Source organism: Populus nigra, chromosome 1, assembly GCF_951802175.1.
Source record: "Populus nigra chromosome 1, ddPopNigr1.1, whole genome shotgun sequence".
In the NCBI taxonomy this organism is placed as follows: domain Eukaryota; kingdom Viridiplantae; phylum Streptophyta; class Magnoliopsida; order Malpighiales; family Salicaceae; genus Populus; species Populus nigra.
Genome location: NC_084852.1, coordinates 49632491 through 49693438, shown reverse-complemented (window position 1 = coordinate 49693438; position 60948 = coordinate 49632491). Strand labels below are relative to the sequence as shown.

Sequence of the window (60948 nt, the reverse complement as noted above, 5' to 3'; positions counted from 1 at the left end):
TTACTATTTTTAATTTGAAAGCAAATTTATAATTTATAATTAATGTTGTAATCAAATTTAATTTAAAAATTGAATAACCCACTATCACATATAATTTGTTTTTTGTTTTAACTTCTATCAAACATCTTCAGAACTTCACCCATTTTAACCCTTTTTACAAAATCATACTCCATTTCTTCAAATTTTTAACCTCAAATCAAACCCAACCTTAACAATTTCAATCTTGCTTTTAAAAATATATTGTTTTTCAAAATATTTTTTTTCAAATACATCAAAATAATTTTTTTTTAACATAAACAGAACCAAAAACCCCTGCACAAACTCGGTCATGGAAAAAATTTCATTCAACTGCAAGATGGGGGGGGGGGGGGGGGCTGCTAGAAGTTGATTTTATCCCAATTGCGAAAATTGCAATTCCTTGCTCATCTACAAGTACAATGGTTAGCAAACATATTAACAGAATTTTCACAGGCCAGTGTGATACTGCTAGTGTGGTACTAAGATCACTCCTTGTTCCTTGAAGAGCGATCCTTCCTTGGGCCGCCAAGAATTCGAGAAATTTGCAGACCTCTACTAAATGCTTGGTTGAACAGCATACGAGTCTGGAATTCAGACACAAATGGAAACCAGGCAAGGAATGCAACTGGAGTGAACAGGAGCAAGCCCATAACGATTTCGTAACCACGAGCAAGTGTCTGAACTGATCCCCAAAACCCTGCTCGTTGAACTATTGGCTTGCATGCTTGTGCAATCTGGTAAAAATGGAAGGAAAATTAACATGGGTGATGATGCATGGAAACTGAAAAGGCTACTCTGAAAACAAAATAATGATACACAAAGACACGAAGTAGTTTAAAAATGAAGAAAGATTTTGAATCTCGAAATCTAGAAAGGCAACAATGTAATTTTTACTCTCCATAGTTAGATTTAGTAATTGAACTAAAAAGAACAGAAGAGAGGCTAATCAATGCAGCCTCCTTAGTTAGAAGCTTATGATACAGTTCAAAAGTGATGCAAATGAAGCCAAGCCAATTTGACACCAAGTTCGAGCTCTAATTCTCAGAGCTTGAGCTCAATTGAACCACCACGATAATAGAGATGTGTAGCAATCATGGCTAAGGCCAGCTTATCAAACTTTCAAAACAAAACCCAGGGCCCAAGAACAAGAGTATGATCTGCTTCAATGACCATGGAGGTCTACCAGACCATACAATAATCATAAAAAAAAAAAATGAAGACATTTTATACTACTCTAGTTGAATGTTCATGGAGAAGCAAACTTGAAATTAATAAGCCTAAACTCTGCTAAGTATTGTATTTGTCAAGCATAATTTAAATAACCTAAACGAACCAAATAGAGCCCCGCTCAGCTCATCTACACCGCATTTGAGACTCAAATGAACCAGATGTCAGGAACATTGGCAGAAAATATAGAAAGAGCAGGATAGAAATTCACTCACCAAAAGCATCCCCCAGCCAGTTGGCATGAAAGCAAGAATGCATACAAAGATGTCCTGCACCGTCATATGAGGCAGTGCAATCAAAGTGACAAGAATGGAGATAAATGTTAGGAATATCATTCCCTTAATTAGACGAAAAGCAAGCTGGAAGTTAGCACTGAACTTTCGCCGCCCAACAGATACAGTCTGAGTAAGAAAGAGAGAAGTAAGTAGATTCATACATATAACACACATCTCAAAAAACTAAGCGTGAAATACATTTCAAGGAACACGTTAATCTGATCCAGAAAGAAACACAAAGTTGTTATGGACAGTAATTTTATCCTCCAACTTCTATTCACAAATAGTCCAGAGATTTTTATATCTTTCTCAAAAAATGAGACTCGTTGAAAAAGAATAAGAAATTATCTATAGCATTTGTGAACATGATCTTGTGCAGCTAAAGGTACTAGTGAACCATGAGAAATAGAAGGAAAAAAAGAAAAGCATTGATAGCTTACTACTACATTGCTAATGTAGAAAGATTAGCAAATGACAATTGCTAAAGATGTGCAGAAACCTAGAAGACTGAAGAAAAAAGCAGCTTACCTTCATCACAAACAATATTAGAAAGATGACCAGCCATGATACACGATCTTTTTATATCTTTCTCAAAAAATGAGACTCATTGAAAAACAATCAGATTTATTATCTATAGCATTTGTGAACACGATCTTGTGCAGCTAAAGGTACTAGTTAAACATGAGAAATAGAAGGAAAAAACAAAAAGCATTGATAGCTTAAAACTACATTGCTAATGTAGAAAAGATTAGCAAATGACAATTGCTAAAGATGTGTAAAAACCTAGAAAGATTGAAGAAATAAGCAGCTTACCTTCATCACGAACAATATTAGAAAGATGACCAGCCATGATACACCATAGACCTATGACCAAGCACAAAGGATATGACATTGGTTTAGAAATGCCAGGTTTTAATTTTATTTTATTTTTAAAGCAGGAGGTGAAGGTAAAATATGAGTGCAGCTGAGGACATACCAAAAAACTTTTGGTTTTCTTTGTGATTGTTAAATGATATACTAGTCCATATTGATAGATAAAGAATCGTAGAGATAACAATATCTCTGCTAGAATACCACGCTTTCCAGAGTGACGAAGATGCTCCTGTTCTTCTTCCCACCATGATTCCCAACTCTTCTCTGATGGAACACCTATTCCTCCACGGTTACTTATCCACTTGTTCCAATCAGTCCAATCATCAACAATCTTCTGCCACTCAAATCCAGAAGGATTGAAGAGGAATGGAGCAAAAAGCCAGGTACCAACCATAAACCACATAGATATAGTTATTAAGAGATAGGCGACTGCACTTCTGTATGGCTGACCAAATATTTGATACACGACGAGCAAAATCATCATCTCAATACCCTTCACAAAATGACTGCGGGAATAGAGCCTGTAATTGTCAGCAAACTTGGCATGGAACACTACAAACCCTCTACCAGTGGGCCTATATTTCGCACCTCCATGGAGCAATGTCCTTCCATAGTAGTGGGTCTTTGTGCCAAGAGAAAATGTGAAAAATACAGGTGCTAGTTGTAATTGCATCAGTATAAATTCACTTAGTGCAGTGCGGAAACCCCTTTCCAAGCCAATTTCCATCAACATAGGCAACGCCATCAAAAATCCAATTTGAACAAAAGATTGAGATGCAAGAGCCACTTGAAGAGGTTTGTTGTCTCGAATTGCTTTCTGTGTGCTCAAACCTTCTTCAAGTCCACTGAGAACAAGATAGAGGCGGCCATAAAGAAATACATACACCGTGAGCACGGTTATCTGTGAGAAGAGATGTTCAGTACCTTCAGAATTTCCCATAAAACTAACACGATAACATCTTTGAACAAATGAACAGAAATTTTTAATATACCAGAGTGCTGAAGTAAAAACCAACTGTGGTGAAGTAGCAAGACAGCATTCGGAAAAAGTCAAAGCGGTGTCCAAGCCGGTATATATCACGACTCAAAGTCTGCTCTCCATTTCCGTTAGCTATTTTGGCCTCAAACATAGAAATCTGATTGAGGCCCACATCTCTCCCCTTCCCAACTTGTATATATTCATGATGGGTAACATTCCCTTCACGTAGTGTAGAATTAAAGCCTGTGGATGCAATTAGAAATATATATGATCAGTTAAAGCAAAGACCACATAGAAAACCAAAATGGCTACAGAAAGTTCAAAGCAAATACAGACCAGCAAATATATCTTCACTCAGATTGATAACCTTAGAAGCTTTACTGACACCCCCTCTAGTCAAGTGAAAAAGCCTATCAAATACATCCGGATGACCATAGTGGAACCGCACCCTATATGAGAAGAAAACAGAGACATGGAGGAAACTTAGCATATGAAAAAAGAAGAATGATATCCTTGTTGAACAGGTAATGAAATAAGCCATCACATGTTTATTTTTGCTCTAGACAAATTATCATAAATTCTTATCACATTCAACAGCATCAGTGGCCAACAAATCCAATTATCCAACCTTTCATGATCATTTTTATTCTCGACACATTTATTATAAAATCACTTAAGATTTTCCATATGGTTTTAACCTTGGAGTTCGCAACACTCCAAGGATTTTTGCTTGCATGATGCTTCATCAATCCTATTCGATAAATATATCATATATCATTCACCATGATGATAAAACTGATCATAATTCCTGTTTCTAGCATTAAATGTGATATAGAATCGAATCTACTTCAAAAATAATAAAAATGTTTTTTGTCAGTTTCCATCATCCTATTTCTAGCATTAAATGTGATCTAGAATAGAATCTACTTCAAATTAAAAAATTGTCAGTTTCCATCATAATATTTGCCAATGTCTAAATCACAAGTGTGCAGTTGATGACCACAAAAACTTTCCTTCATCCAAGTTTGTAGCATCCTTTTGACAAATATGCCATCGGAATTGAAACCAAATTAATTAGTGACAACTTTCAGCTTCCCCCCCATCAAGAACAGGAAACTGAAAGTTTTGGAGTACAGTTACTTCAAGCATTTATAACTTACTTAAGAGGGTTGGCCAATAGCCTCTGACCGATAGTCACAAAACTGGTTTCCTGATTTGACATAAACCATGCAAGAGATGAAACACTGCACCAAGCAATGAAAGAAAATTCAGTGATCATAATCACAGTAAAATACATCTGGAGAAAGTAGCACACGCAAAGAATAACACACCTTCCAGTAAATATATGCTCTCTAAGCCCAAGTATCGAAGGATTCCTCACACCATCAGGCTTTTTAAGAAATTCTTGCAGCAAATTCCTCATTTTCAAGGCTTCTTCCATGTAGTTATCCTATAGAATTGAAAGCATCAAACAATGCACAACAGCTGAAGTTAACGATAATGTTTATTTAGATTTCACTTTTATCAGACCTGGTTCATATCTATTGTTTGCAAGCCTTCTCCACGTGTGAAGATAATAGCATGGTTTTGGTTTTCTGGTTTTCCTTCACCCAAGATGGCTGGTCCTGGAAGTTTTATTCGATAAATGACCTGCAATTGGACAGCAAGACAATCCAATTGAAGTATTGTAATATCAGAAATTGATAAAGAAATTGCCCAAGTTTACTTTTTCCCTTTTTTTAAAAAAAGAACTTCTTTTGCTCACTAAGAAACCAAGGTGCACTCGTGATATCTGCTTTCCAGAAAAAGTATCATGAAACAAGGGAAATCCACTTTCTTAAAGAAAGTTTGCCCGGGTTACTCAATTCTTCAAGATAGCAGATTCATCTCAAATTTATGCCATCATTCTTTAGAAGAAGAGTTATGATACTTTTTGTTGATAACTGCTACAATGTAATCAGAACCAATACCTAATTTCTTAAGAAATGCCTGACTTGCGAAATAGTTGGCTTTACCTGGTCCAAGTTTTGCACTGGCTCAGAGGAATCAATGGACTTAGGTAAGGCTGCCTTCACTAGAGATGAATAGTAAACTTTTTGGATGACCTTGGATCTGTCTGGATTAGTTTCTTCAACCTCATCAATGTATGCCACACGGAGAGATGGATATCTACCAATTGGAAACATATGAGCAAGTTTAAAAAATTGAAATCAGAAGCTCGACAAGAAGGTAAACAAACCTAATACTTACGTTGTCATGAGCCTCAGAATATCCTGTGCACGAGGATCACCGGACCGCTTGTGAATCCCATATTTCTGGCAGGATACTACATACGTAAATTTCATATCAGCAACTGCCTGACACTGTGCCAACAGTGACCTTCCCCCCTTTGACTGATCATCAGTACTCAATTCAATAGCCTTATAGCCCTCCATCAAATCTGAGAAGTGTAATAACAGGACAAGAAGGAAAAATAATGTGTATGTTAAAATTATAACATATTAAACATACAATACACTAAATAATTGATAAATCCAAAAGTTTAAAGAGAGTAGTCACCTTCATCTCCGGCCATATCAAGGAATGCCTGAAGCTCCAAAGCATGCCGATAGTACATCATACCTCTCACTGCCAGTGGTAATGTTATAGTCAAACGAGAAATTAATGAATAAAACAGGAAAAGAGAAAGAGGAACTGAGTGAGTACCCGTTCTAGTCAAAGTTTGGCCCCTATATGATGCCCATAAACGAAGTTCTTCATCCAAGTTGTCTCTTCCTTTGAGTTCTTCTTCACTGCTGCAGTCCACTCGTTCAAGAAAGTTGTTCCACTCATCTGTCCATTATTCCAAGTTTATCAGGTATCAATGGAAGATTTATGGTCAAAACAAAAAGAAGCAGATCTGGAATTTGGTACGGCACCAAATGGAAAAGAAAGAAAGAAACCTGGAAAGATCTTTTGCAAGTAAAAGAGGATGGAAACACCATCTTCATTTGGCACTTCCAAATCAAGCAAGGAGAAAAGCACATCCTCTGTATAGTAAGGAGTTAAAACACTGCAAGATAAATTACCACATTAGGAAAAGGTTTGGTTCTGCATATTAGTTAACAACAAAGTATGTCTATTATTTTACTATCATTGTTTCTGGTGCAAAAGTTTCAACAAAACAATAGAACATCACTTAAAGAAACATATGCTATATCATATGGATAAAATGTACGAGGCGCGCAATTCATCTGACAAAAGTTTTGGCATCTTTGTCTAACCTTCACTTTAGACAAGTACCGTATCCTTTTCACCTTCTATTTTATGTGTAATACTATCCTAGTTACACTCTAGCCAAATTATTATAGTTATAAAACCCAACCCGGGTTTCATGTCAAACCAGGCCCGAAGTTTACTCAGTCAAAAAACCATGTTTGGCTTTAAAAAATTCCAAAACAACTCGCTTTAAATTGTTTTTAGATCTTGAAACAATGCCGTTTTGGATTGAGCCGGATTGACCCAACCAACCCGTGACCCGAGCCTTGGATTAGGCTAGGTCTTATAACTATGCAAATTATATAGATGGACTTGAGGAAAGACGGATTCATTGACGATTGCATTTAGTCAATAGAGATTGGAGTGGGAAGCAATATTTAATCTAGTTTTGTGTCATGGAGAATATCAGTTGAAAGACAGTAAAAGATGAAGCCACGATCATGATGGCATTGAACAAGCCTTACGAGAAAGAAAGCATATTGCGAACTTTAGGTGCAGTAGGCATGTCCATAAACAGTGAGTTTGAGAAGAAAGATATACGCCTCCTAGCTTCTAAGTTGGATGGTACATCCATCGCGGATTCTTTCGTGGTAAGCAAAAGAAAAAGCCTCTTGATCTGCAAAGACAGGTGAAGAAGAGCTATTTAAATTAGCATGCTTATCCAATTTCATAGTAGTTAATAAATTTCTATTCACAAAACAAACCTTCTCTTTCCATGCTTCTGTGACTGGTTCAATTGGAAACTTGATAGCTCCAGAAGATGCAAATAACTGATATTGTTGTTCATGGAGAGTCATTCCCTCATGTCCAGATCCGCCATGAATAGAATCCACCAGACTTTAAAGGAAAAAACAACAAATTATAAACTTGGATGCTAACATGTAAAATGACATAACAACGTGATGTCAGATGCAAATATGCTTGAAAAGACCAATTACAAATATGTCGCACTTGGATATATGATCCTCCATCATTATATCTCTTGTCACAACCTCCAGCATGTCCTGAAAGAGAATCACAACTTGATCCCTGTCCTCCGGTTTATTAGCCAGCTGCAAATTCCAAAAACATAGGTTAGGGCTTCTCATTATCATAGTTGTATCAGCACTTTGCTCTAGAAAGGATGTGGAATATTACCAAGTATTTGATAAGCTTCACAAAGTGATCATAGAGGAAAGGAAGAGCACTCATTTTGTATTCACTTATCAGATCACCTTTGTCTATGTGTTGGTTAACTTCAGAGAATATGAAATCGATCACCCTGAAAAATTATCATGAACACATCAACAAAATGGTCAAAGTTACTAAAGGTCAAATCCTAGTGAAAGTAAATAGTGGCATAGAGAGTTGACAGCAAATATGCTTTTGGATTTTCATCTAAAATTTTCTAAACCATCTGCAATGTAATAGAACTCACTCTTTCTCACGTTTCCCTTGAACCAAAAACAAGATGATGTTCTTGAAAGAAGCATAGCATTCACGAACAGCACAAGACATGTAGTTGTCAGCCTCGATTCTCTTTTTCAGCTCCTTATCCTTACCGTTACTGTCCTTAGCCATGTCTAATGCTATTGGGATCTAAAAGGAGACACAGAGTTAATATCATCACATGAAGATTTCACCAATTTACAATAAAGTGTGCTGAAAGAAACCTTGCTAGCCAGCAGAAATGGAGGCCACTGTATAAGATCCAAATCACGGTCAGCCCAATATGGAACAAGCAACAAGTCCATCTCCCTGAAAATGAGACATAAAGTTCAAGTAAAATGTAATAGCAAGAATGAAAAAGCTCTAAAGAAACTAGAAAAGACACTATTCTTCATAGTAGCATCCTTACTTATTGCTTATAAGGTCTTCTTCTCTGAAACTACTGATGATTTTATTCCACAACTGAGCAAATCTTGCTGCCTCCTTTTCTTTGTTAGATGGGATCTACATTAAGAACCCCAGATTGGTAACCCCAGATAAGGACTACTTTCTGTAATGATTGCATTACAAAATTTACCAAGGTCACCAATTTTTTACCCAAAAAATACCAACAGTCAAGTCTAACCTCAGCAAATTTGCGAGATAGGGTTGCCTTAAAGCCTTTCTTCTTTGGCTCACTCTTATCCCCTGGAATTAAACAGGCATTGAAAGCACCAGGCAATGATTGGAAACGAGATCTAAGCATTCCCAATGTTCGAATCTGGAATAAACAAAATAAGTTACAGACCAAACAACAAAAACTCAAATACCAAGATGTCAATTGGTTTGAAAGATATCCAAAGTGGAAAGCATAAAAAAAGGCAACCACACTAGTTCTTCAAGTTACAAAGCATAAAAGAAAACCAGATCATTATATTCTCTAAGCAAAAGGGATAAAAAAAGGCAACCACACTAGTTCTTCAAGTTACAAAGCATAAAAGAAAACCAGATCATTATATTCTCTAAGCAAAAGGGTACTACCCTGCATGAATAAATAAGGAAGATAACCAACATGATTGACATCCAGGAATATATTCAGCACTAAGATTTACTAAAAGGTTCTTAATTATAATTGATTGATTGGGAAAATAAGCATCTAAACAAAGCTAGATGATTTTCATTGTAGTGTATTATCAAGAGAATAAAGAAAAAGATATTGCTAACAGGTTCTTAATTATAATTGATTGGGAAAATAAGCATGTAAACATAGCTGGATGATTTTCATTGCAGTGTATTATCAAGAGAATAAAGAAAAAGATATTGCTAACCTCTCCAAGCCGTCGAAATGCACCATAAATACCTCCGAAGAAGGTGGAAAATATGGCATACCAAATCTGGGAATCCATAAAATATACCTACAAAATTTGGTATATTAGATCACTTTCAGTTGAAATAGAATCAGATGAGAATTTATACATTAACAGAAACAACTCATACAAGAATAATTGGAGCCCAGAGTGCAATCACAACACCAATATTGTTCTTTGCTGCAAGTAAACAGGTAGACCATGAATTTTCTTCAAAAAAGAAATATAAGTGCACCAAAATCTGATGCTACTAATGTCTTCAAGTCTATTACCTCGTGGAAAGAATTCATGCCATTGGAAAGTAGTTATATGAACACTCATTATGGCTTTTGTTGGAACAACTAGAGGCCTTATCTGCAACCAAAACAAATTACAGTAAGCAGTAAAAAAGGATTGAATTTCCCATCTAGCATGGCAGGTCAAGATTCAATAAGCAATGGGAGATCTAAGAAAATGAAAGAAAGACACACCTCTATATAGTAACTAAATGTCAACTTTGTTATAATAAGAAGAACCCAAAACATTGTATACCTGAATATTCAATAAAGGCAACAGTCAAAAAATTGCAAATTTAATGTTGTACTGTGATTTATTTTTCAAACAATGATCCTTACTTGAAGAGAGAAATTGTACTCTCATGCATTCCCCTCCCAACATAGAGCCGAGGCTGTAATGTGTCAAATGCAGGCATGAAACTTGTTAAGTAAGATTAAAATTTATATGAATAATAGATAAAATATGGACAGCAATTGCCATGCATCACCATTGGAAGTAACAGAAGGATGAAGAAAGTGGCAAAAAATGTTTCTTTATACCTGTGACCACCACATCATAAGCATCACGATCCTATAGTTGGACCTCTCAAGGAATCGACGTATGAAGGGAAAAAGAAACAATACTGCCGCCAGCATATTTGGTGCCAAGTAGATAACTACAGCCAATATAAACAAGGAAGGCGAGCTGAAACCATTGCCAAACCAACCTTTGATGGTTTGAGCAAATCCTGGAGGTTTATCATCCCAAGTGTAAGCATAAGTTACTGGTAAAACTACCACCCATGCAGCAGCTGAAACAACCTTCAGAATAAATCTCAACTTGACATGGAATGACATTATTTGTCGTGCCTTCCAATTAAGAATGACATCAAGGATAGCTGCATCAGTTAGCAGAGATTTGTCACATAACAACTTCCTCTTCATACAAATCCAGCAAACATGGCATGATAAATAGGTATAGCTTGAAAAAATGAACTTCCTTAGAAATTTCATTAAATGGAAAGCATGATACACATTGCATTATTCATTCCATAAACAAAACACCAAGTTGGGAATGTTCAGAACATACTAAATAACAGTAAATAATTTGAACTCGTGTACACAGCAAGAAAACACAGACAAAGGTAATTAGATAGAGTTAAGAACCAATAAAAATTAAAAGTAATTAAAGCCATTACAATTTGTTTTGTACATAAGCATATAGGCTAGCCTATCCATTGCCTAATTGAACTTTATTGACATTTGTATAACATTTTAAACTGGTACAACACTGTACTTATGGAAGAACAAATAGAAGATACTAGTAACTGAAAGGACAACAGATAGAAGTAAGCTGCACTCTTTATTACCTTGCCCAAGCTTTAAGATTGCAGCAGTAATGAAGACACTCAATACTTTCTTAAATACATCACCGCTAAAGATAACACTTGGTTGCCCCGAACCATGCCAAGCAACCGTAATCATAGCCTTCAAAATCAGACAGCATCAGCACCATATCAGCATAGCCAAAGTTGTTAAATAAATTTAAAGCAAATCAGATGCATGAAATAATAGAAAATGTACCTGTAAGCACAGGATAAAAAAACTCCACATTCGATCAAAGCTTCTAAAGACATGCAAGAATGATCGTATCTCCACGAAATTAACTTTTCCTACCCATCGATCTCTATAGGCTGGTTTATTATCCTGAATATCATAACAGTTTAACACAAATTAACATAATGTCCCTTTTGCAGTATAAGAACCCAAACAAAGAAACCAGGCAAGAGGGATGCAACTGCCATTCCATTTACTTCCAGTGTAGGAAGCATATGATAACCAAGACCCCCTCAATTAGATAGGAGCATTTGGTCATAACACCAGTCCGGTAATCTCAGTCTGTTCAAGTCTTGTGTGAATTGATATGAAACAATGTCATATATAATTATTAGGCTATTGACACTAGGGAAAGGGGAAAGAAAACGAAGAGAAAATTTTTTTGTGGTTATTGCTTACCCCATTTTTTTCAAAATGGTGATGATCAGACAGGCAAAAGAAATCAGCATCTGCACGCATGGGCCAGCCTAAGCGGAAACAATCAACTGACCTACAAATGATGCATGGGCAAGTTTTTTTTTTTAGAAATCATGCATAGGTAATCTGATCAGGAGAAATTTTGAAAAAAGACATACATAGACATCTCAAAGGAACAGTAGGAAACCAGGACCAATACCAGAAGTACTCATTTAAATCGTCGTAGTTCCTCCATTGAGAATGCTTTGACTTCCCTTTTTTACTCCTTTCAGCTTCCTGTAAAGTGGTGCAATGATGATAGATGAATTTAACCAAAAAGAAAATACAACACTCAAATTAATTAGACTACATAAGAAAAAAGGACAATTATTGCATTCAGCACCTTTGCAATCATGTTGTAGATAGGAGTAACAACTTTACTCAAGAAAGCCTCTTCTTCACCTCCATAGGCAGGCTTTACATTTTCTCCTGTCATAGGACTGACATTTCCAGCTAGCATGCCATATAACTCAAATGCCATCTACAAATAGCAAAATAATTAAGCATCAATTACACTTAACAGTCAATGAACAAGCTCAAGTTGATGAAAATACATATTTGCAGATCTACAGTGAAATTGCAAAGGCATAAAAGCTCTAAAATAAGGGTGATGGCACAAATAGTTCAAAAGATTGTCGTGCACTCATTGGTGTGTCCACAAATGAGCAAAAGCCAGTTTGGAACTATTGTTAGTGTCCTTGCCCCAAAGATACAAGGCAGGCAGAGCATTGGATGAGTTATCATGAGACAAGATCCATCTATTCTATTTGGGTATCCAGGTTGATACCATAAATAGACTCATTCTCTCCTCTGCGCTATTTCTACTAGGGTCACTCAACTTATCCAGAATTTCTCAGAACCAGATGCTTTATCTGATGGGGTTAAAGATGATGGAAGACAAAAATCTAAAACCATATTTCCAGTTTCCCGCCTATGAAAAGGAAAGTCAAACAAAAGCAATGAGATAAAAATGAAACTATCTTAAAACATACATGATGATAAATATAGCAAATGCATTCTGGCATGAATCTCAGGTTTGCAGCTTCCCCCCATATCAAAAGATACAGACCCATGTATAATAATTTACGCTGTTGCACCTCCTGCTGTATGGTTGGTAACCTGCAAATTCAGATTAAATCCATTAATATAAGCATAGAATGGAAATCTACAATCCCTTTCTTCCATAATTGTCCTCTCCCCCCTCCTCCCTGTTTTTTCGCATCCCACAACAAAGGAACCAAAAAAGTTCAATGCATGATGTATCTGCACTGCTTATTTCCATGTCAATAAAATCATATTGATGTCAATTTTGTGGTTAGAATATATATAAATTGCTAGCAGCTCAATCTTTTTTGTAATTTTCTGAAGCAGTTCAATTAAGCACATTCCTTAAAAGATTTAACCAGCTGGAAGATGAAATGCAAACACCATCTAATCAATCCTAAACCGGAGTTCAGTCAGCTATTGAAAAATTATCATATCATTCACAAGGAACTGGGTGCTCTTACCAAAGGCTACTTTTTCTATCCAAGTACTTGCACCATTTTTTGTAGTTCTTAAAAAGTTTCTTCATCACTTCAGTCAATGCACGCTCATCCAACTAAGAAAGAAAAATGCACAGGGTTATTCAGATTTTGTTACACAAACGCGACTGAAAGCAAATAGAAAGAAAAGAGGAACAAGGAAGAAAAGGATATCTTCTGCACCTATAATTGGTTTACGGTAGAAATTATAGAGAAAGACATGGGCCCAAAGCCCACTATACTTTTCTGGCTAAAAAAAGGTGATGTAACCTTTACCAGTCACTATTTACAGAGTAAAAAAAAAAGTGATTTTGCAAAAATCGAGTCAGAAAACAAACCTTTGGCTGTTGGTCAGGCTTGGGAAATTGCCGTATGTGCACATTAGCAAGCAATAAGATTAAGTGCTCTCTTTGATTTGCCACATTATCCTTCTGCAGAGTTAATAAATGGTATTTGTTTGAATTATATTCAGCTAAAACAGTTTCGTAACACTAAAAAATTGCAAGAGCCAGATGCAGAAAAGAAAATAATCCTTCGCAATTTATTTTACCTGAAACCCAAACATTGCCTGAAGCCAATCCAAAACATCTTCGTCGTTTTTCTTCTTGTAATCCTTGGGCCACGGAAGACCTCTTGTGTTACGCAGAGCAACAACAGCAGCTTGGATCTGTGTGCCAACAAAATATAAACATAGCAAGTGGTAAAAGAGAAACAGCTAGGTTGTAGGTAAAAAGAGAAAGTGCATACAGGGAAGATACCTCAGGATATCTCATAATCGCTTGATTTGCACTATCTGGATCAAGTGGCAGGATATTGTAAGGCAGATAGATCTGAGTTTTTTCTGCAACTTTATCTTGAGCTTCTAAAATCTGTAAAATATTTGATGCAATGATACAAATCATTGATGTGCTAATAACAGACCTCAAACAATTAAAGTTCTTAACTTAATTCAGCAGATAGAACTTGCATTAACAGATACTGTCAGAATGCACGTTCACACAATAAAGCAACTAGAGAAGTGATTATAGATGTCACATGGTTTCACCTCACGATCAACTTCAATAGATTGTGTCGTATTAACAGCCTTTAAAACCTCAAAGAGCACATTAGCAGTCTGGTATGCCTTGGTAAGCTGGGCGCTGCATTTAAACAGAATACAGTCAGTTAAATACAGTAACAAGAGCAGCAACTTTAAAAGCATTTGATCTAAAGAAACTTGTTATAAGATATAGCTTCAAAGAATTTATTTCACTCTCATTTAAAAGAACTTGCCGGTCAGCTTTATCAGCAGCATTATGCAATGCTTGGATGTATTTTTTGTAGTAATGCTGATAAAAACTCTGCATTTCTCGTGCATCACTTTTTTTAACCCTTCCCATCAAGGTTGGATCGTTCTCCTGAAAAATGTGAACAGAGCTTTTTTGCATAAAAGCCAAGACCAACAACAATAGCATGAAAAAAAAAAAACCAAATGCATAACTGAATTACATAGAAGAAAGAATTGAACACTAAAACTGCCACAAAGTTTCCTAAAGGAAAAACGATGTTGTTTTTTATACAATATTACAAATTAACATTGGTATTCTTCTGGTACTTGCATGCCACTCTTTCTAACTTTTTTACATCAGCAATCAGTGCCTTCAACACACACGAAACTCATAAATTAAGCATGTTTAACCTAGAATACGTCAGAGAAAACTACAGAATACATTCTCCTCTCCCTACCTAGGGAACTGAAGAATGTTCTGGTGTAACTCTAATGGAAATGATGTCACTCATGATTTATAAGTGTCATGATTGAACACTGATTCCCAGAAGATCAATTTAAGCATTCAATGTATCACTTGAGGTGCCCATTCCAGAATCTCTCCGCCTCTCTCTGCCCACTCCAAGAGATCCTCAGATATTTTCTCCACTGTAATTGATCACACTGACCTAACAAATAGGCTTAAACTTTGAAACAAATAATAAGCCGTTGTCAGAGTCATTCATTTCTTAACTCCATGCAGACCAGGTTCATCATTATAAATGATTACCCTCGACAGCTAACTGCTCGACATTGTAAATCTAGAAATACCAGGACACAAATGCCACGTCTTAAAACTTTCTTCTAGCAAAGAACAAATGATGACTCTTACCCTTTCGAGACGTTGAAGAAGTGCAGTTTTAAATTGACGAACACCTCTTCCACTAGAAGTAGGATCCAACCTATGCGCTTTCTCGAAGGCATAAAATCGACCTACATTAACAGAACATTACAATCAGATATGCATATAACAAAGACCATATCTTTTACTTACTGAAATCAAAGATAAGAAAAAATTTCAAAAAACAAAAACAGCAAGTCTTTATACTTGAAAACACTATAAATCAAGCCTACATTGCATAAGTACTAAAAACAGAAACTTTAAATTCCAAAAAAAAAAAGCAAAAACATCACAAAAAAACAAAACTTTATTTTTACTTCGAAAAGCAAAGATAAAAAAATAATCTTTATGCTTAGAAACGCTATAAATCAAACCTACATTGCATAAAAAAACTAAAAACACACGCCTTAAATTCAAAAAAAAAAACTTTATTTTAAAAAAAAAACTTACAAAGATAAGCAACTCTAGGATTGCTAGATTCAACTTCATTAGCAACACGAAGAATCGGCGCGATCTCAACAAGTGAAGACGGCACTACTTCACTATCAAATATCGACTCTCCAAGATTCCCAGCTGTCTGCGTCCTCGTTATCCTCCGTTGCGTCTGCGGTGGTGTCGCTAACGGCCCCCCAGCCGCCTGATCCATCCCCATTCCTCCTCCTCTCGACGTCGACGACATCTATCTCTTTCCTTCTAAATCCAAAACAACAAAATAAATAAATAATAATAATCTAAAAAAAGAAACAAATTAGATAAATATAATAAAGGAAAGAGATGTACCAGAAGAATTAAAAGAAGTGAGCAATGGCTTATGAGTCTTACATATCTGTAAAAAATATATATATATATATATATAAGTACATTATTATGAAAAATAAAATAAATAAAAATAATCATGTATTTTTGCAGTGTGAAGGATGAGAAGCTTACAGGGAAACCCTAAGAGAGAATGTAGAAAGTTTTAGAGGGTGAGAGAGAGAGAGAGAGAGAGAGAGAGAGAGAGAGAGAGAGAGAGATGCTGCAAGTGTAAGCTGCTTAGCAAGAACGGGAGCTTAAGAAGTGAAGTGGTTTTTTAGTGAGTGAGCTGAGTGGGGAAGAAGGAGGGTTAGTAAAATAAAGAGGTAAAACAAAGTTACCGTTGTTTTTATTGGTATGGTAAGATTCTTGAGGTTTGTGATGATAAACGGGGTTAATGTATTAGGTTATTACGCTATTGCCATTGTGTTCTTTTGAGCTGATAGTTTTTTAAAAAAAATTATGAAAGTTTTCACTAATTTTTTTTTTTTTGTAGAGGCAGAAAATTATTATTATAATTATAATTACGATGAAGATGACGCACAAGATTTGCATGAGAAAATGAAGATATATACTGTAGTGAAATTACAATGATTTTAAAAAAAATTAATAACAAGTTTAAAAATTATTTTAATTATTTTATAAGATAAATTATTATTCATTTATGTGTCATATACCTTCAGTCTTTTTTGTCATTTTAATGGACCAGATAAAAATAGAGGTGGGTGAGTATTAAATAATAATTAAATTTATTTTGTTCGAGTTTTATAAACTTTAGAATTATTGGAGATTTATATTATTATTAATTTCAGAACCTATGGAATTAGCTGAAGTGCACGCAAGCTGGACCAAACATCCACGTTAATTTTAAAAAATAATAAAATTTATTTGAATTGGACAAGCATTAAATTTTTTATATTCTAATTTTTTAATGTAAATAGAATTAAATATGCATTACTTCTTTTTACTATTATCTTATTGACTGCAGCAACGTTAGTAATATTTTGGAGAGTGAAAAATTGAATTTTAAGACATGTTTACTTCTTTTATTTGCCTGCTATATTGTTAATAAAAAGGACAATGAGTATATTTACGTGCTTCTACATGTATTGCTAAGCTTTTCTTGTGATTTTTTTTTATCTTATATATAAAACGTTCTTATATTTAAACAAAAACTATAATAAAAAAAATTAAGAAAAAATGCAAACGGATAGAATATTTTACTCTAATCAAGACATTTATAATATATTAATCAACTGTGATTTTGAGGTTAGAAGTTTTTTTTAGATCACAATACCAAATATTATTATTTCAGTACGTTAATGAGTTAATAGATATTTTATTTGAATTGTGATGTTTTTTAAAATGGTAATATCCTTGCACAGAGGGGATATTTTCGTCCAAGCAAAGCAAAAGCATCTAAAGTGGAGTGGGGACTACCGTGGAAAAAAAAAGGTGCCAAAACATGGGCATTCTAGGAAAGTTGTTCAAAATTCAAAAGGAGGCAAGATTCTTAATGATCTCAAAACTGGAATATCGAGTGGAAAGTAGCCGTTTTGTAAAACCTCAATGGGCCATCATACCCTCACCAGATTCATTTATTACATAATAAGTAATAACCCAAATTATAACAAAATCCATGATATTTTTCCATAAGGTTTTTACTTAAAAATATATTAAAATAATATTTTTTATATCAATTTATTAAAATAAAAAAATTAAATTGATATCTTTTTCAAAATAAACACACTTTTAAATAACACATGAAAACAAAATTTACCATACTTTTAAATAAAATCTTAAAAACTACATTAATTAATATATAAAAAAAAGTACTAAATTGAGTAACGCATAAACCGGTAAAAATCACCTGTTAAGTTTTAATTTTTATGAAAAAATTTATTCAAAATACCTTCATTTTAATTTTTTTATTCAAATAGGTTTTAAAATCATGATTAACAAGATACAGCCATCAATAACAGGGGCAGCATTAGTAAATTAACAAACAATTAAGAAAACAGGGGGGCATACTAGGAAACCGAGGAAAATTGAAGGGTAATTAAGACTTTATGGTGATGAGAGATGAAAGTCGGTTTGTAGTTTTGTACTGTCCGAAATTCCTGCCATGCTTTTTCACTTTTAGTGGGACCCACGGAGTCGCTGCCACTACTCATGGGTCCACTCTATTCAAAGATGGGAGACAACGTAGCACTGACGGGATGGATGGATAGTCTTTATTGATACCGTTTAGTATTGTTGTTCGATTTTAAAAGTTTTCTTTTTTATATATATAAATATACTAAAATAAATTTTTTTTTTAAAATATATATTAAAATAATTTAAAAATAATAATTTGAAACGAAAAATATAAAATATTTAAATATTTTTAAAATAAAAAACAAACATATTATTACTCTTGTCTTTCGAATTATACAAGGAACTCAGAAATCTTGAATTTAATCATATAAATTAAAATGCTTTAAATGTTTTATTTTTCACATGGCCCTGGTCTTCTGTGCGCCTTTACAATTTAACTTTTTTTCCACTTATTTATTTGTTTTTCTTGAAATATTATCTTCTCTGTGCCAGAGCGAGATAAACTTGAAATTTTAATATTTAATTAATATTATTTTATCAAAAACTCATTCACATCCTTCAAAAACACACGAGACATTTAAAATTAAGTAATGAATTGTTAATAACACGTAGAATTAAATGAAGATCTCTATCAAGCCATTGCATGTTCTCATGTTTTACATCGATAAGAGTGCACGCACAAAAACACACATACTTTCTGAATAGTTTTCCTTGTCGAGATTCCTTAATTTCCGTTTGGTTGCGTGGTTGCGAAAACATTCAGAGCATGTTTGATAGTATGGTAGTGGTTATTTTTTAAATAACTTTTTATATTGAAATACATATTAATAATGTTTTTTTATATTTTAAAAATTATTTTTAACATTAGCACATCAAAACGATCTAAAAAATACAAACCGCATTTAATTTTAGCAAAAAAACAAAAATTAAAATTTGATCAAACACAAGTTCAACCACAGAGCTAATCAGGCTCTCAAAACGCAATTCATTTCTATAGGAATTATTGAGTTTTAAGTTTAAAATGCAGGTAAAAGCAAAGCAAGTGGCTATGTAGTTTTGCATTGTTGATTAAAATTAACAGTTTTTTTTAAAAAAAAACCAGTGTAATGAATTAAAAAATTCATTTGTACTGTTATGTTCATGTAAATAGTAATTTTATTTTAAAAAATTAATTTAAAGTGAATTAAATTTATTTATATTGTAATAAATATTAAATCAACCTTAACTAAAAGTATTTTTTATAAAATAATTTTTTTCTAACCAAAATTACCACAATACTAAACACAGTAAATTAAACATGAAATCATTTTTTAAACTTGAACAAATCAGAGGGGATAATTCATGATGCCGGGCTAAAATTACAAAACATCAAATCATTTTTTAAAACTTGAACGAATCTGGAGGGATGATTCATGATGCAGGAATTAAGTCGGGCTGAGTTTTAAGAAATATAAAATAAAAATTAATTTGATATGAATTAGTTAAAAACTTAAATTTGTCAATGATTTAACTAGGATTTTATTTTTATTTTTTTAAATAATATTATTTTTATATTTTTATAGAATATAAAAATGAATTAATATATATTGATTTGATTTAACTCATCCAACCTTTAATTCAAAACTCTTCCTAGATGACGCTCATGTCAGGTTTGGAAACGATGCCTGACATGATAAGTGTGTCACCTTAAAACCATAGAATTGTGGAAATAGGCCCATGCTGACTAGATTTTTATATTTATATAAAATATAAAAATAAATTATTATATATTAATCTAATTTAATTCAAATTAACCTTCAGGCCCTGTTTGTTTGCAGGAAAGTAGTTTTCTTTTGGAAAATGAATTCCGGGAAAGTGAATTTCAGGAAAGTATTTTCCGATGTTTTGTAGTGTAATAGAAAATAAGTTGGAAAACACTTTCCAGTGTTTGGTTATGTTATGAAAAATGAGCTGGAAAATAACTTATTAATGTTTTATTTTTTCAAGTTTATTAAAATAATGAGGAATAAATCTTACAAATTAAAAAGATGAATGGGAATGAAATTGAAAAAAAATATAATTTCATAAATTATCTCAAATAAAATAAATAATAATCAAAATAATAGAGATCAAATCTAAAAAATTAAAAAAATAAAAGGTAAAGAAATTAAAATAATAATAATTAACATTTCATAAATTATTTCAAATAAAATAAGTAAAAATCAAAAGAATGAGGACCAAATTTGATAGATAAAAAATTTCAATACAAAAATGATAAGGAAAAAAGCAAATAGCAATTATAAAAATAAGGACCAAAATTAATATAAAAATTAAATTTTAAGAGATGAAATTGAAAAATAAATATTCAAAACAAATTATATATAGCAATTAAAAGTTTGAGGATCAAATTTGATATAATCAGCAAATAATAACATTTCTAAATTTTTCATAACTTTCAGAAAGTGTTTTCCGTTGACCAACTTTTTCATTGGCAAACAAACACAGGAAAGTTTGGAAAGTGGTTTCCCGGAAACCACTTTCCGGAAAACAAACACAGTCAAAAGAGAAAACACTTTCCTAGAAATCAAACCAAATTTTTCTTTGACTGGAAAGTGTTTCCCGTTAACTGAAAAGTATTTTTTATTGACCGGAAAGTGTTTTTCGTTAACCAACTTTTCTAATGACAAACAAAATAAAAAAATTTAAAAAATAATTTCTTAAAAAATGAATTCTGAAAAACAAACATGGTTTTAATTTAAAACTCTTTCTCGATGACGCTCGTGTGAGGTTTGGAAACTGTGCCTAAAATTAGTTGCCATGGTAAGTTTGTCGCCTTAAAACTATAGAACTGTGGAAATAGGCCCATTGGACCCATATTGTGTAGATTTTGGAGTGTTTGGGATAATAGTAAAAAAAAGAATTTAAAATATTTTTTGTTTTAAAATGTTTTAAAATAATATTTTTTTAAAAAAATATTATTAACATTAAAATAATTAAAAATTAACAAAACTGTAATTCAACGCATGAATAAACATAAACATTCCGAGAAGGGCTTAGATTTTTTTATCCTAAGCCCAATGTGATATGGCTATTGTATAGAAAGACTCGCTCGTTTCACTCGACACTAGAAGTCTGTCTGGATCCCATCAGCAAGATAAAAAAATCTCTAATCTTATTCCACAATGTTAGCTTTAATAATTGATCTATTAATCCTCCTGTTGCTCTTTTTTTTTTTTTTTTGACATAAAAGATGTATTTTCAGACTCGTTTCGAGATTAAGAGTATATTTTATGTTGTGGTAGCGGTTTCTTTTTAAATAATTTTTCATGTTGAAATATATGTTAATGATGTTTTTTTATTTTTTAAAAATTATTTTTGACATCAGTACATCAAAACGATCCAAAACATACAAATCATATTAAATTTTAATAAAAAAGATTGAATTTTTTGGGAACATGATTTGCACCGTGTTCCCAAACAGTTTCTAAATTTTTTATTTGTACGGTTTCAAAGGATCATTTAATATATTTAGAGATCTTAAATTTATTTAGGTTATGGTATTGATTCGAATTTATAAATGAAAAGGAGCATGTCTTTTATAAAAAAAATTATGATACTTAAAAAATAAAAAAAAATAACTAGTAATATTTATTAGTTATTATCTGAATTTATTTTTGGGAAAGAAATAAACTCATGAAAAAAAAAAAATTTACGATCCAATAAAAATATATTTACTTAGACATTATCTCTCATATTTATATCTAACTCTTTTTCACAGGTAAACCCAAAAAAATAACTACTTGTGTCTTGCTTTACTAATATCATAAAATTACTCTGTCTCAACGATTAATCCCTTACAATTATTCTCTTTCATAATAATTATTAATAATATGAAAAGAAAAAAACACACCATTTTATTAGTAATTTTTACATAGAACTTGCTATGAGTCCCACATATAAGATATTAGTTAGTATCTTAAAATAAAATGAATAAATACATAAGAAATAGAAATATATTTGATTAAAAAAGTAAAAATTATAAAATAAAATAAATTTATTTCGGGGATAGTTTCAAAATGATTTTTTGTATTCTCCAAACATGAACTATAAATAAACATATTTCATATATCTTTATTATCTCAATTTTTATATTTTAAAATAGTAACTAAACACCAGGTAAATATATGGCACCATACATATGAAAATATAAATAAAAAAGCATTTTATATTAATTTAATTTAATACTTAGCTTGGCTCGTACCATTTCATTTTGCTTTCGACTTTCCCTCCTTTTCCAAAAAAATACTTTCATGGAATAAAAATGATTGAAAGTTGATATAATTTCATAAATTTATGTACTTGTTTTTTCTTTTCACTTTTGTGTTTGATTAATATCTTAAATAGAAGAGATAAATATAAAATAAATAAAAATATGCTTGATTGAAAAAATATAAATAAAAATATAAAATAAATTTATTTTAGAGATAGTTTTTTATTGATTTTTTACACTCTCAAAACATGAATCATGAGAAAACGTATTTCATATGTCTTTATTTTTTTTTTTTTTTAATTTCAAAACAGCAACTAAACATTAACAGGTAGATTAGTTGTAAATACTACACGTAGCATTGTCCTAATAAAATTATAAATAAATAAACATTTCTTGGTGGTTTAATTTAATTAGTAGCTTGGCCTGGTCCATTCCATCTTGCTTTCAACTTTACCGTATTTTCCAAAAAGTACTTTCATGGAAGAAAGATTATTGAAACTTCGGGTTTGTTTTGTAGTGTGATTGCGGTTATTTTTTAAATAGTTTTTTGTGCTAAAATACATGGCAATGATGTTTTTTTATTTTTTAAAAATTATTTTTGACATCATCACATCAAAATGATTTGAAAACACTAAAAACATATTAATTTGAAGTTAATAAACAAATAAAAAATTTTCAAATTTTGTTAAAAGTGCTTTTAAAACACAGAAACAAACAGGCCCGAATCCTCCTCCGTAAATCTATGTACTTATCTCACATTTTTGCCTTTGTGTCTGGTCAATATTCTAAAATAGAAATAATAAATATAAAAGAAATAGAAACACGTTTAGTAAAAAAAAATAAAGATAATAACATAAAATAAATTTATTTCGGTTATAATTTTTAAATAAATTTCTATATTTTAAAAACATAAACTTAAAGGAGACATGTCTTGTGCGTGTGTGTATATATTTATCCTGAAACAACAACTAAACACCAACCAATAAATTAATTCTAAAGGTTATACATAGCATTGTCCATATAAAATAACAAATAAAAAAATCATTTCATATTAGTTTAATGCTTAGCTTAGCTTTCCATCTAAAAAGTGTGTTGTAGTTCATTGCATTTTGCTTTCAACTGTTTTTTTTCAAAAAAACATTTTCATATAATAAAAAATATATAAAGTGTGGTTGCGGTTGCTTTTTAAAGTATTTTTTTACCGAAATGTATTAAAATGATATTTTTTTATTTTTTAAAATTTATTTTTGAGATTAACGCATTAAAAATATATAAAAAAAATTAATTTTTTTTAAAAACTTTTAAAAACACGAATTATGGATAAATAATTTTTTTTCAATAAAAGATATTAAATGTGCAAGCCTAGCCGGACATGCCTAGAACTTGTTGTGATGCGTCCATATGTTGAGTTCTTGTACGGACTATTTTGACATTAGCTAGATTTCATAGCATCAGAGATTTGTATAGGTCAGAGTAATGGCAAAAATTGTTTTATCAGCCATTTGTCTTCGTACAAGGCATCGATCTTAGCAAACATCAAATGGACTTGATGGGTCATACTTTTTACAGCTATGCATAATAATTAAAAAAGTATTTAAAAATATAATAGTAGATGTTTTTTTAAATGTTTTTATATTTTAAAATTTATTAAAAAAATTTATTTTAAAAAATTATTCTTAAATGATATGAAAATATAAAATAAATTAATTTAAAATAAAAAAATAATTTTTTTTAGTTTTTTTTAAAAACCTTTTTGAAATACAAAAATAAATAGATTTCTCTGCATCATTTTTATTTCTAATAAAATGGTTGGATGTTAGACTACTGCATCATCGTTCCATTTTCAACTTCATTTTTACAATTAGATTTTTGAATAATTTTGACTTGAAGAAATTATTTGGGAACGCGGTGCAAATTGTATTTTAAAAAATTTAATTTTTTTGTTAAAATTCAATATAATTTATATGTTTTGGATCGTTTTGATGTACTGATGTCAAAAATAATTTTAAAAAAATAAAAAAATATTATTAATATACATTTCAACACGAAAATTTATTTGAAAAATAACCACTATCAACTTAACATACTCAAAATGAATAAGCCGAAAGCAGTGTTGTGATGATTTTATTAGCATGAACTTACAAGGATTTTTTTACAGGGATTTTATTAGCATGAATTTGTTACATACTCTCTCTTTATAATATTATGATATGAAATGGATTTTATTAGCACGAGAAAATGGTAAGCGCTTCAAAAAAGACTAGAGTTGTGTAATTGATAAAAAAAACTTGAAAAAAAACATGTAAAATATATGAGATTTGACGCAGTGGTAACATGTGTTTGATATTGTGATATATTATTTTTTTTCACTTAAAAATATATCAAACTAATTTTATTTTTTATTTTTAACACTAATACATTAAAACTAACAAAAAAATATATAAAAACATTAATTTAATAATTTTTCAAGTAAAATATACCTTTAAAATACATAAAAACCAAAAATTACTATAATTACAAACACTCGGGGTCTCTCTCTTCTCAGCATCATTATTTTAAATGAGTTTTTAATAAGCATGAGAAAATAGTGAGTTTTTTATGTTAAAAAAACACTTTTCAATTTAAAAATTCAAGTTATTAAGTAAACTTTTAAAATATAATTTATATTATTTTTTAACATATATTTTTAAATGAGAGTCCAGTAAATACTTTTGTATATTATTTTTTAATGCATTTCTTATAAAATACAAGATTTAAACACGTGACTCAAAAAATTTAAATTATTATATGAGATTTAAAAAATTATATCTATTTTTTTAAAAAAAATGATTCATTTAACTAAAACTTAATCTCACCACTATGTTTTTTAAAAAAGCACAACATACTTATGTCTACCAAACCATATTTATAGAAGTATTATAACTTTTAACCTTGATATAAGTGCCGAGAGCTCTAATAAAATAAAATAAAAACACAATATTTAGATGTATAATTATTCTACACGTAAATAATTTTCAATGCAAAAAGAAAGAGAGGGTGGCAAATGACTTGAGAAACTGAATTAATTTTCATTTCTAAAATGCAAGGGAGTGTGATAACGGTTACTTTTCAAATAACTTTTCGTACTGAAATACATGTCAATGATGTTTTTTCATTTTTTTAAAATTATTTTTGACATCAGCATATCAAAACGATCTAAAAAATACAAATTATATTAAATTTAAAAACAAATTAAATTTTTTAAAACACGATTTGTATTGTATTCCCAAACATTCTCTAATTTCATGCCTGTTATGTTATGGTTTTAATTTTGATGTCTCTTCAAGAAGCAAGTGATGCGGTGGAATTTGGCTGTGAAGCAATTCCCTCCGCTCCTCCACCCTGATCCAGACCTGACTCCACTTTCTCCCCCCTCCCTTGTCCTCGCATGCCCAAAAAGTCTCCCTTCACAACGAAAGTTCCCACTAAAACCAAAGGAATTAGCATTTTCCCATCGAGCATAAATTAGCGTTTTCCCATCAAGCATCTTTCTTTATGGAAAAGAAGAGATTATTAGGAGCTTGACCACGCACGACATTCACAGTAAATTAGCAGTTCCTCTTATGGTGGTGAACCTTTAATGTTTTAGAAAAAAAAGTACATCAATATCGCCAGGTCCGTGACCAGTTCCAAAAAAATAGTCTTAGATCCCTATTTGTTTTTGTGTTTTAAAAATATTTTAAAAAAATATTATTTTTTATTTTAAATTATTTTTTGATATTTTTATATTATTTTAATATACTAATATAAAAAATAATATTTTTATTTTATTCTGATATATTTTCGAGTCAAAAACACTTTGAAAAACAATTATTACTATATTTCTAAATACTTTCATAGACACATGAATTTCCGGAAGTGTTATAACTTCTATTATTGAATGCATTTTAAAAATATGTTTCATTTTTTAAAAAATTAAATTAATTATTTTAGTACTTTTTAATAATTTTATTGTGTTGATATAAAAAATATTTTTTTTTTCAATTATAAACTCGAAATCAAGTGTTTTGCTGGGGATGGATGAATGTTTTTTTAACGCAAAAAAAAAAGTTTCCAAGCTATTCACTGATAAGTCCACCATTATATATATATATAAAAATAATTCATGTTAAAATGAAATTTTATAAGGCCATGTTTGTTTCTTGAAATTCATTTTTTTGAGAAATCACTTTCCAAACTTTCTTGTGTTTGTTTGCTATTAGGAAAGTTGGTTAACGGAAAACACTTTTCGGTCAACGAAAAACACTTTATGGTCAACGAAAAATACTTTTCGGTCAAAGAAAAATTTAGTTTGGTTTCTAGGAAAGTGTTTTTGCTTTTGGCTGTGTTTGTTTTCCGGAAAGTGGTTTCCGGGAAACCACTTTCCAAACTTTCATGTGTTTGTTTGCCATTGGAAAAGTTGGTCAACGGAAAATACTTTCCAATCAAAGGAAAATTTGGCTTGGTTTTCATGAAAATGTTTTCCTGAAAAATTTGGACGGAAAACACTTTTCGAAAGTTGTGAAAAATTTAGAAATGTCATTATTTGCTGATTATATCAAATTTGATTCTCAAACTTTTGATTGTTATATATAATTTGTTTTGAATATTTTTTTTCAATTTCATCTCTTGAAATTTAATTTTTATATTAATTTTGGTCCTTATTTTTATAATTGCTATTTGCTTTTTCCTTATCATTTTTTTATTGAAATTTTTTATCTATCAAATTTGGTACTCATTCTTTTGATTTTTACTTATTTTATTTGAAATAATTTATGAAATGTTAATTATTATTATTTTAATTTCTTCACCTTTCATTTTTTTTTAATTTTTTAGATTTGATGTCTATTATTTTGATTATTATTTATTTTATTTGAGATAATTTATGAAATTATATTTGTTTTCAATTTCATTCTCATTCAACTTTTTAATTTATAAGATTTGTTTCTCATTATTTTAATAAACTTGAAAAAATAAAATATTAATAAGTTATTTTCCAGCTCATTTTCTATAATATAACCAAACACTGGAAAGTATTTTCCAATTTATTTTTTATTACACTATCAAATATCAAAAAATACTTTTTTAAAATTTATTTTTTAAAAAAAAACTATTTTTCTGCAAATAAACAGGCTAAGATTAAGGTGACCAATATTTCTCTTCACTGACACTTGATGTGCTGAATCTTTTATTTTATCCAAATATTGAGGAAAAATAATAGCATTGTACCGCACTCTAAAATAAAAAAAAATTCCCATTCTTTTCTTACACAAAAAGTTCCAAAATTAAAATAAAAAAGTATTGGAAACCAAGCAGCCAATAGCCAGGTGGTCAAGAAGAGAGTGAGAGCGCGGCAGTTGAAACAGTTGACATCTTGAAAAGCCTGCCTGCCTGCAGATGCAAAATAACATAGTTTACATTACATGTGATCCCTCTTTTTCTAAATTTGATCAAACTATATCCCTTAATTTGATTTTTTGTCAAATCAATCCCTCTTTTTACCGATTAAAACTTAAAAGGTTCTTCAAGTCCTTTTATTTAACTTCATCACCAACTTAATGGCTCCATGAACGAAATATATTATGGACAGATAAAAAAATAAAAAAATAAAAAAAAATATTTAATGGTTAGAATTGATCTATTGAAATTAAATGATTTGGCAAGTCAATTCAAATTAAAAACCGTTTTATTTTTTTTAAATAATATTATTTTAACTAAAAAATAATTGAAACAACCCTTTTAACAACCTAGATTAAAGTTGTAACCCGGTCTAGATTTAATAACTTTGAAGAAACATTAATCACACACACATGTGTGTGTGTCTATATAGAATTTACAAAACCTCCATTGCACAAAGAACAGCAACTTTCTCTCGCTTGTCATCTTTCAATTGTCATTCTTCAGTCTTGCTTCTTTCCTGTGTTGCCTATTGTAAATGACCCCTCCAAGCTCCATGTTTATTTTTCTCTTTGTTTTTTCCCTTTCTATTGCTGTCCTTTATAGTAGACAATACAAAAACTTTTCATGGCTTTTGCTCATCAATCATCTTCTTTGTTCTGATTTATTCCCTTTCTTTCTCCTCACAAGATTCTTCAATATTGTTCCAACATTCTACCTCTCATTTCTAAGTAATCACCGTGAGAGAATCGTGCCTGGATCTTAATTCTTGTCATAAATGTTGTGCCTCTAGAGTTCGAGCAAGTTGGATTTTGGTGGTAAGACAAATTCTGATTTTTTTTTCTTCTATGGATTTTATAAAGCATCAATGTATGGTTTTGTTTTTAGTTTCCAAAACTAGAGAATGTAGGTGTAAATCAGACAGCATATGCATACTTAGTTACTAAGTAAAATTTCTTTAGTTCCAAGTTGTAGGGTTTTGAGAGAATTCCATGCTAAACTTCTTTGCATAGTATAGTTTTCGTAGGTTGTTTGTCGTATGAATCTAGTTTCTTGCTTGGAGAAACCAATTTGGTTGCCAACAATGTCAGTGAACGATACTTGATGGCCTTAATTTCCATCTATACATGTGTTTTGGTCACCAGAAGAAGTTGGTTCCCAGCTCTTTACGGTCTGAAGTTTTTGTCTTCTATAAACTTTTGTGCAGGGAGGGGGTTATATTGTAAAAAAATGGCAACATCTTTGGAGGAGCTTCTTGCAAAGGAAGGGTTTAGAGCCGGAAGATCAGGGACAAGGGCAAGACCTGCATTCAAAGGAGAAGCTGCAAGTATGCCTCGTTACCCTTCTGGAGACCAAGGCAAAAAGGACTCTCCATCTGGTCCATCTATCAGTAGAATCAAGACTGAAAGGACAAGATCTGATGTCACTCGGTATACTTTGAGAGGAGAATCACCAGTAAGTAATAGTAGTTTAGGTTGGCGACCGAGGGATGATCTGGTTAGAAGAGAAAAAATAGATTCAAGATTGAAGACAGAACTTCGCTGCAGAGGTTCGAAAGATGTGCAGGAAGATAAGACTCTGAATTCTGACACATTGGAAGATGTCAAGGGGACTGAGATTGTTGAGGTTGGTGTGGAAGAAGATGGGAGATTTAAGGATATATACTCTGATAAAGCATATTATTCAGAAAGAAAGGAAAGATCATCGAAAGGTAACGGGAGCTCGGAGAGGTATAAAGAGAGGAAAGGGAAGGATAAGAAAGTAACTGAAAGGCGCGGCAGCAATTCTAATGAAAAATTGCTCAAATACACAGGACTGAGCAATAACAACAGGAAAAGTATGGACCAGGTTGAGGCGGCTTATGAAAGTTCGGTTAGAGGCTCAAAGAATGCCAATGGCTTTGAAGATGATCAGAGAACAAAGAATGAGAAAAGTGCACCAGCAGTTCCTGAAATTGCTCTTGATGAAGTTGCTGTTAAAGCAGTAACCTCCATCTTAAATGGTTATATCAAGCGTTTTCTTAAAGATGCAAAATTCCGAACCACTCTTCGTCGCAATTGTTTCTCTTCTCTTGCTTTTATCGAAACAGAAGAAGGCGACAGCATTGAGAGCATGGCCAAGGCCAATCTTGAACAAGCTATTGCAACAGTGGAAAAGGTTTCCGAGGCAGCTGCAAGGGCAAACGATTTGAAAACAGCTGCTTTGCAGCTTAGTGTGATCACAGGCTTGAGCCCAAATGATCTGAAAGATGAATATACATCAGGAACTCCAAATTCTAGGTTGTCAGCTTGTGCTCACATCTATCTCAGTGTGATATATAAGCTACAAAAGAAGGACAAGGCATCAGCTAAGCATCTTTTGCAAGTGTTCTGTGATTCTCCTTTTCTGGCAAGAACACTTTTGTTGTCTGAACTGTGGGACTATCTATTCTTCCCTCATCTTTCTCATTTGAAGACTTGGTACAAACAAGAGGCAGATGCTCTATTCAGGAAGCCAAGCAAGATTACGAAACTTAAGTTTCTTGCCAAAGTTTACAACGATACTCTGGATTCCTGTACCTATCAATTTGCAGTTTACTACAAGGATTGGCTCACAGAGGGAGTTGAAGCTCCTTCTATTCCTTCTGTCGACATCCCTTTCACGTCACAGCAGGGGGGTTCACGGGATCATTCTTCAGGACCAGCTAGTCCGTCTGCTCCTTTCTCACCCCAGCCAACGGTGAGTAAGAAACTATATGATGCTGTATTTGGCCGTTCAAGTAAACCTAGAGTTCATGAGGCTGAAGACAACGGGAAGGCAGAAAACTTCAATAATGGTGCACATATTTCTGCTTCTTCTCCTATTGAAATCAAACATACAGTGACGATCTCTTTCAAAACGGTTACATATCCTGGTCAAGATATAGAGAACCATTCCCCTGAGAATGTACCAGATAACACCTCCATTCCTGTGAGTATTTCATGTGATTTTCCTTCATCTTTGTACCATTTACTTGTATGATTTATGCCATTTGTTTTGTTAGTAATTTCCTTTTTATGAGTTGCGAATATCAAACATATAAATAACATTTGGTTACTTTCTCGAGATTTGAAAGGACTGAAATTAACTCTAAAACTGTCCTAGAGACATGACAAAAATCCATTCTAAAATTATTTCGTAGACACTCTATCTCCTCTAACCAACCAAACGCAACCATATGGATGACACTTATTGATAATTAACATTTGAACTAGAGAATAGTAAACCTTAATTTGATCCTCTCATCTTTTCTCTGTAAGTATTTTTCACGCTCTCAAGAATTTAAACATATCTGCAGGGTAAAGGGCTCTTAACAGCATCTAACAAAGAATGGAAGTTGGTCGAAGTGAGTGTTTCACCAGGCACAGATCTTAATGCTGACACTTGCAACTCTAGTGCGAGGAAAGAACCTGAAGGAGATACTACTCATATGCTAAATTCATCTTCACATACAAAAGAAAACGAGCTAGCCCTCAAGACACTAGCAAAATCTGTTTTCGAACTACAGCGAACTGAGGATTCTGGCGATCCCACTGTTTCAGACCTTTCACATTCCAAAAAGGTGTCATTTCACTTTTCTTGGCAAGAAATACTGAATTCCTGACCGTGTTTTGCATTTAATACTATATGCCTACAAATTCCCCTATAATTTCTCTGATTATTATGTTAAGTGCAGGCAATCAACGCAGACGCTTCTAGTGAAGGTGAGTCAGAACATCTCAAGATTATTTCTCCCTTTACAAATTGTTGTTTGAATGCTCATAATGCACTCTCCCAGTGCAGGGCCATATGGAAGTCATGAACATTTTGATGAAGGATCCATTTTTGATAGCATTCCACACGACTTTATTTGCCCTCTCACCGGACAGTTGTTTGAGGATCCGGTGACCCTGGAGACCGGCCAAACCTTTGAGCGAGAGGCCATCCGAGAATGGTTTGATCAGGGAAACAAAACATGCCCTGTATCAGGAAAAACTTTAGCATGTTCAACCGTGCCACTTACCAACTCTATTTTGAAGCTTGTCATCGATAGTTGGAAATTGGTGAAAGAATAATAGCTATTATAATCTAATCAGCAATGTTTAAATATAATTTTGGGATGGAAATTATGTACCATTGCGGGTCATGATTAATAAATTATGTACTTTTATAGAAAAACAATTTATATTTTCCCACTTTGTTTCTCTAGCCCCATTTTGTTCAAGAAAAACCAAAATAATTTTGACTCACTTAAAAAAAAAAACTTAACACTCGTGAATTTAATTTTGAAAAGTAGTTGATAAATTAACCTATTAGGTTTCCAGCATGAGTCACAACGGTTCCATTCCCTTCTATGAACTATGATATTAACAACAATCATAAATCGCCTAGAAGACATAATAACATGTTCCTTGTAAGCTTGGGAGGATGGGCTACTATTTGTTTTTGGTTTTTAGATAGATGAGGATCTAGTTTTTGTCAAGATTTTTTAGAAGAAGCGATATTTTTTTTTAGTTTTTTTAGTATATTTATCTTATTTGTATAAAAAAAGTTTGGTAAAGTGTATTAATTTTACCATTCATTTCAATTATTTTTTCCAATTAAGATATTATTTAATATTAATTGAGATCTGTGTTTTTAACAACAAAAAAAAAGATTAGGTAAGATAAGATAAGATAAACATTATCTATTATATATATGAAATGAGATTTTTTCAACCATACAAATGAAATGATTTTGACAAAAAATAGATAAGATAGACATTATCGGTAAGGTAAAACGTGTTTCTAACAACCACATGAGGTGATGATTTTGACAAAACTCGGATAAAATAAACATTATCTCTCAAGTGAAACAAGTTTTTAACAACTATGAAATAATTTTAAAAAATATATAAGATAACATTATCTCTCAAGTGAAACGGGTTTTTAATAATCATGAAATAATTTTTTAAAAATATATAAGATAATGTTATCTATCTATGAGGTAAGATGAGTTTTTAACACCCACACACAATGTGAAATGATAATTAGATAAGTTTAAATTAAATGTAAAGCACATAATTGGCAATTGAAAAAAAATTAAAAACAAGAATCATGAATTCATATTCTTGAGATACTATATAGGTATGTCCTTATTAATTTGGTGATGAAATAAATAACGTTATTAAATTATTATATTTGAATAAAAGAGATGAAGATAATAAAAACAAAAATAAATTTGGTTGAAAACACAAAAACAAAGATAGAAATATAAAATAAATATATTTTTGGGATAATTTTTTCATGAATTTCTATATTTTTAAAACATTTTGAAGTGAATAGAAAACTCTATTTAAGTAAAAAGAAGTGATATTTTGAATTAAATGCCTAGGATCCAAATTTGAGAAAAAAGAAATAAGCCTTAAAAGGTTCTCCATTTTAATATTCTCTTGCTGTGTGTATATATATGTATAAACTAGCATGCACATTTCATTTCATCACATATTCATTATAGGGCGGTTCATCTTCTGGTGCAATCTTTTTGCCCCAAAATCCCAGGCCAAATTCTGTGTCAATAACCCAAGAAAATGCTAGTACCTCAAGCCATATTTTTATAGCACCGTTTCGTGTCAAACCTTCGTATCATTTTCACGAACGGTTCCTTATAACCAAAACCATCGCTATAAACATGATCCGAAATCGCCACTAACTCACATCACCTCTTATTTTTACAAGTATTAGCTCCTATTTGCTTCCCAATATCGTCACTCTCATTCTGTAGTGAGTCAAGGCATGTGATGCATGTACGTACATGTTGTATAGGCTATGAGTCTTTCCATCATCTCTAGCTTTAATGCTAGGGAGTGATTGATCCGCATAACAACTTGAGAGCTCACAGTGGGATTCTTAGATAGGATACAAGAAGGTGGAGAACCTAGGGAGCTGGGGCCGCTAGATCTGTTGTCATTTTATGCCATGGTTGCTTGGTTAGGAGGGAGGAAGGATTGAGTGGGAGATGAGAGAGTTGTGAAAATGTGAGGATATTTTGACTTACTACTCATTGAAAGTCCTCTTTTAATAATGACTAGCAAGTCACAAAATATTCTCACGTTTTCACAACTCTCCCATGCATTTCCTTCTCAACACCCTCCCTCCCAACCCAGCTATCATGGCACACGGTGTCAACAGATTTAGCAGCCCCAGCTCCCCGTCTCTCCACCATTTTTGTTTCCTGTCTAAGAATACCATGCAGATCAATCACTCCCTAGCACTAAAGCGGGGGATGATGGAAGGAGTCAAAGCCTATACAACAAGTACAAGCATCGCATGCCTTGACTCGCTACAAAATGAGAGTAAAGATTATTTCTCCCTTTACAAAATGTTGTTTGAATGCTCACAATTAATGCACTCTCCCAGTGCAGGGTCAAATTGAAGTCCTGGATATTTTGATGAAGGATCCACATGACTTTATTTGCCCTCTCACCGGACAGTTGTTTGAGGATCCAGTGACCCTAGAGACCGGCCAAACCTTTGAGCGAGAGGCCATCGGAGAATGGTTTGATCAGGGAAACAGAACATGCCCTGTAACGGGAAAAACTTTAGCATGTTCTACCGTGCCACGTACCAACTCTATTTTGAAGTATGTCATCGATAGCCAATATAATTTTAGATTTGAATCATGTAATATGATACTTGACGAAGAAATCTCCCTTCTTTTCTTTGTCTTTTTAACACCCGACCTTTTTAACTGATGAAAAACTATGCATGTGTGCGCATGTCACTTTATTATTATATATTGATTTCATGTGTACATGGTAAAGAAGAGGGCCAATTTAATTATTAAGTATAATCATCCAATTATGATTCTTTAAATTCCTCTTGATGATCATTATTAATACAAAAAATTAGTCGGTAAATGTAACTTATCAATTTCATAAGTACAAGTTAAATACAAATACTAAAACAAGTTTAGTGAGCTCCTTTTATAGAAAAATAATTTACAATTTCCCATCTTTTCTCTAACCCGATTTTGTTAAAAAAAGAAAACCTAAATAATTTTGACCCACTTGAACTTATACCAAGAAAACCTTGACACTCATGAATTTGATTTTGGAAAATAGCTGCTAAACCAATTAAAATGATATTATAGTATTGTAATTAGCTACTAAACCAATTAAAAAGATATTGATAACCATCACTGATCCAATTTTTATGTAGGGATAAGTAAAAAAATCAAAAACTGATTAAACCGAGAAAACTTGAAAAAAAATAACACAAAAAACCGAACCATGAAAAAAAACCGATTAGAATTTTAAAAAAATTGACCGGTTCGGTTTGGTTTTATAAGCCTGAAATCAAAAAAACCGAACCGAACTCAAACCAAAAATAAATTGAGCCAAACCGGAAAAAACCAAGCCAAACCGGAAAAATCAAGCCAAATCGGAAAAAACCGTGCCAGAACTGGAAAAACCAAGCCAAACCGGAAAAAATCGTGCCAAACCGGTTTGAACCGGTTTTTATTCTAAAAAATCCGAACCAAAACCGGTCAGTTTGAACCAGTTTCGGTTTTTTTTTTAAATTTCGGTTTGATTTTTTTGATAAAAACTAAATCGAATCGAAAATAATCACCTCTACTTTTATGGTTAAATGATCCATCTAGTTTTTTTCATCAAACACATGATGTAATTTGGAAAATTTTTTTTTTACCAATTTGATAACTACTTTATCATAAAAAAGCAATATCAATTATAACTTGCCTAGAAGACCTAATAACATGTTCCTTTGGGAGGCAATCCCTTAATCAATGGATCAACAATTATATAAGTGATACTAATATTTTCAATTTACATTTGTTGATTTGGACTTTTCTTTAATAACTAAGTAATTCAACTATAAATGCTTTATACCATGAGTGCTTCTATTTCAACGAAGGATCCATTTTTGATAGCATTCCACATGACTTTGTTTGCCTTCTCACTGGATAGTTGTTTGAGGATCCAATGACCCTAGAGAATAGTCAAACCTTTAAGCGAGAAGATGATCAAAATGTCGTCATTTTGACAATTTTTTTTGTCAATTTTTTTTTTTAACTACCTCATGGGGTAAAATGACTTTAACGAAAATTGGATAATATAAACTTGTTTAGCAGGTGGAGGATAAAAACTAGGTAAGATAAACATTAGATGAATTACAAAAATAAGATAAGATAGATGTTATCGGTTAGATGAATGATAAAATCTAAGATAATATGAACAAGTTTTTAACAACCACAAAGAGATATTGTAGATGTATCCTTATTTGTCCATGAAATAAAGTATGTTATTATAAGATAATATTTAATTAATATCTTAGGATAGAAGAAACGTATACAATGAATATAAAAACAAGCTTGGTTAAAGAGATGAAGACATATATAGAAATATAAAATAAATTTATTTTCTGAGACAATTCTTGAGTATATTTCTATGCTTTTAAAACATGAAAAGCACGAAAACACATGTCACTAACCCCACTATCCTTATCTTTTTTTTTTTTTTTTGAAACTAGATATGTGGCTCGTGCTATGTTGTTGGCCGGGTTGAATTTTTGCTAACATAAAAAAAATCAAGGGGATTTCAAATGATGAAACAAAAAACAATTAATTAAAAAAAAAACAGTGTTGAAGAAAAAACCCTTGAGACAACCCGGTTAATTTGACTAATCAACTACCTCCGATATGAGATAAGAATAAAAAAAATTATACTATCAAAAGAAGCACCCAACAAAAAAGATTGAAGTTCAATAAAAAAAACACATAAAGAAAAGTGAAAAAAATCACAAAGCTTAAAGGTCAATAATTTAACTCCAAAAATATGAAATAAAAAAAAATAATTTTAAAAAAACGATCGAGGAAAAAAACCCGAGTTAACTCGAGTGACCTACTCTTGAGATATGAAATCGTGATAACCAAACAAAAAGCAAAGTGGAACAAATAACAAAGTTCAAGGCTTAATAACCAAAATTTCAAATGAGAAATTTGAAAAAAAAATCAATTTTTAATAAAAATACAAAAAAAAAAACTTAAATCGAATCCAAGCTGTGAGACTGATATTACCCTGTAAAAAGACAAACATGAAAAAATAATAAAGAAAAATCTCTGATCTCAGTAAAAATTTAAAATTCAAATAGCACTGACCAAATCTTATTTAAATACTAAATGAGAAAAATAATAAGGGATTGAACTGAGAAAAAACAATTAAGAAAAGTATAAAACAAATACTAATTAGAAGAATGAAGACCCAAATTGGATAAAAAAAACTAAATAAAATAAGATATTGAGGGATAAAATTGAAAAAAAGATAAATAAAAGAAAGATAAGAAAATAGTAATCAAAAGAATAAGAAAAAAAAATGGAGAAAACGCAAAGACAATAAAATGATCATGGATGAAATTGAAAAACAAATAAATCAAGGAAATGATAAAACATAAAAAAAAAACAATCAAAAGAATGATGACCAATTTGGATACAAAAATCAAATTAAATAAAATTCTCAGGGATGTTATTGAAAAAAATCTAAAATTCAAATTGTATGAAAAGCAAAACAAATAATAATAATAATAAAAATAAAGATCAAGAATGATAAAATACAAACTAGAGGTCACAATTGTTTTTTGGAAGGGGTGACACAAATTTTAAGGTTACAAGAAAGAGAAGAGAGAGGGAAAAAAGCACATCAGAGGCCAACTTGCCTCCGCCATAAGCACATGCCACACTATTGAAAAGAGGACAATGAGTTGCTCATAATGCTACTTTGGATGGCAAAATTTGGTATTTGTATGGCCTCATATGCGCCGTCTTAAAGGCCTCGATGGTCGTTATATGCTGACACGTGTGCTGTATGCGTCAACAATTTTTTTTAATATTATTTAATTTATTGAAATTACAAACGGACCCTAAAGCTATAAGGAAAATAACAAAAAAACTAGAAGGAAAAGACTAAAAGGGCGTTTGTTTGCTCAAAAAATGATTTTTTGAAAACCACTTTCCAAACTTTCTTGTGTTTATTTGCTATTAGAAAAGTTGGTTAATGGAAAACACTTTCCAGTCAAAGAAAAATTTGGCTTGATTTTCAGGAAAGTGTTTTCCTTTTATTTTGGGCGGAAAACACTTTTCAGAAGTTGTGAAAAATTTAGAAATATCATATTATTTGCTGATTATATTAAATTTGGTCCTCAAACTTTTGATTGATATATATTTTGTTTAATTTTTTTTTTAAATTCTATCCCTTAAAATTTGATTTAATTTGATTTTTATATTAACTTTGATCCTTATTTTTATGATTGTTATTTGCTTTTCTCTTATTATTTTTTTAATTGAATTTTTTTGTCTATCAAATTTGGTCCTCATTCTTTTATTTGTTACTTATTTTATTTGAAATAATTTATGAAATTGTAATAATTATTATTATTTTAATTTCATCATGTTTTATTTTTTTTATTTGTTAGATTTGATCTTTATTATTTTGATTATTATTTATTTTATTTGAGATAATTTATGAAATTAGATTTTTTTCAATTTCATTCCCGTTCAACCTTTTAATTTGTAAGATTTGTTCCTCATTATTTTAATAAATATGAAAAAAATAAAACATTAATAAACTATTTTGCAGCTCATTTTTCATAACATAACTAAACACTGGAAAATATTTTCCAACTTATTTTTCATGACATTACCAAACATCGAAAAATAATTCACTTTTCAGGAATTCACTTTTCAAGGAAACAACTTTTCAAAAGAAAACTACTTTCCAACAAACAAACGGGGCCTAAAACTCCTTTGAAAACAACTTTTTTTTAAACTTGAAGGGTAATCATGTAACTTTTCTATTTAAATAAAAGAAAAGGATGAAGAAGCCTCTCTGTGCAAGTCTTCTTTTTGTTGCTTTCAAGAGTGTTAGAGTAATTATATTGTTCAAATAATTTTGAAAAGACAAAAAAACCCTAACCGGAAGGTGTACATTTTTTTTGTTTATAAGGGCAAGAAAGTAATTTAACTATATTAAAAAAGTGTATTGACCAATTTTTCCTTAACTAATCTTGTAATACCTAATAAATCCCCGTGAAAAGACAATCCCCAATTATAAATTTTGTAAGTTTTGATGAGAAGAAAAAAATAGTCATAATACCATTCCAATAAACACTGTAATATGTTTAGGGTCATAGTAAAACACTGAAGATTTTTAGGTTTTTTATTTTATTTTATTTATTATAATAACCAAATACTATCTAAGTGATTGAAGAAAAATTTCAATTAAAAAAAACATTAAAAAAAAACTTGATTTAATGTAGGTTAACTTGTCAAACTCATGATCCAAGTTATGAGACAATAATAATTTCATAAAAAGAAAACTCAAACAAATCACAAAGCCTAATTTTAAACCAATTGAATGATGAATTTGGAAAAAAAATCAATGAAGAAAAAAGAAAAAAAACTCGAGTCAATCGAGTTAGTTCATCAAACCTGTAGTCTAAATAATTGGATAAAAATAACTTCTAAAAAAAATTATGAAATTGAATCTCTAATAAATCTAATGTTAAATGATATAATTAAAAAAAAAAAACAAAGAAAGATAGGGAAAACAATACTAGTATTGTCCAAATAGGAGAACATTAAAATCCCATATTCCTTTAGTTTAGTTTATTTTTTTTTTTTTTGAAATTTTGATTTTAATCTCCCTCCCAATATCATCACTCTCATTATGTAGTGAGTCTCAAGGCCTGTTTGTCCATGTTGTCTAGGCTACCAGTCTCTTCATCATCTCTAGCTTTAGTAGCAGGGAGTGATACCAGTCTTTTCATCATCTCTAGCTTTAGTAGCAGGGAGTGAAGGGAGTGATTGATCCGCATCCAACAACTTGAGAGCGATTTTTATAAATCAATGTTTGTTTTTACATTTTAAAAATATTTTAAAAAAATTTTGAATTTTTTTATTTTAAATTAATATATTTTTGATATTTTTAAATTATTTTGATGCATTAATATTAAAAATAAAAAATATTATATTAATATATTTCTAAAAAAACACACTTTAAAAATCAACCACGTTTCAAACAAGCTATTAAATACGACACAAGAAGGTAGAGAGACTAGGAGCTGAGACTGCTAGATCTGTCGACATTTTATGCCATGGTTGGTTGGTTCGGAGGATCGAGTGGGAGATGTGAAAATGTAAGGATATTTTGACTTATACTCATTATTAATTTATTTTTAATATCAATTCATTAAAATAATAATAAAAAATAATTTAAAATCTCCATTGATACCCATTGGATTTCAGAGAATAATTTATCTATTTTGCCTGTGGAGTTGGTACAGCTTCACGAACTTCAAGTGTACTGAAACATGGGAGAAAGGGGTAGGAAAGCTTCTTACAGTTTGCAAATTATGTTGATTGTTTCCTCTGCTCCATGCCGCCTTGTAAATGCCCAAGAAAACCCTAGATGATGATCAACATATATATATATATACCCTTCATCTGCCGAGCCTTATTCTCATACGGAAATGCTTTGAGCTATTCTTCTTCTTTAGTTACGTTTCCTTGACCCAAGATTAATTTCTTAGAGTACCAAGATTGACCATTTCTTGCCGTTGTTAGCTGGGAGGGAGGAGGGGAGGTATTGGGAAGGAAATATGAGCAAACACTTCTGAAACGAGATATGCTCTTTTCTTACATGATAAAAAATATAACTTTTTGGCATCCGGTGGTTGCTGATCCTTTGGTACATTGGTTTTAGGTAGACATACATCAATGGACATGGACCCCTAACCTACCAGCCATGTGATAGAGTACATGTGATCAATTAAGCAACATATATGACTAGAAAAGTTAAAAGTTAACCTACAACCATGTGATATAGGTTCATTCATTTGAGAATTGACAGGAACCTATCAAATTACAGTTCCTTTCTTTCTCCTAATGTTAAAAAATCTCCCTTCTTACAGCTTTGTGGGTAACATTGACAGAATATGCTGTCATAGTGTAAATCCCGATTCCATTGGACATACAATTACTGATGAAATCATGGATCAAAAAAATATTATCTGAAAACATATAGCTAATGATTTCTATTCCATCAATAACATAATCACTAATAAATTTACTGATAATTTTATCGTGCTCAAAAATTTTTGCTAACAATAATTCTATCGGTAAATACATTAGTAATTATGAAGAATTATCGATGGATTAAATCCATCAGAGAATTATATTTATATGTATGTTACCGACATAATAAATGTGTCGGGGAATTATATTTAGCAATGACAAGTCCTGTAATTTCTTTCCAACTTTCTGAAACTCTTCGAGGGACCTAGTCTGTCGGTAATTCCGTTGGTATTTTACATTCTGTCAGTAATCCCATCGATATTATATGTAATATTTTTTTAAAATATTAAAATAAACAATACAATTAAAAAAATAAAAACATAATTAAAGTAAAATAAAAAGCAAATTTGTATTATTAATTTTAAAAAATATTATTAAATATAATATATCTATCTAGTGGATATAAACTAGAGGAGGAGGCAGGGACCAATCTTCATCGGAACCAGGAGGGCAACGAGGTGGAGCATAAGTACCAATAAGGGTTGCCAACAGTTGTTCGAGGACATTTACTTTATCCCCCAGTTCAGTCGCCTCAACCCTAACTTGGGCAGTCTCAGCTTAAACTTGTTCTCGTACGATCATATGAACAAGTGGTGATTGCTGGCTCGATCTGAGTTGCGTGGTCCCAACAGGTGAGACATTATGGCTCGCTCGTATATCCCCGATTGTTGTGTTGGAGATACTATAAACTCGATTTCTATCGGGTCTTCTCGCAAATCTAACCTCCAACCACAAATTCAGATCGAGTTTCAGATGAGTCGAATGATCGTTCCTGTTATTGACTATTATTGATTCAACTCAAATTTATTTAATCTATTTGAATAGTATCCTTTAATCATTATCAATTTTCACCAAAAATTCAAATTTCTCTAAATTTTTAAAAATTCTTAACTTAACAATAAAATTAATAAAATATGAAATGTACCTATTAAATAATTCATTATTTCTTTCATTATAACACAGTTAAGTTAAAAAATCAAACTCGATTTCATTAAATGACAAACAAATATGATTTTTCTAAATCTCAACCAAATCCTAACATGTACAAATCATATATTTATACAATAAATTCCTCTAGGAAAAAGCTATAAAACAAGTAAACATATAAACAAACTACATATACTATACAAAATGCCAAAAAATTAACATAAAAAGGGTTACAATAAAAAATAGGTTGGTTTGCTTACTTAATGTACCGATGAAATTTCTTCCATCAGTTTTTCGTTGGTAATTTACAATTTTCTAGTAGTGACAAGTCTTAATAGATATTTAGGCTAAATTAATCATAAATTTATCAAAAGCCCATCTGATTCACACTTGAAGTAAATGACCTAAATTCCTCATCTTTAAGAAAATAAATAAATTTAGATAAAAAATCACAAGAACTTTTTTATTTATTAGAAGTTTTATTAGACTTTAACCTAACTTGTTTAATGAAAATAATTATTTTCATTATTTAATAAATAATGTAGTGTTAGAATACTGTTTCAAAATAGAAGTGGCAAAGTCAGTTAGGATAAAGATGACATGTTTCCCTTTTCTTTCTATTTTGAAAGAAAAAATTTCATTTCAAAACCATCTTATAGATATTTATTTATTGTTTTCATTATAATCAACATGTTTCTCTTACTTTTATTCTGAAACACCAATCACACTCAATCTAAAGTTAACTAACTATTTGACTTGCCCTTCGCCGTATGTTGAATAATGTTTTTTTAGCAAAAAAAAATGAATATGCAGTTTTCCAACATGTTTTTGGACATAAAATTTTTTTAATCATAATCTGAAAAGCTTATGCATATATTTAATTAAATAAATAGAGAATTATTTGTGTCAATAAACATTGAAAAACCCTTAATGATAACTATAGACTAAACTGGAAAAATCAAGAGGTAGATGCAGATTAAGATATTTGATTTTGCAACACAGATCGTGTACTCAATTTTGTTTAATAATTTTTTTATTAGAATACATTCTTTATTTAATCAAATCACTATTCGTGATAACAAAGCATTAAAAAAGTAGTTAAGATAACTAAAGATTAAACTAAAAAAATAGAGAGACAAAAATAGATCAAGATATTTGATTTCACAACACATGCTATGTATACAATTGTGTTTAATATTTTTTTTCCTAGAATAAACTTTTAATGTAATAAAATAATAATAGAAATAAACATACACATAAACAAGAATGAATACAATAAAAAAAATATTATGTAAAGTTGAACATATTAAAAAAAATGTTATAACTTTATATGAAAACCAAGTGAAAAATAAACATATTTAATTAAAGACTAAATTAAAAAGTTGAGATATAGATGTTCACGAGCCATAGACTTGATTGTATTTAATAAAGTTATTGTTTCTTCGAACCAATGTTTTTATTTAATAAAATGATAATAAAAAACATATAGGAAAGGGATTGAATAAAATTAAAGGAAAAAAAATATTAAATAGGGCTACAAAGAAAGAACATTTCCTAAAAAAAACAATGAAATCTTATCTATAAACTAAGAAAAAATTAAATCATATTCTATAAGAAAAATCATGAAAAGTTATTAAACATTTATTAAAATAGAAAAAAAAGGCCAATAAGAGATGATACTACAAGAAAAAAAAACCAAAGTAACAAATGGCAAAGGTGGTCTAGGTGCGCGAGCTTGACCAATGTGACCTAATATATCTAGGCTTACAAAAAGCTAGGCTTGCATGTCTGAGCTAATTTTTTATGTATTTATTAAGGGTAAGAAGACCTGCCATCCACCTTTAATGTTTTTGAAAAAAAAATTACAACTAGACAACGCGTCATTGCTTCTCCACAGATTTCAACTATAATAGTGGTTGTAAAATCATGGTTGATGTTTTTTTTAACCTGAAAACCTATTTTCAACATTTTGTTTGGGCCAAAATACCCATAAAATACTATACACATCTTGATAAACCCTCTATTCGACCTCAAATAACTCCAAAACCTGAAATCAACTTGTAAAAAAAAACTTATCGAGCTCAAATCCACCATTTTTAGAAAAATAAAAGGCAAAAAAAACCTAGGTGAAAATCTCTTAATCGAAAGAAACTCGTTGACACCAAAATCTGTATTTTTCATGGCTAGACGTGGTGTCAATTGAGACTTTCTCTCTTTATTATTGGATCTGACAACAATCTCTCTCTTCTCTTGAATCAGAAAAATAAAATAAAATAAAATAAAATAAAATAAAATAAAATAAAATTTTAAATTAAAATTATATTTTTTTAAATGTGAGGAACCAAATATTTATAACCTTGAAAGTTGAAAGCACGAGTACTAAAATGAATAGTGCTTTTTTAGTCACTATTGGTACCCCCACAGTGTCGTTTGAGAGTGCTTTTTTTTATTAAATGGTGGCTTTTGTCAAGGATTCTTCTACCCAGGCAAGGCAGCCCAAGCAAGCAGAGAGACATACAGCTTCAGAGAGCACTTCTTTTGCAAGAAGGTGCCTTCTATATTCAGGTACATTTGTTTCTTCAAACAATATGCATGATCCATGAATGGTTTTCTGTGGCTAAGGGCTTTATGGGAGTTGAGATGCATAGTTTCTCTTATTGCCATGCAACATACCATGAAGCTAGGTTTTGATTCTGCAATCTGTTTTTGCCCATTATTCAGATTTTTTACCACACAATGTGGAGTTGTTTGTTTTCCCATTCCAACTTTTTTAAAGTGTGGTGTGCATTAGGGGCAGCAGCACTATGTCTCATATTATGAAACCTCATAGTTGGAAATTTCTTTTTCTGGTCACAGAAGTTGGAATTTTTAACAGATACTATGGAGTTCTGTGTCTTAATCTCCAAATCTTTAGCCTTCTCTTTCCAACAACTTTTATTTTTTGTATTAATTGGATAAAACAGAAATTAAGTGGGGGCGTTTTTAGCCTCCATGTTTCTATCTGTTTCTTCAAAATAAATCTAGAAAAGGAAGTAACTAAACTAATTTACACGTACCGCTAATTATTTTCTATGACCATATAAATGCATACTCAAGTAATTTAGGTGGGTTAATTACTTCAAGATTTTCATTTAACTTTGGAACTAACAAACTTTGCTTGAATTTAGGAATCTTAAAAAAAGAAAGTGTCAATAAAGAAAATCTTGCTTTGACAGGTTCTGTTCTTCATTTTGGCTTTATTTGGCAAGGTAAATTAATTTTGAACAAGACCAACAAGTGGAAGTGATGAACAAAATATAATGTATAGGTGTCTGCCTGAAGCATGCATGGTTACAGAAACTGCAAGTCATGGTGGTGTGTTGAGAGGGTCTCCTTTACATTTGTTGCTTGTTCTGACAATTTGCCCAAACATGTGTCATCATGAGTGCACTAGTGTTCATTGATTGTCTTCACCTACATTTGCCTGCTGTGTTTTACTAAATATACAGGTAAAATAATATTATTGAGGTTGTTGAAACATTAATGATGTTAAGATTAGGTTAATTAGATCGATAAAAACGATGAATTTTGGCATGCACTCCTGGTTTTGATGTAGACTAATTTTGGATATGCCGAGTACAGAGAAATTATACTGTATAATAGTTATTAGTTAGAGTATGTTCTTGGAATATTTTTACTCAATGCTAAAGTCATATATATTTTAGCCTGGACCGCCATGGATCCTGTAAAGTCATATTTAATTTATGCATCAGTACGTTTTGTCAATCCCTTGCCTCTTATGATCCAGCCAATTTCATTGTCCTCCTACATTAATTTATTGTTTCGTTTTCTTCTAAGCCTATGCTTTCTGGAAGCAGTTATGGGCCATCAATGCATGCTCAAAGTACTGTGATGTATTTACAGTGACCCTGGCTAATCTGATAATTCTACTTAATTATTTGTTCATGTTTTCATGAATTTCAAGGAAGCTGAACAGAGTAATGGCAGCCAATGGAGTGTTTGCCTCCAGTGACAAGCATGGAGGAAAGGAAAGCCGCATCAAGAGAATGCCACATGGGAAGCCTCCGTTCACTCTTGGCAAAATCAAGAAGGCCATCCCGCCCCATTGTTTCGAACGTTCCCTTCTCCGCTCATTCTCCTATGTGGTTTATGATCTGTGCATAAGCTTTCTCCTCTGCTACATTGCCATCACATACTTCGACCTCCTGCCATCCCCGCTCTCCTGTGTTGCGTGGCCCATGTACTGGATTCTCCAAGGCAGCATTCTCACTGGTGTTTGGGTTATTTCTCATGAATGTGGTCACCATGCCTTCAGTGACTACCGGTGGGTTGATGACACAGTTGGCTTAATCCTCCATTCTGCACTTTTAGTCCCTTACTTTTCCTGGAAATACAGCCACCGCCGCCATCACTCAAACACAGGGTCCCTTGAGCGCGACGAAGTGTTCGTTCCAAAGCCTAAGTCTCGAATCGCATGGTATTCCAAGTACCTAAACAACCCACCAGGCCGAGCTTTAAGTCTTGTTGTCACACTTCTGCTAGGCTGGCCCTTATACCTAGCCTTCAACGTTTCAGGCCGACCCTATGATCGCTTTGCCTGTCACTATGATCCCTATGGCCCCATATATTCTGATCGTGAAAGGCTTCAGATTTACATTTCTGATCTTGGCATTTTTGCTGCAACTTTTGTGCTCTACAGCATCGCTGTGTCTCGAGGGCTGGCATTTCTGATATGCATTTATGGGGTACCGTTACTTATTGCTAATGGTTTCCTTGTCACCATCACATACTTGCAGCACACTCACCCTGCATTGCCACATTATGATTCCTCTGAATGGGAGTGGCTTAGAGGAGCTTTGGCAACCATGGATAGAGACTATGGGATCCTGAACAAGGTCTTCCATAACATTACAGACACGCATATAGCTCACCATCTCTTCTCTAACATGCCACATTATCATGCAATGGAGGCTACAAAAGCAATCAAGCCAATACTGGGTGAGTTCTATCAGTTTGATGATACTCCAATTTACAAGGCCTTATGGAGGGAGACAAAAGAATGCCTGTATGTTGATCCAGATGACGGAGCTCCTGAAAAAGGCGTGTTCTGGTACCGGAACAAGTTTTGATCCTGCTGCCTGCAAAATCATGCTAGCTAGATGCAAGGGTAGGGTTCAATCTGTGTAGCGTGTTGCTAATAAATGGGGGAGAAGGTGTTGTTGAGCTAAAAATGTAATGGACTTGTAATGAAACTCATCAACTTATGAATTCTTATGAAAATAAATAAATTAATGAACTTATGAATACTTCTCTTCTTAGCTACTATCAGCTTTTGTTTCTAGACTAGACAAGCGATGATGACCAAATTTTGTCTATAAAACCTTGCAAGAAATTAAATAAACACAGACGAGCACAGAAAAATAAGAGAGATAACAAACAATATTCATGTAAAGGATAAGATAAACCCCTCGATGAAGGGATAAATCTCCCTCAAAATTATTCATTAATTTCCTTCATCATACCCTTCAACATCAGTACTAATCCTCGAGGAACCAGCACTTGTTATAATGACTCATCTGAGCCATCTTTTGAACCTGGAGATAAGCCTCCAAATCCTGAGGCAAAACTTGACTCAAAAAAAGGGGCGTTGCGCATTAATGCTCCAGTTTTCCTATTTCCATTTATGCTTATGGTTATGACTCATTTTTAAACCCTTTTATTTTGATGAATTCCTAAAATTCTCAAAACTCAATAATATTTTGGCATTCATATGATTTTTCTGAAACTATTAGGTGGCAGAGTCAAAGGAAACTGGAGGACCGGCACAATCGGCCCTGAAAAAAATTTAATTTTCTTAAGAGTATATAAAGTATATAGTAATGACTGCATCTCTGTCTTCATAAAATTTGTCTCCGATCGAAATATGTGTTGAAAAAAGTATCTTGATATTTACATTAATCTTGCAAATAAGTTTTATCCCAAGAATTTTATATCAAGAGTAATTTCATTTTAGATCTTGATAAAATTATTTTGGATTTGTTATTGTATTTGAGAATATTATGAATTGAGAAAAGTATCAATGCTTCGAATAATTAGGAAACTATCTGTACTCTTATTGAAAAAATAAATTGCTAAAAATTTTAATTCCCAAATGTTTTTAGTTTTGACAATTTCCAAAATGTGTCATCAAGCATGCATTAGTGTCCATAACATTTCATTGAAAAACAAATCAAACTAACTGGACCAGTAAAATCTAACTCTTAATTTTTTTCTAAAAATAATTAAAATAATATCATTTTAATAAGATATTTTTTTTAAAAAAAAGTTAATAAATTGAAAACCAGATAGACTAGGGTCAAGAGATTAATTTAAATTTTTTACCAAGTTAGTCAAGGTTTTTTATTTTATTTTTTTAACTTGAATTGTTTTGAGTCTCAGATTGGTTAGACCCCAGATGAAACCACTTGGCATGTCTAGATTTTACAACTATGATTATTTACTTTGTTTTTCATTAATTACCTTTTAACTTCATCTACATTTCTTAATTAACCGTTGCAATTTATGGAGGTAGAAGGTTATTATTTAGGTGGTTGAAATATTAATGATCATGTCTATATATCTTTTTCTGATGTTTAGATTAGGTTAATCAGATCGATACTTTGGCATGTACTATTGGTTTTGATGTCCGACTAATTTTAGGTATGCTGTGTACAACGCATTCATATCGCTAATAATTACAGTGTGTACTTTTGGAAAATTTTTACTGAAGTTTCAACAAATTTTGTTAAATTCACACACGCAATAGGACAATAAAATGTATAGAACTACAAAATGGCATTATAAAAATCATAGATGTCACACTCGTATGGGGTGATCCAGAAAAAAACACTAGGAGCATTAAATTATTTTTACTGGGAGGTTGGTGAGTAAACTTGGATATTTTTTTATTAAAAATATATATTTTAAAAAATTTTTGTGTTAAATTTATCGGTTTTGGTCAAAGGTCAAATTAAAGGACTTATAAATTAATCCAGTTTATTTGGAATTTCAAATTGCAGATTCCCGAATCAACTATTTTGACTATGATAGTTTAATAACTATCACAAATACTATTCACTTGATGTATATTTTTATTGTTTATTTTTTTTTAAAGTAATTGTGAATGTTTTACTTTGAGCTGATTTTATCATAAAGATATTTTCTATTTTTATTAACAAAGCATAACATTTATAGTTTTCAGACTCGGCCCGGTCTAAAAATCGGGTTTCAGGTTTTGATCGGGTCGTTCAGGTTAATTTTTTTAAAATCAAAACGACATCATTTTAGTAAAAAAAAAACCCAAAAGTCAATAGGTTGCAATTGAGTTTTTGACCTGGTCTTGCCAGGTTAACAGGTCACACCGGGTTTTTCCTTCCTCTATTTTTTCTTCGACCCGACCCGGTTCTAGCCTCAGGTTAGCCGGGTCCCGGGTCGAGCCGTTGGGCCTGACCAGGTTTCAAAACTATAATGTTATTCTTGTTTGAGTGAGGTTGTGGTTGCTTTTCAAATAACTTTTCGTGCCAAAATGCATGTCAATGATGTTTTTTTATTTTTTAAAAATTATTTTTGATATCAGCACATCAAAATGATTTAAAACACCAAGAACCTATTAATTTAAAGTAAATAAAAAAATAAATTTTTTTTAATTTTTTTCAAAAACGCTTTTGAAACGCAGAAACAAACAGTTGAAGGTAGTGGTTGGTTTTTTAAATATTTTTTACTTGAAAATGTATTAAAATAATATTTTTTTTATTTTTTAAAAATTATTTTTAACATTAACACATCAAAATAATATATAAAAAAATTAAATTTTTAAACACAACAATTAACTGTCATAGTTAATTTCTTCCCACATACTTCAGCCATTTTCATGGTCCAACAACATTTATTTTTTCCTTCTCTTCTAAGCCTATGCTTTCTCGAAGCAGGTACGTAATTGCCATTAATACACATACATGCTGTGAAATCAGATTATAAGAATATGATATCTGCTAAATCATGATATTCAAGGAAGCTGAGGACGACAATGGGAGTCAATGGACTGCATGAAGGAAAGGAAAGCAGCTTCAAGAGAATGCCAAACACGGAGCCTCCATTTACACTTGGAAAAATCAAGGCCATCCCTCCCCATTGCTTCCAACGATCCCTTCTCCGCTCATTGTCCTATGTTGTTTATGACCTCTCCTTCAGCTTTCTCTTCTGCTACATTGCCATCACATATTTCCACCTCCTACCATCCCCTGTTGCCTACATCACATGGCCCATCTACTGGGTTCTCCAAGCCTGCATTCTCACTGGTGTTTGGGTCATTGCTCATGAATGTGGCCACCACGCCTTCAGTGACTACCAGTGGGTTGATGACACGGTTGGCCTAATCCTCCACTCTGCACTTTTCATCCCATATTTTTCCTGGAAATACAGCCACCGCCGCCACCATTCGAACACAGGGTCCCTCGAGCGCGACGAAGTGTTTGTCCCGAAGACCAAGTCCCGTGTCGCATGGTATTCCAAGCACCTAAACAACCCACCAGGCCGAGCTTTAAGTCTGGCTATATCACTTCTGATTGGCTGGCCCTTATATCTAACCTTCAACGTTTCCGGCCGACCCTATGATCGCTTTGCCTGTCACTATGATCCCTATAGTCCCATATATTCTGATCGTGAAAGACTCCAGGTTTACATTTCTGATCTAGGCATTCTTGCTGCAACTTTTGTGCTCTACAACATTGCTACGTCACAAGGGCTGGCATTTCTGATATTCATTTATGGGGTACCGTTACTTATTGCTGATGGTTTCCTTGTCACCATCACATACTTGCAGCACACTCACCCTGCATTGCCACATTATGATTCCTCTGAATGGGGGTGGCTTAGAGGAGCTTTGGCAACCATGGATAGAGACTATGGGATCCTGAACAAGGTCTTCCATAACATTACAGACACGCATGTAGCTCACCATCTCTTCTCTAACATTCCACATTATCATGCAATGGTGGCTACGAAAGCAATCAAGCCAATACTGGGTGAGTTCTACCAGTTTGATGATACTCCGATTTACAAGGCCCTATGGAGGGAGGCAAAAGAATGCCTTTATGTTGAGCCAGACGACGGAGCTCCTGAAAAAGGCGTGTTCTGGTACCGGAACGAGTTTTGATGCTGCTGCCTCTAAAATCTAGCTAGCTAGATCACCCCCGAGCAAGGGATCAGTCAAAGTAGTATAATTGTGTTGCTAATAAATGGGGCAGAAGGTGTTGTTGAGCCAATAATGGGATAGATGTGTGATGAAATTCAGCTTCTGAGTACTTCTCTTGTTTGTTTGTCAATGCGGGCGTGGTTCATCCGCATTTCTAAATTAAAAACATCAAAAAATGATATTTGGAGTTTGGAAAATATGTTCTTACTTTTCAATTAGCAAACAATTGTAGCAAATAAATTTAAGAAAGAAATATTGTTGATCCTGCTCATATCTTTCAACTAATAACAAATAAAATCATGATTTGATTTTCAAGCATTCTACTAGTTAGAATACAATTAGATTTTCGTCAAGCCTATTGCTTCTTTATTTAATAGCTAATTACCAACCAATTATATTATTTACAATCCATAAAAAAAAGAAAAAGATATGGCCATTGGTGGCCTTATATTGAGATTGAGTTTATCTCTCCATTTTTTTAATAAGCTATCCATCAACATTAAATTAAAATTCATAAGAAAATGAATGTTTTTTTATATAAAAAATAGATATTTTTCTATTCTTTATTATAATGCTTTTTTTAGTTTTTTTTCCTATTCATAAGAAAATGAATGCCTTTTCATATAAAAAATAGATATTTTTCTATTCTTTATTATAATGTTTTCTTGAGTTTTTTTCCTACTTAAAACAAATATTTTTTTCAAGTTTAATTTTTCTATTTAGTATTATTAGAATTTTCTAATTTTTTTATATATAAAGTGTTGTAACATGACCTTCTTGGCAAGTGAAGACAAAGAAGAATAAAAATTAAATATTTTGATTGTCTCCTATAGTTATGATGTTTTTGGTCTTTAAGACTTTTGACACGTAATAAACCCCTTAATTCTTCACTCTTGTATGCATTAATTGGTATTAAAGCCCAACTATTGATGGTTATTTTGATTTGCTATGTGCTGCAGAACAAACATGATTGAAAGAGGTTATAGAACATAAGGGTGAGCAAAAAAACTGAAAAACCGATTAAATTGAAAAAATAAAAAAAAATAACCGAAGAAACCGATTAAAATTTTGAAAAACCAGCCGGTTCGGTTTCAGTTTTATAAGTAAAAAACTGAAAAAACGAACCAAACCGAACCGAAACAAAAAAAAACCAGAAAAAAACTTGAGCCAAACCGGAAAAAATCGAGCTAAAATCGAGAAAACTGGCTTGAATCGGTTTTTGTTCTAAAAAATCAAATCGAACCAAAACTGATCGGTTTGAACCGGTTTCAGTTCGGTTTTTTTTTTTTAAAAAAATTTTCTGATTTGGTTAGTTTTTTTTATATATATAAAAACAAAAAATGATCACCTCTAATATATAGAACATGACATGCTTGTGTGGGAGGTGATGATGGGGTTCCTTTTAGGAAAAAAAATGTCCAAAAACTAGTATGTTGTTTTCATTTATGTCAGTTAATGTTATTTAAAATCATAGTAGTGAGACCCATTATATATGAAGTGACTCGCACAGAGATGTTGTGTTAGGAACCCATGATGAGATGACTCATATAAAAATATATTCTTGATGAATGGTAATTTTTAATTGAATACCAAACTCGATGACGAGTTCCTTCCGGGCCTAGAAGACTAATACAAGAACTTTTTTTAAGAAATTTTTTATTATGATGTTTTTATTTAAAGGAAACATTTTCTCAAGTGTTTTTTTTTTCTATTTAGTATTATTAGGATTTTCTAGTTTTGTTTTTCTATATAAAGGGTTGTAATAGCTTTTTGGCAAGTAGAGACATAAAAGAAAAGAAATTAAATATTTTTGTCATCTCCCTATATTTATGTGGTATTTGGTCTTTTAGGGTTTTGACATATGATAAACCCCTTTATCTTTCGCTCCTATTTGCATCAATTGATATTACATCCCAACAATTCTTAGTGGTTATTTTGTTTTGTTGTGTGTTGTAAAACAATCACGATTATAAAAGGTTGTGGAACATAATGTGCTTATGTAAGAGGGTATTAGTAACTTTCCATTTCAGAAAAAAAAAAAAACATTTAGGAACTAGCATGTTGTTTCTATTTGCATTTGTTATTGTCATTTTAAATCATGTTGGCAAGATCCATGATATGACATCTTGTATAAAGATAATATGTTAGGAACTCATGATGAGGTGACCAAAATATTTTTGATGGAAGACAATTCTTAATTGAATACTAAACTTGATAACAAGTTCTTTCCGGCTCTGAAAGATTAATGCATGAGTTTTTTAAGAAAATGGATTTTTTGTATTCTTTATAATGATTTTTTCTAGTTTTTTTTTATTTGAAGGGAATATTTTTTTGAATTTATTTTTTTATTTAGTATTATTAGAGTTTTCTACTTTTTTCTATATAAAAAGTTGTAATAATCTTTTGACAAGTGCAAATATAAAAAAATAAAAATTAAATATTTTGATTCTCTTTTCTATAATTATGATACTTTTTATCTTTGAAAATTCTAACATGTAATAAACCTTTTTATCCTTAACTTTTGCTCTCGTTTGCATCATTTTTCTTGACTATATAGATACCAATTATATAGACGAGAAGACAAGAAGTATAGCATGCTTATGAAAAAAAAAAATAGAAGCAAAAGCCGAAAATATATGAAGGATGACAAATGTTTTGGTGATATTTCCTCTGTCAAGTTGATTTGTCCTTGGAAAACCTTGCTTTAAATAGAACCAAGAAATTAAATAACACAGACAACCACACAAAAATAACACATAGATATAAGAAAAACTCATGTACGGGATAAGATAAAATTTATCTAGTTTTTAAAGGTCATTTGCTAGAAAATCCCTTCAATTAAAGGTATAAATCTCACTAAAAATATCGTTCTTCGCTGATGAATACACAACAGCCTCATTATTCTTATTAGAACATTCATCAAAACTTATCTGAGCCATCTTGAGAGCCTGGTGACGAGTCTCCGAATCCTGAAGCAGTACCTGACTCGAAAAACTAGCCGCGCCGCGATGCTTCAATCTTCCTCTTCTTAGCGTGATAACTCATATGCCCACCCAAAGCATTTCCATTTATAAAAGATGCTTTGCAGATAAAGCATTTATGCTTATGAGCACGACTTGTTTGGGCTATTGAAAGAGACCTTGGAGTTCTCCTGAGAGGACTTTTAAAATGGCTTGACAAGGTTGTGCTACCTAATAATTCTTGTTTTGGTTGCAAATGATGGGCATCAGGGAGTTGGATTTCTTGAGCTTTTGACGACAGGGAGGTATTCATCAAGCCTAGAGACAGTGAAAGATATTCAGGCATATTTAGATTGGTTTGGTTAAGGCTGTCCAAATTTGCCACAAGGATTGGTTGGTCAATCCTATTATTAAGGATGCTAGGGTTTTGTTGGTAATTGCTCATGATCATGTTAGAGCCAACATTCAATCCAACCAAATGATTCCCGAGGCATTGAGCATTTCTATCAGTTGTGAATGTTACAACACTATCGCTATAGCATGGCGATGCATATTTCAGGATTCCTGCAAATTGTGTTTCTTGATATTTGACATGAATTGTTTGACTAAGATAGTAGAAAGGTGGGTTCAAAGAAGTAATTCTAGGGGTTGGAATGAGACGAGGAAGAGAATATTGTTGGTTTCTCAAGGCGATGAATTGATGGCTAGTAATTGGAAGAGGTGAAGGGTTCACCATAGAAGGATGAGCACTGATCAAACCAGAAGAATGGGGTTGCAGCTCTTCTGTGGCAGTAGGCTTTGTAGCCACTACTACTCTAGGAAAAGGAGCACACTCAATTTCTGTGTTGGATACAACATCTATTTCGGCCAATGGTGGATTTGTATGGACGAGAAGATTTTGAAATGATAAATTTGGCGCAGAAAAACTGGCGTTGGACATGTTTGAAAGATTTGGGAGCTCAAATTCTTTGCCCATTGGGATAGCTACGTCGAACCAGTCTTCAATGTATTGTTGTGGATCATGCTCGACTTGCTTGGCCATAGAACTAGATGATTTAATTTCCTGATGGGATTTTCGTGAGAGAGGATAGGCTAATATGTGATCATAGATTCACCTAATCAATACACAGTTAAATACACACTCTCACACCATTACTTGGCCACGAATTCATTAAAAGATGCAAGAACAATATCAATGGAAAGTAAGGTGTTGAACTAATTAATATTTTGCTGTGGTTGAAAAAAAGAAAGAAAGAATCTGATATATCTTCCTGGCATGAGAAAAAATTTCCATGCATGGAAATGGGATTGGTTGTACTTGGTCGTATATATGGTATGGAATTCAATTTCTTTCTTTCTTTAACTCCTTTTTTTTTGGTGTATTTCTTTTTCTGCATTTTATTTTCACTAATTTCTAATAAAAGGAAAAAAATAAAAAATATAATTAAAATTAACTATACAGTTAATCCACTTTTTTCTAGTGTGTGTGGGCGTATTTAAAATTAAAATCCTTTATATATATGCACTAGGTCATACAAAATAATATTTAATACGAAATGTATTTTTATACCTAAAAGAAAAATCTATTACTATAATTTAACAAATAATATTTGATATTTTTCTAAAATTAAATTGAAAAATATTAATGCATAATCATATTTGGAAGGGCAGGACTTGTTGAGCCGGATTTATAACCTTTATTTAGACTTCTTACCGGGTGGTTTAATTTGTACCCTATATTGGGTTATTAGGCCTTGAGATTTATGGCTAGGCCCGTGTTAAAAAAAAATATGAAAGCATATTCTATATTTGATAGGGAAAAAAAATTTAAACACATGAAAAACTTGTTCACTAATTACTTTAACATTTGAAATTCATGTTTTTGGAACTAGAAAATTACTCTCTAAATTCTTCATTTAAAAAAACTACCCTCTAAATTCAAAAAAAAAAAACTTGTTTAGTTTTTTTAGAAAAACAAAAGTGATATTTCATTGTTCATTAGAACAATAAAATATGTCTTGGATCACATATTTTGATGATACCTTTTAGGGTTTTTTATTTATATAATCATGCTTTATCTAATAGTTAGCCACCATTTTCTATTTATATATGTAGGGTAATGTATAATAATTAATGTAGAGTTTACAATACATGAATAATAAACCTTTCCTAAACATGTACAAACCTATACTATTTTATATATTATAACAGGCCTCCTCAAATCGAGGGTGGAGATTCTATTCGAAGTTTAAACTGAAAAGCAGTAAAAATGAGAAATAGGAAGAGGTTTTGTAAGAACATTTACAAGTTGATCCTTGAAAGGAATAAAACGAATCTGAATGGCTTTTGTAATAACTCTGTCATGGACAAAATAATAATCAACTTCAATATGCTTAGTACAAGTAAAAGATAGGTTTCGTATACAAATAAGTAGCACCCAGATAATCATATCAAATCATAGGCATTGAAGAAGGAGTAATATGTAGATCTCACAATAAATATTGAAGCCATATGACTTCAGAAATGCTATTAACTAAGACTTTATACTCAGCTTCAGTAGAAAACCAAGCAACGATGTGTTATTTCTTGAACTTCCAAGAAATCAGTGTATATCAAAAGAAAACAAGTTAGCCACCTATAGATTTACGATCATCAACACTACCAACGTAATCAACATCTGTAAAACCATGCAAGAAAGAAGAGTTAAGGGTGATATGAAGACCAAAGGAAGCCATACCCTTAAGATAACATAAAATGAGTTTAACGACAGTCCAATGTGAATCTGTAGGAGAATGCTTATACTGACAAACTTTATTAACAACAAAAAAAATGTATGATCTCATAAAAATGAGATAAGAGAACAAGCAATCAAGAACATGTTTATCTTGTCGTAGCATGAGACCTGTCATAACTCAATTCTGGGTTATTCCCCAAAATTCATTTTTTTTAAAATTAAAAAAATCAAAAAATAAAATAAAGCCTGACAATGTGGAGAAAGCTGATTAAGAAAGACTGTAAAAATAGGCAAAAATCAATCTGTAATTTTCAGAGGAATTTCAAGGCCTAATTGTACCCTATTATGCCCAAAAATAGATAAATACAAATTCAAAGGTCAAATTAAATGATTATTGGACGAATTTGCATAAAAATTAAGTCCAATGACATAATTAAATTTTTAATTGGCCAATTTGATTTAATCATGGGACAAATTAAATTTTAATTATGTTTAAGAATTAATTTAGGTCCAATTGAAGGATTTAATTAAGTGCAAGGACTTAATTATACTTTAAGCGGGTCAAATTAATTTGAGGGCTTAATTGGCGAAAAATTAAGTTTGGGAGCTTAATTTGGACTTAATTGAAAAGATTGAAATCTTAAGAGACCAAATTTAATTTTTACCAAGTTAATTGATTGAAATTAGGGGGCAAACACAAAAATTAAGGGACCAATTTTGAGGCCCGAAAGAAATACTCTGCCTATAAATAGCAGCCTACAACTCTATATAAAGGGGGGGGGGGGGCAAGTTTGACAACATCAGAAAAAAATACAAAAAAAAAACCTAACCCTAAACCCATTTTTTTTCAAGAGGAGCCACCCCCCCACGTTTTGGTTTTCCTCTTCAGCCAGTTCCACCATCTTCTTCAGCCGCTTCCCTCATTTTTCCTTCCCCGGCGCCTTCTCCTTTGGTCTCACCCACAGAAGCCAGCCGCTCACAGCAGACGCCCGGCCAAGACCTTCTCCTGGCCGACCCAACTCCGACAGTGCCCACAGACCAGTCGAGACAGCTCCTGCTTTTCTTCTTCTTCTTCCAGCAGCGCCGGCCCCCCTCCCTTTCCTCTGGTTTTTTTGGCCAGAACCAGCGCCCCTACACACGGCCAAACCAGCCATCACCATTCCCCCTATTTTCACTCATCTTCAAAGCCGAAACCAGAGAGCACAAGACACTCCCTCTGCCTCGCTCACCATAAGACTGTTCCCCATGTTCCTCTTCTTCCCTCTCAGCCACTCATTTGTCTCGGCCAAAAACCAAGAGGTAGTGGCTCCATTTTCCTTCATCTCTGCATTTCCTCACTATCTCCTTGGCTGCTCCCACTCCAGCCTTCACCCAACGCCATTTTCCTTCACCAGAACAGTCGGCCGAACAGCCTCCATCGGCAGCAACAACACAACAGCCCCATCTCTCCTCAGCCAACCGGTCTCTCCCCTTGCCTCCATCAGAGCTTCAGCGGCCACAGACCCACGTTCTTCACTATCAATCGCAGCGGCGGCCGAACACCAGCAACAGCGCCGTCCATCTTCCCTCTCTCCACCGCAGCTCCAATAGCCACAGACGACAGCCGCGCCAGATCTGTCACCGGAGCAAACCATAACTTAAAAAAGGATCAAGAACAGATCCGGAAACAAGGAAGGAAAAGATTAAAATCAACTGCCATCTGTTGTGTTTTTGTTCTTTTGCAGGTGATGGTGGGTGTCACCACTGGCAGAGAAGGGAAGAGAAGGAGAAAGCAGGGAAGATCCGCCCATTTCCGGCACTGGCAGTGGCGGCGCGTGGGTTCAGCTACTGTTCCAGCACTGTTGCCGCAATTCCAGAAGTGTTCCTCTGCAGTTCCTGGAGTTTTGGGGGACTATTTTGTAAATTTTGGATTATTTGATGTAAATTTTATTTAGTTTTGAATTGTTATAATTTGTATTGTGTATGTAAAAAAAAAGAATAAAAAAGAAAAGGGAAAGAAAAAAATATAGTAAAAAATGTATCTGTGTGTTTGAATTTTTTTTTATGGATATATTTTTTAGGATAAAATTGCAAGGAAAAAAGAAGGATTTAATATTTTGATCGGATCACGGTGTAGAAGTACAAACTTGTACGGAAGTTGTATTTCTAAAATCCGCTGAAAAGACAAAAATTTTAAAACTTCTTTAACACTTCACAGCTACAAAGCAGCTTACCTCAGGTAGGGTGCGTTAGGGGTGCTAATACCTTCCCTAACAACAACTAATCCCTTACCCGCGAATCTCTGACAAAGACCAGTACACCTGGGTTTCCTAGTAACTCTCAATTAAATACTAGGTGGTGACTCCTAACAAAATCAATCAAACATAACAGAGAGAAAAATCGCCAAGACTGGAGGACGCTGCGCGGATTCTGACATGCGACAAGACCCATAGTAGCAGGATGAGCCTTAATGCCTAAAAAATAATAAATTACTTCTAAATGCCAAAATTTAAACTCTGAGTTTAGCAACTGAATCAATCTGTGAAGTAAGGCTAAGTTGCTTCCAGTTAACAAGATATCATTAACGTAAACTAGAAGGCAAAAATATCATCACCCATAGATTAAATGAATAATGAGGTGTCAACCTTCGAAGCATGGAAGCCAAGAGAGATGAGATAATCACTAAGTCAAATGTACCTTGTTCGAAGAGCTTGTTTCAAACCATATAAGGATTTATGCAACCAACACACATGAGAAAAGAGAGTATAATCAACAAAACCTGAAGGTTGCTACATGTTAAGTGTCCCATTGAGGAAGATATTATGAATATCAAGTTGATTAATTTTTCAACCACGTGACACCGCAATTATGAAAATTAACCAAACAATGGCTTGCTTAACAACAAGACTGAAAGTCTTAAAGTAATCAATACCTTTTGTTGACTAAAGCCTCTAGTAACTCTGCAACAGAGGCATCACTGGCAGACAGTGAAGAAGCAGTAACAAGATAATTGGGAGAACCAATAACAGCAAACTTGCTACACTACAAAGTAGAAGGGTCTGAACCTGTGCCTACAGTATGATTGTTGAAGAAACATGTATGTGGTAATGGTAGAGCAGGACTAGTGGTCTGTTGTGGGTGAGCAAAAATAAAAGTAGGAGATTGAAAGGGGTCTTGATGATCTTTAGGCTAAGAGGTTGTAAGCGTAGGAGAATGGAAAAGAGAGGAGATGAGGAAATTGGGAAGATGAATAGAGAGTGACAAAGTGATTGTGCAATTTGTTCAAATTTGTTAAAAGGAAAGACTTGTTCATGAAAAAAAACATGACGAGAGATATAAATGTGTTGAGTCATGTTGTTAAGACAACGATAACTAAGGTGAGAAGAGCTATACCCTAAAAACACACATGAAGGATAACAAAAATCTAATTTATGATTATGATAGGGATGTAAAAATGAAAAACAAAGACACTCAAACTTGCGCAAAAAATCATAATCAGAAGATCATTAAAAGAGACAATCAAAATGAGATCTACGATATAGAACAAGAGTAGGCGTTCGATTGATAATATAAACCAAGGTTTCAAAAGCATAATTCTAAAATCTTAATAGTGTTTTACGTACATTGTCCTAAAAGAGTAAGACCAATTTCCACAATATACCTATGATGACGTTCATCTGTTCTATTTTGTTCGTGAGTATGAGGACAAATCAAACGATGATGAATACCAATAGTCTGAAAAAAAATGGATAATTTCCAGTATTCACCGCTCTAATCAGTTTGAACAGATTTAATTTTTAGTGAAAATCGATGCTCAATAAAAGTTTAGAATTGATGAAAAACAGAAAAGACATCAAACTTTACAACAAGATATATATATATATATATATATATATATATATATATATATATATATATATATATATATGCACATCAACAAAAATAACAAAATAACAAAAACCATTAGAAGAAAAAAGGGAGCAAGACCCTAAACATCACTAAAAATCAATTAAAGTGGAGCCGATGTTTTGTGACAC

At 32.1% G+C, this 60948-nt stretch overlaps 4 protein-coding genes across 6 annotated transcripts; 3 read left to right on the top strand and 1 right to left on the bottom strand.

The window, feature by feature from the left end:
- Positions 1-375: 375 nt before the first annotated feature.
- On the bottom strand, positions 376-16472 carry LOC133690943 (callose synthase 3). 2 transcript variants are annotated; one of them, XM_062111258.1, is made up of 44 exons: positions 16332-16472; positions 16182-16227; positions 15852-16094; positions 15393-15493; positions 14527-14651; positions 14300-14393; positions 14013-14123; positions 13805-13921; positions 13593-13685; positions 13240-13331; positions 12724-12850; positions 12075-12212; positions 11892-11968; positions 11675-11765; positions 11243-11365; positions 11029-11146; positions 10220-10557; positions 10019-10071; positions 9875-9935; positions 9677-9758; positions 9535-9584; positions 9366-9452; positions 8684-8818; positions 8468-8562; positions 8283-8367; positions 8048-8208; positions 7768-7891; positions 7582-7682; positions 7335-7467; positions 7095-7246; positions 6315-6424; positions 6079-6204; positions 5932-6000; positions 5623-5812; positions 5388-5541; positions 4903-5022; positions 4704-4822; positions 4533-4616; positions 3709-3821; positions 3386-3615; positions 2497-3294; positions 2334-2384; positions 1461-1646; positions 376-752 (listed from the first exon to the last, which is right to left on the bottom strand). In XM_062111258.1, exons 3-44 carry the CDS (start codon positions 16078-16080, stop codon positions 504-506), a joined length of 5892 nt encoding a protein of 1963 aa, XP_061967242.1. In that variant the 5' UTR covers positions 16081-16094; positions 16182-16227; positions 16332-16472; the 3' UTR covers positions 376-503. The 2 variants fall into 2 exon arrangements, with proteins under 2 accessions (XP_061967242.1, XP_061967315.1); XM_062111331.1 differs by having other exon boundaries at positions 15852-16091.
- An 11903-nt stretch (positions 16473-28375) lies between these two features.
- Positions 28376-32150, top strand: LOC133696618 (putative E3 ubiquitin-protein ligase LIN-2). Of its 2 annotated transcripts, none has more exons than XM_062118856.1 (5): positions 28376-28775; positions 29165-30906; positions 31274-31537; positions 31652-31679; positions 31754-32075. In XM_062118856.1, the coding sequence occupies exons 2-5, from the start codon at positions 29188-29190 to the stop codon at positions 31861-31863; spliced, it is 2121 nt and encodes a 706-aa protein (XP_061974840.1). In that variant the 5' UTR covers positions 28376-28775; positions 29165-29187; the 3' UTR covers positions 31864-32075. The 2 variants fall into 2 exon arrangements, with proteins under 2 accessions (XP_061974840.1, XP_061974834.1); XM_062118850.1 differs by having other exon boundaries at positions 28377-28775; positions 31759-32150.
- Positions 32151-44501: 12351 nt separating this feature from the next.
- On the top strand, positions 44502-47288 carry LOC133683562 (delta(12)-acyl-lipid-desaturase-like). The gene is made up of 2 exons (XM_062106782.1): positions 44502-44571; positions 45971-47288. The coding sequence occupies exon 2, from the start codon at positions 45987-45989 to the stop codon at positions 47133-47135; it is 1149 nt and encodes a 382-aa protein (XP_061962766.1). The 5' UTR covers positions 44502-44571; positions 45971-45986; the 3' UTR covers positions 47136-47288.
- Positions 47289-50071: 2783 nt separating this feature from the next.
- On the top strand, positions 50072-51199 carry LOC133682788 (delta(12)-acyl-lipid-desaturase-like). The gene has a single exon (XM_062106312.1). It carries the CDS (start codon positions 50072-50074, stop codon positions 51197-51199), a length of 1128 nt encoding a protein of 375 aa, XP_061962296.1.
- Positions 51200-60948: the final 9749 nt, after the last annotated feature.

Coding starts and splice junctions, on each gene's coding strand:
- LOC133690943 (XM_062111258.1), bottom strand. CDS start 16,080: ATGTCGTCGACGTCGAGAGGAGGAGGAATGGGGATGGATCAGGCGGCT. Junction 13,686..13,804: donor AGGCAATGTTTGGGTTTCAG/GTAAAATAAATT, acceptor TTAACTCTGCAG/AAGGATAATGTGGCAAATCA. Junction 12,213..12,723: donor TTTGCTATATTTATCATCAT/GTATGTTTTAAG, acceptor TGCTATTTGTAG/ATGGCATTTGAGTTATATGG.
- LOC133696618 (XM_062118850.1), top strand. CDS start 29,188: ATGGCAACATCTTTGGAGGAGCTTCTTGCAAAGGAAGGGTTTAGAGCC. Junction 30,907..31,273: donor CAGATAACACCTCCATTCCT/GTGAGTATTTCA, acceptor ACATATCTGCAG/GGTAAAGGGCTCTTAACAGC. Junction 31,538..31,651: donor ACCTTTCACATTCCAAAAAG/GTGTCATTTCAC, acceptor TGTTAAGTGCAG/GCAATCAACGCAGACGCTTC.
- LOC133683562 (XM_062106782.1), top strand. CDS start 45,987: ATGGCAGCCAATGGAGTGTTTGCCTCCAGTGACAAGCATGGAGGAAAG.
- LOC133682788 (XM_062106312.1), top strand. CDS start 50,072: ATGGGAGTCAATGGACTGCATGAAGGAAAGGAAAGCAGCTTCAAGAGA.